Below are 72,089 nucleotides of genomic sequence, written 5' to 3' on the forward strand. Positions count from 1 at the left end.
CATTTGTTGGGGTGAGGTTGGGTAGAGAGTGATGGGCAGTACAGAGATCGTGATTCAGACGACCGAGCAGATACAGCAGGTCAGACAGAGGTTATTGACCACCCAGAGCCGACAAAAGAGTTATGCGGAAAGACGCCGGTCCGAGCTTGAATTTCAGGTCGGCGACTTCGTTCTCCTGAAGGTTTCTCCTTGGAAAGGAGTGATTCGGTTCAGGAAGAGGGGCAAGTTGGGGCCCCGATTTATAGGTCCATTTCGTGTGATTGCGAGGATAGGCCGGGTAGCCTATCGGTTGGAGTAGCCAGCAGAGTTGGGACAGATTCACGAAACTTTTCATGTGTCGCAGTTGAGGAAGTGTATAGCCGATGAATCGGCAGTGGTTCCGTTAGAGGATATTCAGGTGGATGCAAGCCTGAATTATGCCGAGAGACCAGTGGCCATCCGGGATCGGAAGATCAAGGTTCTGAGAAATAAGGAGGTACCTCTGGTGTTGGTTCAGTGGCAACACCGGAGGGGATCAGAGATGACCTGGGAGCCAGAGCGTATGATGCAGGAGCAGCATCCGAAGCTGTTTTTAGAGCGAGACTTCGAGGGCGAAGTCTAGTCCTAGTGGGGGAGAGTTGTAACAGCCGTATTTTCAGGTATCTTGTATAATTGTATTTTTGGTGATTTGAGAGGGGACTCGGCGAGTTGGAGCTCAGACTCGCCGAGTAGGGACGCGGATCTGGACACGGGATCGCGCCTGGACTCGGCGAGTCCAGGATATGGACTTGGCGAGTCAGCGCTGTGTAATGAAACCCTAATTTCTCGGGTTTGAGACCTATTTAAAGGGCCTAATGGCCGTCATTTGTGCTCACCAGTCCCTTAAGTGAAACCCTAATTGAGTGTGAGCATTTGGAGCTAAGTAGGAGGCCATTATTGATCTTGGAGGTGTCATTGTTGCAAGGAAGGAGAAGAGCTAGCCAAGGGAGAGCAAGAGAAACCACTTCTATGGATTTGGAGTCCAGAGCATCACTATTGTGGTAATAAATTCGAGTTATCTTCTTCTTTGTTGTGGTTTATCTAGATTTAGGGTTTGTTGAACCCTTTTATGGCAAGATCTAGTGTCCTCTTGGTCCCTTATGAGGTTTGAACCATAGATCTGGACCCTTAGAGGTCCAGAGTGTCCCTTTACCCAAGCTTTTTGGGAATCAATGGAGGCTTTGGATTGGAATCCTCATGCCTTAGGTCAAAACTCCATTTATGAGCTATAGGGTGTGTTATGGGCACCAAGATAGGAGCTTTACGTGATGAATCAGTCTAGGGAGGCCAGATATATAGATTATGGAAGCAGATCTGACCTTAGAAGCAAGTTGGAGTGGTTGCATGGCATGGACTCGCTGAGTCTGTTCATCCGACTCGGCGAGTAGTTTGAAGATTGCCTTGGGATTGCTCAGCGAGTGGTCCAATCGAGTCATGGGTAGACTCAGTGAGTCAGGGTGAGTTGGAGAGGGATGACGAGTGGACTGAGTCAAACTGGGACTCGCCGAGTTGTTCTTGAGACTCGGTGAGTTGAGTTAGGGTGGCCCCGCGATTCTTTCAGGTGAAACTCGTCGTGTAAAGGGGGGAATACTCGATGTGTAGTAAGGGGATTTCAGAGGGTTGGTGAAAACGTCTAGACTCGCCGTATAACTCGCCGAGTCCGGTCAAAGTTGACCATTGACCGTTGACCATTGACCAGAGTTGACCTGTGTTGACTTCTTAGGGATAGTCAACCTTAGAGATATAAAGTGTTAATTAGAGACATATAATGTTATAGGAAGATTAGAGCTCGTAGGATCGAGCACGAGGGATTTCCAAGATTCGTGAGATACCGAGATACGCGAGGTGAGTCTTCTCACTATACTATTACCTTGAGTAGGTAACCATAGTTATGTGATAGAGTATTTGTATGCTATGTATGTTATGTGTCGTACTGCATTATTTCTATGTGATTTATGTGGTGCACCGTTCATCGTGTGAATGTTCACGAAGTGAATGTAATAGGAAAAATATTATAGTACTGTAGTCTTGTATTAGGTAACTATTGTTGTACTAACTACCTTAAACCAAATGTTATTTAAAGTACCATGTGATCGGCCTGTACCCTGCTACCGACTCAATAGTAAAACGATGATGTAAGAAGTCGTAAGAAATGACATTTGGCACTCGTAGACTTGCAAGTCCCACTGTAGCGAACAACAAGGTGTAGGATAGTCAATCCAGTATAAATCTATACGCAAACTCATACGCTCCCCAAATAAGGAGATTCTGGATACAAAAACGGTCATGTCAGGTAGTGTCATGACCCGTTTAATGGCTCACATAACTGAATGTAATGTATATGTAATGTATGTGCTAGCTGTATTGTGTATTTTTCTCTGTCTAGCCTGTATGTTTGTTTCTCATCACTATGTATTATGTTTGTTTCTCATTACTATGTATTATGATTGTTTCTCATAACTATGTATTATGTTTGTTTCTCATCACTATGTATTATGTTGGTTTCTCATCACTATGTATTATGTTGGTTTCTCATCACTATGTATTATGTTGGTTTCTCATCACTATGTATTATGTTGGTTTCTCATTACTATAAGTTATGACTCATGTATGAACTGAATCTTTGAATGATTCATTGTTCTAGTATTAGTATTAGTAAAACCCTAAACTACGCCTATTGTAGTTTACTAGTAATATAACTTGTACGTATGAACATTGGAGTATACCCCTGCTACTCAGGGTATTGAATTGACTAGAAGAACCTTTATGACTATATATGTACACATGATATATAACTAATAGTTAAATGACCTTCGGACGGATACCCGATATCCTACCAGACCACATCCCAACGGGGAAAAGGAAATAAGGCAGGTTAGCCTTCCTAAGTCCTTCAAACATTACTTATATAACTATACGTATCTAGGCATGCAATTTACAATATAAAAGTATAAAATAAGTTTCGTAAAAGCATTTGATATGTAAAAGAGTTTTTAAGACAGTTTGAAGTAAAACAGTTTGAAAGTAAGAGATTCACTTGTTGATAGTTATTAATCACATGTGATTGAGATAATAACTATCGTAACTTTACTTGTATTCCCCCCTAAAAGTATTTATAAACATTTGAAAACATTTAAAAGTTTAATTAAGGGGTATGAACTCACCTGTAGTGAGTGGATTGGATTGAAGTGTCGGATACGATGCTAGGTGACAAGTGGAGACTTGTACACACACAACGAGCCTAATTATCATATAATATACATACATACATACATACATACATATACATATATATATATATATATATATATATATATATATATATATATATATAACTAATTAGTCAATTTATAACTAATAAATTAAGTTGGGACACTCTAGAACATGAACGCACTTTGTTTCAAGTGTTAAAGATCACAAGGGTTGCACCCAAGTGTTGTAGCATATGGCTAGTGGGTGTAGGGTTCAAGGAAAACTCCCTAAGGGAGTTCACGACCCTAAGGTCCTCAAAAAATGAGTTTACGGTCATAAACTCATGGGTTTACGTCCGTAAGCTCATAATTCCATGACCATTTGATGTTTTGAGGCTTTACAAGACCCTAAGAAGCATTTCTACTTGATGGCTAAGCCTTTGGAAGAGATTAGGGCACAATCCCCCCCCCCCCCCCTTTGGAGAGTTCACGGACCTAAGACCATATTCTTTTGGGTTTACTGCCGTAAACCCTTTAGGGTTATGGTATTTTGATGTTTTCTAGTCCCTAACTTAACTAGGAATGAATCTAGGCTAGTGTCCAAGGCTTAGGAAGAATTTAAAGCATACTTTGGCATCTTTAATTGGTGTTCACGGTCCAAGAACTTCTTGGGCTGTAAACACCTTACTCTTGGTGTTCTTGGGATATTTTCTTGGTGTATGATAAGGTAATAAGCTGTTCAATACACTAGGGTTGGAGTACTTACTAGTTAGAAGCTTGAAAAGGTGCTAAGGGCCCAAGAACACTAGTGTGTGTTATTGGTGTTTTGGAAATCTAATCATAACACAAAAATAGATGGATGAAAAGATGTGTAATCACTAGTTGTTATGTTATATCAACTAATCAAGTCGAGAAATACTTACGTTTTCGGGAAATCGGGCGAAAACCGGGATGATACTTGAGAGTGTTTGGAGTTTACTCTTGAGGTTGCAAATGAGAAGTGAAGTGTTTTGGGGAGTAAACTCATGCTTAAGCATGAGTTTATGGTTTTTGGGGTAATTTAAGGCCCAAACATAAAAGTTTGTCCGTGAACTTCTAAGCCACGTGGTATTCATGGTTTTTAAATTTCAAGACTCGAGACGACACATCCTTTCACCCGTTCGTTTAAAGAGTAATTATTATAATAGTCAAACGAACTTTAAATTTGTTAAAAACAAATGGAAATGAAATTGACTTATAATATGAAGTGATTGACTTTTAGGGTTTGACCGAATGAAAATTTCGGGTTGTCACAGAGCGCTTTCGGAAGGGACATATAGATGAGGTTCGGGTGAGCCATAATCGGTTGCGAAGAATTCAAGGATTTTGGATAAGATGCAAGGATAGGTCCTTGGATCACAAGTTAGGGGTTTAAAGCCGAGTTATGTATATAGTGGTATTCCAATCTAGGGTATTCCATCCTAAGGATGACCAGACCCTATGATTGATTGGACCTAACAAGTTTGGTAATCCAAACCAAGGGTTGATTGGTCCAAACATGTGCATGATACAAGGGTATTCCATCCTTAGGATGACTGGACCTATCATAGGCATGCTTGGTATCCCAGCTCGAGGCTGATTGGGCTAGGTATGAGTGTTCATGCTTGTGAGCTGGTTATTTATGTGTGTTGTTTCGAGGCTGAAAGACGATTTATCCTGTTATCACAAAAGGATTCGCTTCAGGAAGGGGAAAGATGGGTCCCTGATACATTAGGTCATCAGGATTTTGCTAGGGTTGGTAAGGTTACATATAGGATAGACCCTCCAGGGGAGTTCAGTTAGATTGAACTCACCTTTCATGTCTCACAGTTGCAAAAAGATGCACATTGGATGGGAAGGCAGTTGTATCGTTGAGTGATATTCAGGCCGAGGAAGGCCCCAACTATGCAAAGAGACCAATGACCATTGTTGAAAGGAAGAAGAAGATTCTACGTATAAAGGAAATACCTTTATATAGGGTGTAATGAGAGCATCAGAGGGAATCCTAGTAGACTTGGAAGCCGGAGGCTGTCATGCAAGAGCATTATCCGAATTTGTTTGCCACAACTGGCTTCGAGGATGAAGCCTAAATGGGGGAGAGATGTAACATCCCGATTTTCGAGAATAAGATTTTAGGGGGAAAGAAATTTAAGAAGCCTACTCAACAAGTTGGAGGCCCCAACTCTTCGTGTAGAGTTTAGTTAGCCCGTGTGATTTATGAGGTCTACTCGATAAGTTGGAGGACCCAAACTCGACGAGTAGGAGTTGGAATATAAAACCCGAAATTCAAAGGTTTTTCATCCTCTTTAAAGGGTCATTAGCCTCCATCTGCCTCCCTTACCATCCCTCTTGAGCTCAGAAAACCCTAATCACGCATACTCTCCATTTTTGTGTGTCAAGAAGCTTGGAAGGTGGATTTTGCGAAGAAAGCTTGAAGTCGAAGGAGATTGGAGCAAGGAGAAGCTTGCGGATCTGATTTCTACTTCATCTTGGTGTCATCTTGATGGTAACAAGTTGTTACCTTGACTTCTCTCTAGCTAGATCTCTTCATGAAAAGGTTTAGGGCCATTTCTACTCGCTTGTGGGTTATTTCGGGTATTGGGCATGATCTAAAGTTGTAACTTCAAATCTGGACTGCTCTAAGCCCTTATAGTCATAAAGTTCCAGTCTTTGGCAAGTTATGGCCTTCTCCTTACCTAAAACTTCTCCCTTCGCTTGGTTTTGGCATTTAGGACCTTGCATGTACGTAAAGTTTGCAAGTTTACATGGAAACCATGCCCTAGGAGGTTAGATCTGCAATTTGGAGCTTTAGGGTAGCTTAAAAACATCTGAATGAGAAATGGACAGAAGCGACTCAACGAGTTGCATGGTCAACTCGACGAGTCAGATGAAGATTAGCCATTGTTGGTTTCTGCATGGACTCGGTGAGTCAGTGAGACGACTCGATGAGTCAGGTAGGGCTTTCCCGACATCTGGACACCACATGTACTCGATGAATTGTATGGAAACTCGGTGAGTCAACCAGGGTTTTCAAGATTTCTCGAGTTCTGGAAGGACTCGATGAGTCAGTGGGCTACACTCGACGAGTTGGGTCAACATGGGTTGTTGACCTTGACCATTGACTTTCACTTTGACCAAGGGTTGACCGGTTTGACTTCTGGGGGTATTTTAGTAATTTGGGGATTAATGAAAGTGAATCATTGGTGGATATAAGTGGTGGAGTTTGTGGTTGTGATTCGGGAGTTTAATCTTATCACTACAGTTCGACATTGTGAGGTGAGTTTTCCTCACTATACTCAAGGGTCGATGGCACCAAGGCCGACCCTTTGGATTGTTATCCTAATTTTTTATTAGTGAGATCGGTTAGATCAGTATCCTGGTAGATAGGATGTTTCTATGATTACAGATCCGTAGATTGGTTTAACTATCTGTAGACTGTTATGTGATTACCTGTTATATGTGCAGATGTTTGATGGGTAGTTAAGGGTATTCCATCCTGTGGATGATTGGACCTTAGTATGTTGTCTCTATCGACTGTTTTATGATTATATGATATAGGTTCACGTGTTTGATTGGTAGCATGAGTATTCCATCCCGAGGATGATTGGAATCATAGTATGCTGGCATTCCAACCCGATGGTTGAGGGCCTGAGGCATTTCAACCCAATGGTTGATTGAACCCATATTATGTTGGCATTCCAACCCGATGGTTAGGGCCTAAAGTAGTCCAACCCGATGGTTGATTGGATCCACAGTATGTTGGCATTCCAACTCGATGGTTGAGGGTCTGGGGTATTCCAACCTAATGGTTGATTGGACCCATAATATGTTGTTTGTGATTATATGTATATTGATGTGTGTGTGGGTATTTCGGGGGAGGTACCGGAAAGACGCTCTGACGATCAAGTTAGTGGGATGAATCTGAAGTATGAAGGTGTATGATCGGGGAAGAGGATAGCTGACCTATCAAGGTAGAGTAATCGACCTTTTATACTAAGGATCCTCCTCGATCCGTATGAGGGACAATGGTTGCGACTCTGACAGGATCCACTGTCCTTATTGGAGGACCTTGATCCACATTCGTGTCCAGTCAATTGATTGGTCCAGGCAATAATGCTCTGTCCGTGCTCTTTGTCGCCTGGAGCCTTTATCCTTGGACTATACCTAAAGGACAACGCTTGGCAAGGGCAGACTTCCTATGCGGTCGCCTCGTGGGAGTCTGGGGTAGCCAGAGCGGCCGAGTCACCAGCTCGGGCTTCGCTAGGAACTCCTCGACGAGGGTTTGTTTGTTTCTGGCCCACTCTGAGGGGCGCATCATCAAGTCCCACATCTAGTATTCATACTCATAACGTATGCTAGCTAGCTATGATGTTCTGGACTTAACTGTTGGGGTACGTGTCATGCTTTTACTTGATCGTCGCTTCGTTTATGGTGATGTGACATTTCGATGTGTGCGTGGTGGTTATGTAAGCCGTGTCAGGGAATTCCGTAAATCCCGTTTATTCCCTCTTATTACTCTCAGACGGTTTTCCTTTCCTAATTTCTATCTTGTTTCTTCATCTCTTTTCCCCCCTCTTCATCTTATGTGTTTTCACCATGGCTTCCTCTCTGAGTTTTATCCCCAGCTTTGCTAAGTTCTTCACCCTTCAAGAGGATTACGGCCTCACTCCGGCTGACGGAGTAGAGTTTCCAACCTCCGGGTCTCTGATTACCCAGCCTCCTCCTGGTAAAGTGGGTGTTTAACTGAAAACCTTTGACGCCGGCCTTCTCATTCCACTAACTGACTTCTAAGAGGAAGTACTCCAGCATAATGGGTGTAGTATTCAAATTTTGACCCCCTTGTGCTGTTCATAAGATGGTGGCTTTCAAGATGATATTCCAGGCCAACGACATCATTCCCGACTAATTTGTATTCAAGTTCCTTTTCCGGTTTGCTGCCACCAATGATAAGTACACCTTCTCTGCTTGTCGGGGAGACCATAATTTTGTCCTTGACAGTTAGCCTCCCAAGAACTGGCAAGACAAATGGCTATGGGTCAATCGAGAGCTGCTTGGCCGTGAGTATTCACGGGCGACCACATTATCCGATACTATTCACAATAGACAAGGCCGTTAGAGCCTCCCTAAGGAATGTGCCCCGGTAGCAGACTCCGACGGTGAAGTTAGATCATCTAGTATAGCTGAGATGGTTCTCTTTAGCTAGAGAGAACTATCTTGGTGCTGGTAGTGGTGTATGGCGGCTGACAGCGGAAGGTGGCGGTTGAGCCACCTGGCCAGAGTATAGTGTGCCGGCTGAGCCTAGGGGAAGATCCCCATCCATGGATGAGATACTGTTCACTTTATATAGTCCAAGCCTTGGGCCAACCCAATTCAGGCACAACTAGCAAGGAGCTAGACGAGGCCGCCCGGAGGCGTCGAGCGCCACCGGGAAAGGCTGGCGGGCTTGTACCAGGAAAGGTTGGCAAGGGAGCGCCAGATCGGGCCGGTAGGAGAGTCCCAGCAAGGCTGGAAAGGGAGAGCCAGGCCAAGGAGCGCCAGGCCGGGCCGGCGGGAGAGCCCTAACAAAGCTGGCAAGGGAGATCCAGGCGGGGCTGGCGGGAGCGCACCTGGCAAAGCTGTCACGCTAGAGTGGTACAGGCCATGCTAATGGACCATATATCATCAGTGCACCTCCTCAGATTTTTATGATCTAGATTTATGGGATACACTGATGTCTAAACTATTTTGAAAACACTTTGTAATAACTTAATGGTTTTGAATGGTTGAAAAACTTTTAAATTGGCTTGATTTTTATGGGTGTTACAGGCACCAAGGTGCCCACCACCATGGACAAGGTATTATACGTGAGCTATGGTGGTGTAAAACGACATATATGGCTCCACATATATCTTACATGGTATCAATAAGGGTAGTGCTAATGTATCCTGTATTGATGCAACACGGTCTTACAAGTGGTTCTATATATGTTGGAGTCTCCCTTCTATCTACAATGAATTTTTTGGGAGATTTAATATGGGGCTCCACATATATGTTACATGGTATCAAAGTTGGTGTCATGAACCTCGTGGCTCAGCACATCCCTATCTATCCTCATTGAGACTCCGACTTTAAGAGAGAGTGTTAGTATATCCTACATTAGTGTGACACATTCTTATAATTAAGTAGATATATATATATATATATATATATATATATATATATATATATATATATATATATATTGAAGTTTCTCTTCTCTCCACAATGGCTCTTTTGGAGAGACAATATTGGGTTCCACATATATTTTACAAGCAATATAGGTGATGGGTTTTGAGCAAAACATACAATCATATGTGTGTATGCAACCCTAATTGAATTAGATCTAGGTATTCTCTAATTGAACATGCAACTTGAACACAAAAGAAGAAACCCTAGGTTCTATGTATTATAATCAAATTCACACAATAGGGATTAAAATATATACCTTGATTGCTATATTGTAATAACAATATAAAAACCTTGCTTGAAAGACCTTTGGTAGCAAGCGCCACAAGTGTCGTGCCTCTAATGGCTCACAAACAAACCTAGCAACCTAGGATTACGATGGAAAGAGATAAGGGAAGTGGAAAATTCGGATCTAAGCCTTTCTTGGAGTGCATGGGACGAAATCCAACCTAACAGGGGTTTATATAAGTGATAAGGAAGGTTTATATAGGTGATAAGGAAGGTTTAGGATAAGGCAGATGTATCTTAAATAACCCTAATCCATTAACTTCCTCCCTAAGGCTTCCAAGGTACCCTTATAGCCCAAGGAAATCATAGGAGCATCTAGATTTCATTCCCCCTTCTAACAGAGGTTCTAGAATGCTCAATGTTAAACTATTAAACATTGTCACCTTTAGTCCCTCCAATTTCAATTCCTTTAATCCCAAAATTAACTCAAAGTTAATTTTTGATTAAATATTAATTAAACTATATGATTACTAATTAATATATTATTCACATAATACATTAATTAAATCATTTATTTTTATTTCACATTAATTTTTCAACCATGTAATAAATTACTAAATCATTCTTTTATCTAACAGTCATCCTACTCTATTGCCAGATTTGAAAGCAAACCAAAAGGACATTGCTATTATCAATTGAAGTTTATACCACGTATAGTTATGTGATTAAACACCTAATCCAACAGCCTTCCACTTGGATAAGTCTAATAACCATAGATTTAAGTATAATTACTAAATTGACTAGCAAAATGTAACTACCAAAAGCCGTTATCGAACTCTGACCCAGTCAGTGACATGTCCTTAGATAAGGGATCAAATATTCATCCATTCTACAAGATATCATATGGACATCAGACATGGATTATAATTATTCTCTCTGTACATGTGTTGTTTCCCAATTTCTGATTTATGACGACTGACTATAGACTTCAATTGAACACATCAACTTAGTCTAAGCTTCGCCAAGCGCTTAGGGTGTCATCACTAAATCATTGAGGGGCCCACATATATCGCTTTTATCCCTTAAGGGGTAAATGGAACGGATAAACTTTGACTCATATGCTTGTACTATTTACTCATCAAATCACATAGAACAATACATTTTATTACATCAAGTTACTGATGTGTTTACATATTATTAATGCAGAACCGACTTGTAAACAACAACTCATATGTCTTTGTTGCAAGAATATAAGATATTATCATCTCACAATCACTCGTGATAAAATTATGAGGTGATTCAAATGAGCGTGGGTCTAATCCAATACTCAAATACTATTTCAAGAGTACTCATGAACACTGTATCAAACTTGGGCTATGTTTAAGAACTTAGACAATCTACAGGCGAATTCATGATAGTCTTAATTCACTACTTACTTCCAAAGTGTGACCAACCGTGAATGTTTGAATAAGCTAGTTATTCTGGAATTAAAACATGCGAAGTGAAACACAAGAATAACCTAATCCAATATGGTCTCAATCTTTTGAATATAGATAAAACACTTATTATTTAATCACCATATTAATTAGACCTTACTCATTGTAAAATGTTTCGATCAATCAACTAAATACTTGAATTAAAACAATAGTCATCCAATGCTCCAAGCATGCACGCTATGTTTATTTATGGTCCTTCCTTTGTGAAATAGATCAAATGAACAATGATGCTCATTACGCAATTCCCTAATCCTTATTATAAGTGTAAGAATACAAATTTCTTGCCACTACTAGAATCTGTTAGAGTCTGAACTTACATGTAATATTCTCTTTTGTAATGTCAAAGTACCAAAGTGACAAAGACTTTGCCAGTGATATTATAAAACACTCCACTGGAGATTTTTTGCAGAAAAATTTCATGGAGATGAAGTCTCACATTCAAGGTACGTTCCTTGAACATCCTTCTTGCATAAAAGTTTCTAACTTACACATAGATTCTTAATATCCAACTCCCATTATGGAAATATTTCCATAATTGTCATATGACTATCCATTCTAAATAGAATTCTATCTATTCATAATTAGATCTATATGGTCCGTCCATTACTATACTTCCAACTGTCCTAAGCAACCAATCTTTGGTAAACCTTAGGTTGTCCTTGACAGTTGTTTAACAGTTTTAGTCATATCTGGTTATGGTCCTTTTTTCCTTCTCAATGCCATAGGCATTTGGAAAATCAGAGCGAGTGAATATTATAACGTATGTGATCAATCCTATATCCGAAGCATATGGGATTCGATACATAATGTCTTACATAAAGACATGATACTTGATCAGTTTTTTGCTATAATATTTCTATATATAGAATTTCCTATGTTGAAGCATTTCAACATGACATTCATATATGTTCATGACTAAGTTTCTATTAAAATTTCAATCTAAACTTTTAGATTCGAGATGAAGTATTGATGCCCTCTCCCTTAACTCTTACTATAGCGGAACAATTTCCAAATTCTGCGAATTTGCAAATTTAGAACTTTGTTTACTATAAATAGAATTGCTAACTTTCAACACTTAACATAATAATCACGCTCCCACCAACATAACAATTATGTTCTTACCAGCATAACGATTATGCTCCCATTAGCTTTGACATGTACTCAGAAATCAACTGCGAATTTGCAAATTTAGAACTTTGTTTTCTATAAATAGCATTGCTAACTTGCAACACTTAACATAATAATCACACTCCCACCAACATAAAAATTATGTTCTTACCAGCATAACGATTATGCTCCCATTATCTTTGACATGTACTCAGAAATCAACTGGACTTCTAGAAATCAATACCTATTGACTTTCTTACCAATGCTCAGATTTCTGATACGTGTTGCTTTGATAAGTCTTTTCCTAGATTTCTAAAGCTTATACACCCTTCAATAGATAGCTTATGTGTGCGTCTAAACCTTGTTAGAATTTATAGTGATAAGTCCCAAATGTTCAGACTATTTGTCATTTCTCATAATTCAAACTATGAAAAAGGATGTCGTAATCATACTCAAATTTGAGAACGTAATTACCACAGCTACTTACTCCAATCCTTTAATATCTACTTGTGAAAGTGTTTCCTCACATCATTTTCATGAAGTAGAGAGAAACCTCTTACCTATTATATTTTATGGTGTATGTGTTCCTATCTATGTGAATTCATCACTTCCAACCACTATCATAAAGACAAGGTTTATGACAAATTTAAAATTTTATGGACTGAACTCGCTTAATCTGAATTTCTTGCCATCCGACAAAACAGGGGCCTACCATTGCTTCTAAGTTATTGAGCAAGTCACCCACACTGATCAATGTACTTTCATTGATCAAGGTGCTTTGTCTTATGCAATCAAATGAGAACTCATAGAACTCACATGCATAGTTAACTTAAATGGAATGACATAGAAACAAGAATATGTTAACACAATATGTTACAAACCTCAAGTTGTGTGCTGGTGATAAACAATAAGTTTATTCTTGATTAGTTCTTGAAACTATTCAAGATCATTAAAACTTACACTGAACTCCTGACATATACTATTCTCTGTCAAGGAACATTTCTCGACAAACAAACATTCAAGAGTTAGTGTGGATTCTTATTAAGAAAAACACTTCATAGAATTGGTCTTAGTTGGTCTTTGTATTATCCAAAACATCACAACTTACTAATTTCAAATGTGCAAGAGTAAGGAACATTTCTACTCCACATTTCATGAGGTGTTGTAAACCTACTTAAAATATGTTACTCAAGTTACAACCTAGAGTATAACTCTGAAACTCGATTTTGGAACGAAGTATGACTCATCATTTTGATTTAACCATTTCAACAATTCTCAATACCTCTTCTTAGTCATGTGAATGCACTAAGATGTCCTTAGAGGAACAATTATGATATGATTCCATAATCATAGGATGATCATAAAACACGATACTAAAGTACTTCTCCTTTCCTTTCAGTCTAGAGAAACTTTTATCTTTCTGCCTAATTGATTATTCTTATTCTTTTTGCTATACATTAAAACTTTTCCAAAGTGTCAGAATTATACTTAATCATATAAGCATAACCATATTTACTAAACTTTTAGTAAATTATGACGAATAGTCTTTATCATTCTTTGTGGTGGCCTAACCAGTGCACATCAATGTGTACTAGATCCTTCGGTCCTTCACTTGACTCACATCTACTTATGAACAAGGAATTAGTCTTAATTTCCCAAAGATGAATGTTCTCATTCATCACACAATACAAGTCACATGATTCCAAGTTTCTTGTCCAACTGAAACTTTGGTGATGAGAATATTTCCTTATTCAATATTTTTTGACAATACCACAAATGATATAACTAAGAATCAAATCCATTACAACATTGCTAACAATATATAAACACCAATTTTCACAAATGTCATTTCAAGGAAACATAAAATAAGACAAAATCAAAAAAAATATTTATTTATAAAATGTAGAAAACTTATCCTTACAATGCAAATTCATATGAAAACTATGTTTCTAAATATTCCTAAGCAATCTATCATAACTCCTAAGCAGCAACTCAAAATTCTGATCATCGAACCATGCGATCGAAATCCATCTCTTCGCGATCAGACTCAGTTTATTCTTTCTTTAAGCTTCCTTTTTTTTCTTCGATCCTGCAAAACATCAAAATGAAATCTTATCACATCATGTATTAAGAATCTATAAATAGGAAATTAATAGAGTTAGATAGTAGACTTATTTGAAGTAGAGTCATTCATTTTGACATTACCATCCTTGCAATCCTTCAGGTAGAACGGTTTGACCTTGGCCGATCCCTTTCCATTAGGACGGGAAAACTTTTTTGGACTTCCAATGTCGTTATTGTCAATATCCATGGAATTTTGGGAGGTAGATCTTCCATTCAAATTTGCTTTACTAGTGTGCTAAATCATTGTTGATTCAACGGTGATTAGCAAATATGTCAGATCACTAAGGGTCACGTCATGGTCTGTCATATAATAGTCTTTTTATGAACTCACTATATGACTTATGACGTGACTGAAGAACCAAGTCAACAGCCAGTTTCCTAGAGAAAACGACAGCCAACATTCCTAATTTGTCAATGTGTGACTTCATCTCCAAGACGTGAGCACATACATGTTTTCCATCTTGGTGTTTGCTTGCTAATAGGGCTTGTGTGACCTTTAACTTTTCAAGTCGACGAACACGTGGGTCAGGGAGAATTATTAGAGGAGGTGGAGGACAAGAAGTTTTACCAAAGCACGAAGAAGGGATTGATCTTTCACCTCGATCGTCATTTGGAATATCATCTTCATGAGAAAAGATTTTTCCAAAAGGATAAGGAATACCATAGTTGTCATTTCCAGACATCTACAAGGGAGAAATTCAAGTTTGTTGATTTAATCCTTAATATAACACCCAAATGAAATATCAAGGTTAGGACCCAACACAATAGTTAACAATTCGGAAGAGTGGTGCCGTAATCCAATTGTAAATTATTTTTCGGTTGGTAAATGACGATTTACCAATTCCACCACAAAAATGAAATTTTAAACGAATTAGGTTTTTAAATGAAACTCCTAGATCTTTTGAGATTCATTGAACTTTTCAATGTCATGTTTAATCTCGATTATGCCCTTTACGTTTGTGACTGGGATACCTAAGACCACAAACAAGGTGTGAGTAACCATGCAAACTAGCTTGGTACTCTTGAAGTCATTTATCACCTAATCAATGTGTCGGTTAACCACACATGCTCCAGTAACAACCAATAAGGTGTAATATTCAATTTCATGGGTTAGCATCAAATTCATATTTTCCTAAAGTAACTAAGATTGGGAATTATAAAAGGTTTAGTTACTTTATAATTTATTATACTATTAATGAGGATTTAGTGTCCTATCATACCCGTTCAGCTAACGACCCTCCACTAATCAAGAGTGCGGTGGGTAAGAGTGGATACCCAATTATGATGGTCATTTTACATGTCGCTTCCTTAAACACCCCTTATAGACCAGCTTCGTGAATGAGGCCTACTAACGGTAAGATTGACTTTTTCTTTTATATATATATATATATATATATATATATATATATATATATATATATATATATATATATATATATATATATATATAATCTTATATAGTATAGGGTGTATTTTAAACTTTTAAAATACTAATGTTTAATCCTTTAACAAATTAAGCTTTTAATTTAATTAGATTTAAACCTATCTATGGATTTATCAATTGTCTTTTAATTAAACACTTAATTAATTTATTAATAAAATCCATGAGGGTGTGTTTTCAAACTATTCAAAAATACTAGGGTTTTAATTTTAATTTTAAATTTCGAAAATTAAACTATTTAATTTAAATTTAAAAATTAAATTAAAATAATTGTTTTAATAATTATCTATTAATTAAATCAATTAAGGATTATCTATTAAATTAATCAAGATAATTTAATCTAATCCCAACCCCCTAATTTTCGAAAAAGGAAGGTATAAAATTATCTTAGTTAAACAATTAAAAAGATAATTCCTAAAAATATGAACCCTATCATTATCCTTAAATATTCGAAATCACTAGATTGGCGGAGGAAGGCAAGGGCTTCATCCCTTGCCTTATTTTCAAAAATTCTAAGGGTTAGGAAACCCTTACTTTTCGAAATTTGAGGCCAAAGGAAAGGGTTAAACCCTAACCATAAAATTGAAAAACTAGGGTTATAAAACCTAATTTACGAAAATTGCAAGGCCAAGGGTTTAGTTGCCAAAAACCTTAATTTTTTCAAGTTCAACCAATTGCATCAAATACAATAGAAAACAATTCCTAGACTCTGATACCACTGATGAGTTTTGAGCAAAACATACAATTTTATGTGTGCATGTAACCCTAATTAAATTGGATCTAGGTTTTCTATATTTAAACATGCAACTTGAACACAAAAGAAGAAACCCTAGGTTCTATGTATTATAATGAAATTCACACAATAAGGATTAAAATACATATCTTGATTGTTATATTGTGATAACAATCTAAAAACATTGCTTGAAAGACCTTTGGTAGCAAGCGCCATAAGTGTCACGCCTCTAATGACTCACAAATAAACCTAGCAACCAAGGATTACTACAGAGAGAGATAGAGAGAGAGAGAGAGAAAGGATTTAGAAAATTCGGCTCTAAGACTTTCTTGGAGTGCATGGGACGAAATCCAACCCTATATGGGTTTATTTAGGTGATAAAAAACGTTTAGGATAAGACAGATGTATCTTAGATAAACCTAATCCTTTAACTTTCTCACTAAGGCTTCCAAGGTACCCTTAGAGCCCAAGGAAATCCTAGAAGAATCTAGATTTAGTTCCCCCCTCTAAGGGAGGTTCTAGAATGCTCAATGATCAACTATTAAACATTGTCACCTTTGGTCCCTGTAGTTTCAACTAATTCCTTTAATCCCTAAATTAACTCCAAGTGAATTTCTGATTAAATATTAATTAAACTATATGATTACTAATTAAAATATTATTCACATAATATATTAATTAAATCATTTATTTTTTTCATATTAATTTGTCAACCAAGTAATAAATTAATAAATCATTATTCTCTCTAACAGTCATCCTACTCTATTGTCAGGTTTGAAGGCAACCCAAAAGTACATTGCTACTATCAATTCAAGTTTATACAAATTATAGTTATGAGCTTAGATACTTAATCCAACAAGAGATGCATGGCGGCAGCCAACGCCGCTGGGTAGCACATGCAGTCGACTCCGACATGTGGTGCATGCATTTGTCTGTCATTCCTTTAATGACTGACATTTTCAGAATTGTTGATACATTTGTTAGGCGTGTGTCATTCGGACATTATTTGTTAATATATTTGTGGTCGTGTGTGTGCTCCTTTGCCTATATCCCCTTTCCACGTTTGTTTAGCCCACGTATATGATAACAGCTTGCATAAGTTTAGCCTCACCTTGCTATATATGTTGGAGATCATCTAGTGATTCAATTGTCTACCCTCATGTTGATGCAAAATAGCCCACATCTACCTCCCCATATCCTATTCATATGGGATGGTGAGTGTGATGGTGGTGATGATGATGATCAATGAGAAGGCAAAGAATTTAATTAATCTCCAAAACTTATCTTATCATAAAAAATGTTTTGAACCACAAAAAAAAAAAAAAAAAAAAAAAAAAAAAAAAAAAAAAAAGAAAAAAAAAAGCGCATAGCATCACATTTATGGTTTTGTCAACATCAGGTACAGCAAAGGATAAATCACCCAGGTTTAATTTCAATAAAACTGATATATATTCATGAGAATATTGTCCCTCTACTAAGCATGTACAGTAAACGGCAATAAAAAGCATTTGATTCCACATTGAATATTTTCCGTAAAGAATTCTCATTCGCCCATTTAGCTCAACACCAAAGTCTCGCTTGCTTAAAAGATATTTCAAGACATGTAATCCTAGCTATTTGATTCCAAATCATTACCTATTTTTGGTATCCTGATCACCACAGCCCCATTATGTGATATTCGACGAAAGCAATTTCAACAACTTGTTTGGGGTCCCAATATAGCTTTCGAGTCCTTTCCCATGTTCCACAACCTTTTGGTTTCGTAATGTATAGTAAGCTAATAATCCATAGCTGGTCGACATTTGCACATAAGATTAATCACTAAAGAAACTAGCTAGGTCCTTTTAAAGTTGATTATTTTCAACTATAGGATATAACTTCTTGAAATGGGTTTAACATATAATCAACTGAAATGAACCCCGTTGATTTTAAATGGAACTAAAGATCCTATAAATGTTTCGAAATGGCAGGTTGTCAAGATTTTTATAGCAAGCTTCATCAACTATGGGCCTGTGCCACTTGTTTTATGTACCTATGCAACTTGGTTTATGAGTCTACGTGGCTTATGTAACTGATCTACTGTAGGCCATGCAAATTGTTCAAACATCTGTGTTGCACAATGAACCTCAAAAGAAAGAAAGCTAATCGACTTTATGATGATTCAAAGCAGATACTACATGTTCTGCCACTGAATATGGTTCCCATGAAAGCACTCCAAAATTCTCTGATTTCATCTTAACACTAGTTAGTTAAGTAGATTATCAAGTGGTTAATGGCATTACTGTCTATGAGTATTGCTTGAGTCAAACATAATCCAGAATATTTTGAACAGTAGACATCAAAGTGATGTAGGAAGATATAATATTCTTATCTCCCTTCCAAGTTGATAGAGTTACCTTCATCTTTTAATCCCACAACTTTAATCAAATTAATCCCCAATGGAAGAACGATGTATCTATGTGTGTGTGGGTGGGTTGTTCAAGGAAAAAAGATTTCTCATTTCTGTTTTCCTCTCCCTAGAGGTCTACACCACATATCGTACACAAAGACAATGAATAACATATAAAGAACCAAAAAGACAATACTTTTATTTAATGACAGAAAATTTTATAAGTTAGGGAAGAAATCGAGAGAGTAGTAGGTAACACGTGTTGGCATTGTAACGTAGAATGGGGATAACAAGATCACGTACGAACAACAATAGGTAGCCAGCTACAAGATTGGATTTTTGTTCAGGACAAAGTACATCTCGAAGATAACCCTCCGGTTTCTGAAGAACCCAAAGGTTTTTTCTTTTCTCGTGAACTCTTGAACTGGTAAAAGATTGGTTATTTACACCCTCGTGAATGCTTTTGTTTCATCACTTGATTTGGCAATCCAGCCAATGTTCAAATTTGAATGCATGGTGTACAAGTAAACTGTATGATTACTTATCTGCATTTGGAAATTTCATGTCTGAGAAAAGGATCACCTATTACATCATAAGAAGACACTTTTCTGAAACCTAGTTGGTTATTTTAACTGGGTATGTTATATATAGTCTAAAGTACTGAATTATTGGACAATACCTAACGTAAAGATTAGATAATTATTATACGAAACCCAATAATAAATAAATCATATATGATAAAACGTCATTGAGATATTAAACATACTTGTAAATAGTAAATAGTATGCATAATGCGTTCTTGGAGATGCTGATTCTTCCACCATGCATTAGATATAGTTTTTGTCCCGCTAATTTTGTGGTGCTTAAGGAGACGAATCATCCAAAAAAATTCTTCTCGTTTGGCCAGCTTTATGGGCCAACTAGCAGGACTCCACCTCACCCCATTGTTCCTGGAGCCTATAAAAGAACAAACTTGCCACCTAATAACACATATCAGCATTCAGTTCTTAAGCCTAGACATAGAAGAGTGTGTTCTAAAGCTCAGTCTTTGAGTGTTTTCATGGCATCTAGCTCAATGTCTTCACGTGGGTCAGGTTCATGGACTACCAAGCAGAACAAGGCCTTTGAAAAAGCTCTTGCTGTGTTCGACAAGGATACTCCAGACCGATGGCACAATGTCGCCAAGGCTGTTCCTGGGAAAACGGCGGAGGAAGTGGAGAGGCATTATCAACTCCTTGTGGAAGATGTTAACAACATCGAGAGTGGTCGAGTTCCTTACCCTAATTACAGAACTAGTCATAAAGGGGCGTAACTAATGAAGGTAACATTATGATCTTATATACATTTAGATGTCACAGTTTTCAATTTGTCATAACAAAATGCTGCATCTACGCCAAATTCGTAAGAGTATATGCAGAAAAGTAATATCATGTTGTAACTTGTAAGAAAAAACACTCATATGTAGTGAAGAATCTAAGTTGATCAGAATCTTAGCTACTTATGCGGAGGCATCTGTTTGGGAAAAACCTCAAAACGACATTGTTGAAAATCTTAAAATATGTGTTTTTACACCTTCAGCTTTAACAAATTTGATGTCGAAGCCATAGGAGGTTTCTCTACATACATTGCAACAAGCTCATGCATGAAAGAATGTGATATCTACTAAATGGTGATCAATAATCTTCCTCCACATTAACGAACCTCTTTGACTATGATGCAGGATAGGAATCAACGCTCCATGGAAGCAAAGCATGGATATGGAAATATATAAGTGGTTCCTTAATGTAATCTTATTTCTGCTATCGGCTGGCAAATCTCTTTTGTTCTTCATTGTATGGTATAAAACGCACGTCGTTATTCAAATGAGATAACAGGCAAAATGTGCTTTCTGATTTCTTCAATCTGTCCATTAGCAAAATTCGGTAGCAATTTCTGTATTGCAAATGAACTAATCTAATGTGTCTTTATTATATGAGTTGGATAGCGATTCAATCTGCCGAATATTACGTAAAGTATATGAAAATATATAAGAAATTGATAAAGTGATAATATGTAGTAGGAGCTAGCATTTTAACCGAAAACCAAAATTAAATTTATCGAAATAACCGAATTATTTTAACCGAAGCATTACTAAAAAAGGTGGTGTGGTTTCTATTTTTGATTAACCAAAACCGAACCGAACCAATAATATTAATAAATGTTTTATAAAATTAATATTAAATATATGGTATATAATTATATTTGAAATTGAAAATTTAATGGGTAATTATTTGGTTTTATATGGGATACCTAATCTTCTATCATATTAATAAGGTTATAAATATTGAATCGGTCACATTATTATAACAATGTACTTTATGTTTGTTAGTGTTTATAACAAAGTATTCTTATTTTAATCTTATTTTCGACCATTATGATGAATTAATACTAATCATTAACCATAAGAATCAACCAACAAAAACCGTTAACAAAAACCAATACTAACAAATACTCACTTGCTACCAAAATACATTAACCACTTATAACGGTTATGGTTCGTTTTAAGCTAAAAACCAAATCAAATCATCTCATACACACCCTTAATTTTTAGAACTAAAACCATTGCTTTTCTCGTTAACTTGCCACAATATTCATACATGAGTTCTAAATGTGTATAAGGAAACTTGCCTAACTAATGAGAGATTTCAAATCTAATAATATCATGTGTAACATATATATATATATATATATATATATATATATATATATATATATATATATATATATATATATATATATACACACACACACACACACACACACACACATACACGTAACATCCTGTTCGGGATCATTCTGTGATTCAGGACCATGGGCCAAAACTCAATTGTGTAAAGGCTTTGGGTCTTAAGGAGACAATATTTAAACCTTTTGGAAGGAGGTAATGATGGTTATGTGATCTAAACCTTTGAATTGTGTTTTGAAGTCAATGGGTAAAACATGAAAAATCATAGGTCGTGTTCTTGTATGAAATATGGATTTGTGTTCGAGAATTTTGTTAGCCAAGATATTTAGATAATATTGTAGAGATCTTAAATACTTTTTTTTTGTGAAAATAAAGATTGTCGAAAATGGAGTTGGAATGAAGAAGTTATGCTTGTTTGAAGGGCAGTTTTGGGGTTGAGTCGTATACGTTTGGCGTATTTTGAGTACACAGGGCATATGCGATCAATGCTCAAACCCTATTTTCGTGGTTTGATCCCTATTTAAGCTCCTTAACTTCCCCAAACTCATTCAATTCTCAGCCGCTACCTCTCCAACACCCTCTCTTGTAACCCTAACCCTAGATTGATCCTTTTGAGCAAAAAGAATGTGTTCTTAAGTGCTTTGGAGTGTTCTTAGTGCACCTTGGAGAAGAAGGAACTCATTGAAGAAGTGTTGGTTGCATTAGAGCTTGTAGATCCAAACTTTGTTCAACTTGATCTTTCTTCTAGAGGTATAATGTTTGAATCTTGATGATGACATTGTTAAATCTAGCTAGTTTTGGGTGTTATGAGCTTTTGGTCACTTTAAGTGCATAAAGTTTAGATCTTGAAAGTTTGTGACCTTGTTATGGATAAAGTTTGTGACCTTGTTATGGATAAAGTTGGAAACTTTATCGTTTGGTTTTAGATATGAAGGTTAGAGACTTGTACTTAGTGGATTAAGTGGAAAAGATGCACTTTTGGGTCTCTTTGAGACTTAAATAATAGATCTTGTTTGTTAGGACCATTCTGATGGATAAAGTTGGAAACTTTATCCATTATGAACCATAAAAATGTGATCTTGGCCCTTCTATCCCTTCCATACAAGATTTATAATGTCTTATTAGGTTAAGAATTTAAGGTTTTGGACATTAAATACTTTATAGCCATGCAAAGTCATAAAGTTGGAAAATTATTACTTAGGACATCATTTTGGGCTTGGATATGAGTTTTGGACATAAGAGCTTAATGAAATAAGCTCTTAATGGAGTTATGGGGCTGGGCTATGTATGTTAGGCGTACCTGGTGGTACGTTGCACGTACGCGGTCAGTGCTTTGCTTTTGTTCAACATCAGAGTATGTTGGGCATACTCTCTTTGTATGCAGGGTGTACTCTGCTGGGAAGGAATATTGACTTTTTGGACCTTGACTGTTGACTTTGACCAAGTTTGACTTACGGGCATTTTGGGTAATTTGATTTATAGTTTGAGATTTGGGTTCCTGTTAATTGTATAGGTGACCGATAGAGATAACTTTTAGAGAAATGATCGATGCAACTATTCTTTCAGACTATGAGGTGAGTTTTCTAACTATATCAATGGGTTGAGGGCACCAATGCCAGCTCATTACTTTGTTATGTGGAATACTAGTTGTCTCTATGACAATTACATGAAAACCAAGATCTGGCCCCTGGCAATTGTATGAAAGACCATGGGGGTAGCACATGGAACTTGTATATAAGACTGGGATTTAGCCCTTGGCATTGCAAGGAAATACCATGGGGGTAGCCCATGACACTTATATGTAAGACCGAGATTTGGCGCTAGTCATTGCAAGGATAGACCATGGGGGTAGCCTATGACACTTGTATGTTATGGTATGTGGTAGTTTGGGAAACTCACTAAGCTTTATGCTTACGTTTTTCAGTTTATGTTTCATGTACGTCCAGTACTAAGGACAAGGGCCTGGCATGATGGCACAGTTTCCAAGAGTTTTCCGCATTCACAATTAATGATATTACTCTGATGTTTAAATAATATATTCACTTTGATTGGTTTTGGAACAACTCGTTTGTATGACTTATTGTTTTAAAAATGAAAATTTTACCTTGGATTTTCGGGACGTTACAATACACACACACACACACAAACACACACACACATAAAGAAGAGTTAGGATCATATGTAGATGAACATCTATTGTGCGGACATCTATTGACAATGCTATTATTTAAGAATGACTAAGAAATAAGTTATTTATTAAAATGAATATGTTCAAACTCACAAAAATATTGACATTATAATGTATTCTCACTAATTAAATCGTCTATAAGCGTAGTTTTTTTTATAATTCCCATCATGTCATAATGTTGTCAGAATATGTTCTTCATAATCATATTTTGTAAGAATGATAATGAATGAATAACGATGTGTGTGAACACGAATAAATGATAATTAGTGAAAATTATGGTCGTGATGGGGGCCTTGGTTCCACTCTTCTTGTTTGCATTAGAAACACGATTTGGGGCTAATTTTGTAGAATAAATTATGAGTTGGTTGATTTTAATCTCGACCTCTCAAGCCTCTTATTTTATTGCTCTAATGTTGATATTCCAAGGTTTAATAGATGGTTTTGGGAGTTTGAAGATAGGTATGATTACTCAGTTTGATCTAGAAGAAATGTTATTATTTGTTTCTTGTTGGATGCAGCATCGCTGCCCACGATTTGGTCCAAGGTGGTTCTGCAAAAAGTTAACCTCTTTATCTAGAAGGAACGTCTCGGAAGGCTGCCAACCAGGGTTAACCTTGATCATAGAGGTGTTTATATTCCTTCTAAGTTGTGTTCGTGGTGCAATATTGCGAACATGCTAGAGGAGTATCTTTTTTTTTGGAATGCTCTACTACTATAGTGTTATTGGCGTACTTATCTGATTGGTGTGGTGGGATTCCGATACTTGCAACTATAGATTCAGTAGATAGTCTCATCAAGAGTGCTACAAGGCCTAGTAGAACTTTGAAGGAGGTTACTAGAATCGAGGTGATTATCTGCGCATTCATGTGTGTTTATTAGTCTTATAGGAATTATTACATTTTTAGTGGCAAGATAAAATGTATTGCTCAATTAGTTTTTGAGGTTAAATTTATTTCCTTTCTTTGGGGAACTGTAAGAGGGAAAAGGATAAGGCATGGGCAGGCAAATTAGGCCATGTGGTCTTCCGCCGGTTGTAACTGTTTCTTTCTACCTACTTGGTAGTTCTTTATATAGTCTTACTGTTAAAAAAATGAATTAGTGACAATGCATGATAATGTGAAAAAATTATATGAGGTTGAACGTATTCATATTACCAAATAATATATTCTCTTAAACATTCTCAAATAATAACAATATCTACATACGTTCGCAAACACACACACACACACACACATATATATATATATATATATATGTGTGTGTGTGTGTGTGTGTGTGTGTCTATGTGTGTGTGTGGAAAAGTTCAATAGATAACTATTATTAATTAAGGAACTAAGGAATCATTCTAAAACGTCGAAATTTAAAGCGATCAATAGTAAAAAGAAGGGTTATAGACTTTTACAGTAGACGCACGTACATCAGATTATAACAAAACACACTTCCTTTTTTCGTTTAATTTTTTTAGGTCATGTTTTTTATCGAAAAAAAAAAACGAATATACGATTGTTCATGATTTTTCGTCATCTTTCCATAGAAATTCATATTGATATACAGAAAATGATTTTTTTTTTAAACTCAATTCATTTCTTTGTTTTTTAATAGGTAATGCCTATTTTTTATCGAAAAATTTTAATAAATATATCAAAATTCATATTTTTATACTCTTTAAACATTGAATCATATTGATTTAAAAATTAAAAAAAATAAATAATTTTAAAACAAGAGATTTCAGTATAGATTCATAATGTGAATTATAGTCAGTGTTGCAGAAATCGGCCTTGGCGGCTGATTATTCGACGATTAATCGTTTGGCGGCCTTAAACCGATCACAATTAGGGTGTTTGGCGGAAATTGGTCAAAGTCAGCCTTGGCGGTCTTTGGCGGCCCTTGGCAGTCTCGGCGCTCATCAGAGGGAATTTTTTTTAATAATCATAAATTTTTAATTTTCAAGTATTACACCAAAATGTTAAAATTTCAAATTTTTAAGCTTTTAAATTTTAAAATATTTAACTAAAATTTTCAAAATTTTAAAATTTTAAAATTTTAAATTTTTAAATTTTTAAATTTTCAAATACTTAGTTTTTTAGGGAATATTAATTTTTTAAATAATTTTATTAATAATTAAGGGTCCCCAATTAATCTCCGCCTAGTCCGATTACTCGCTTATCGCCAGTCGACCATCGAGCTACCGCCGAACGATTTTTACAACATTGCTTATAGTAAATCAGATTCACATTGTGAATGTTACAACTGAAATATTTTACAATTTAGATTCACATTGTGAATCTGAACTGATCGATGTTTTTCTTCTTTTAATCGATGTTGATGCTAACTAATAGAGAACAAAAATTTTGGTATAATTAGTTTTTTTTATAAAAATAAATTTAAATATTAAAAACAAAAAAAAAAAAAAAAACTGTGACAACCACGAAATTTTGATCAAGTGAGATGCATCTACATTACAATCTTGTTGAAATAAACATTGGAAAATTTAATGAGAAAGATCAAAATTTCTATAAATTCAATTTTTGCATGAATGATGTTTAAGTTTGGATAAATAAGTTAAAAACCTCAAATTGTATAAGAAACACTCAAGTTTGGGCCAAGAAACTCACAACCGAAAACTCATGCCCTCTGAACGAAAACCCTATGCGAAGGGTGTTCTCGGTCACCCATGGACCGAAGACTCCCTAGTTCTCGGTGGCCTTAAGGACCAAAAACCTTAGCCTCGATTTTAGGGATCTTGGTTTAAGGTGAGGGGATCGAGAATTTGACTTCGTGATATGACACCTCCAAGCTTTACATCCCTTTATCCATCAAACAACCATGTAAGGCAAGCAACTAACCTCTAAACATCCATACACCATCTCTTCTCCTCTCCCATTTAACTCTCGGTCGAGAGTGGGTTTTTCCCACTATTGCCATTTCCTTCCTACTTCAACTCCTTCTTCTCTCTAGAACAAATTCAAATTCCTTCAAGTCCATCAACTTCAAGATGCTCCTAGGGTTTTTGGTAAGTATTTTCATGAACCTCAAGTGTTTCTATGTAGTTTTAAGTTAATTTCATCATCTTTACACACATTAATATGTGTTAAACTTTTAGGATAAACACATCTCCAATGAAGCTTATCAACTCCATACAAGAACTTAGGCTCGCAATCTTCTTCATATCACTCCAAGCTATACACAAAAACCAACTCAAGGTGACCTTCATACCCCTAGTTTCTTAAAATTTTCAAGCTTTTAGAGGGGGGGAGAGAGAGAGAGAGAGAGAGAGAGAGAGAGAGAGAGAGAAGTCAAAAGTAGTTTTTCTTATGGATATTTGCATGTTTCGCTATTATTATTTGAATATGAAATAATATTTGTATAAGATGTAGATATCACCAATTTTTACACAAAAATCGTGATATATGAAGTTTGATATGGAAAGTTAACAAAAACATAACTCATTATGTGATACAAATATCAATAGAAAAATATGAGTTGCAAAACTACAAGGTTTTTGGTAAATTTTACTAAAAGTAATTTTCTAGCAAAAATGGTTATATTTTCAGCTATTTACTGTTTTGGTGGGTTATAACCCAAATATATTATGTTTTGGTAACATATATTAACACTAGACAACATTACAGCTTAACATTTGGATAAAAGATTATACAAATGGTCTAAACAATACATACAATATAAACTATAATCGGTATAGTATGGGAGTCAAAACCACACATTCATTTCGGAAAAACTATATAATTATCCAAAGGTATAATTAGTTCATTTTACAAGAAAAAAGGAGTCATAGTTCACATAAATCCGTTAATGCTCTTGTGAGACATTCTCTTCACCGTACCTACATAGTGTACAATTTAAGTCATGCATTATAACAAGAGTCTCCTTGAGGGAGAGTGAGATAGTTGTGTATAGATCTATACGGGAGACAACCCCGCACCTAAGTTGTTCGCTACAATTAGACTGGCAAGTCTAGGGTGACAAATGTCTACCAATTATGACGCCTGAAGAACATCGTTCAAGCATATCGAATTTTATGGAAGTATACAAAACCATTTTAAGCGAAACAGTTACAAATACTTTTCATACAAAAATGCTTATGAACTCACCAACTTTACTGTTGACACTTTTCAAAATCACTTGTATTCTCAGGGAACAAGTAAACAGGTATCTAATCCATTTTGAGAGCAAGAGATGTTGCATCATGTTTTCTACTTATTAGTTATTTCTACTTGCGTTTGAACAAACAACGTTTGTAAACAATGTAAACTTATAATCTCAATGTATGATGTTTTGGGTTGCTATGATTCATTTATACTCAATTGTCATGATATTGTACAATAACGTCCTCCGCCCCCGGTCGTTTCCGCCACTCCATTTCGGGGATGTGATAGACTGGTATCAGAGCATTGTTTATGGTAAACTAGTATATCAAACCATACAAGATATACAACTATAAATGCAATGAGGCTAAAACACTCTGATGAAAAGTATACTTTAAAAGTATAAGTATTCTATAAAAATATACCTACATGCATGCATATTAGGAATAGTGTCATATCAAGAAACGAATAAAAAGTTTTGAGAAGTGTTGGACATCACGATTAAGCCTAGACAGTTATGTAATTATATCTGGGATAAATATAGGCTGATCAACTATATTTATTTGAGATATGACTAACATGTGTTTAGAATGGTCGAGGTGGAAAAAAAATCTAAAACTTACCAACCTTATACCAAAAATCTCTAAGAGCCAAACATAAAGAATTAAAATACTACATGAGTATTTTAGCACATTATAAACCTTTCATGTATTTATCGTACTTATATTCTTGTACAGACACAGTGGTAGGTTTCTACATCCCAGGAGATACCTACTTCCCCAATCCGGGTAATGGAGGATGGATAGAGGAGGATCCCGAGGAGATCATGGAAGAGGAGCCAAAGGAATAGGAACAAGAAGAACCAGAAGATGAGTCTAACATGGAATTGGAGGTTATCAACCATCCTAATGTAGCTAGGGTTCCCACAAACCCACATGGCTACCAAGGACCTACACCCCGTTGGACGGAAGACCTAAAGAGGTGGAGCTGCCACCAGTACCAACGCTTGCCTTTTGGTATGCAGCGAGGTTACTATAACCTCAGCCATAGAGGACCGGCGAACAGAGCCCTCCTAGTCATGATACATCGGATCATGGACCTTGGTGACCATACTAGGGTAACAGTGAACCGTGTTCTGGATTTGGGAGTCGTTGCAGAGGTCACAGACACGCGGACTTTATATTTGGAGAGAGACTACTATCCCATGGACAGAATCATTGAGGACCTTACGACGGCTCGAGCAGAGGTAAGGGAATATCAAGAGAGGCATGTGGCTCTCGAGGAGAGAGTGATCACAGTCGAGCGTCGATTGGCTGAGCTACAAGGCACCTACTTCATCTTAGGGACCGCAGAGGACTACCCATCGTGAGTAGGATTCATCCAACTCACAATTTGATATAGACTAGGTTTATGGGGATGCATTGGTGCTACCCCTTTTCTTGTATGTAGGACCGACCCTACGTCTTAGTGATTACACTATTCAGAGGGTCGTTATGCTGCCAAATTTTTAGCTTTGATGTACTATAGACCTTTTTAGAGGTCAGTTTTCCAAAATTATGTACTAGTGCCTTATCTTTAATGAATCAGATATGTATTTCATTTTATTGGATGTTGTTATCAGCTATGTCTTCTCTTTTCATTATTATTTGGTATAATAAAATTTTAATTATAAAGTACAAGTTACTCTCAAAAAGCAACTAGATTCGACACAAACAAGGAGTTCCATTACAGTAGTGTCTTAACCATAACTTTTATCGAATACTTATCATCATTCCACTTTACGGTAGAAAATGTCGCCTCTAAGATATAACAGGTGCAAGAACAATACAACGATGACACCACCACTGCCATCTCCCTCGAAAATGGACTCAACCATGGTTCAAGTGGTGGTAACAGCTGCGGTGACTGCTGCTATGGCACAAATCAAAAGCAACGGTAACATGAGTGTGAATGGAATGGACAGTTCCAACCAGGGGGACAACCAAGGACCTCAATGAGTGTGCATTTACAAAGACTTTACAGACAACAAGCCCAAGCTCTTCAATGGAAGCGGAGGTGTTATTTCTTTAACACGGTGGTTTGAAAAGATGAAATCAGTATTTGAAATTTGTGACTGCCCAGAGGAGAGTAAAGTCAAATTTGCAGCATATGCTTTTTCTAATAGGGCCTTTTTATGGTGGAATGGCCTTATTAAATCCCTAACACTACCAGTGGCGAACTCCATGACTTAGGAAGATCTTAAAATTTTAATGCTTGAAGTGTACTTCCCAAGGGGTGAGGTACATAAGCTTAAACATGAACTTTGGAATCTCACTATGGATTAACATCAAAGCTTACACCGCCAGATTTAACGACCTGACAATTCTATGCCCTGGAATAATCACTCTTGAGAGCAAGAAGGTATAACATTTCATCTGGGGTTTATCTTCTCAGATTCAGGGGAATGTAATTGCTACCAACCCAACAACTTTCGACAGTGCCAAGCGCCTCGCTCAAAGGCTCGTTGACCATGGAATACAAAAAGGCATAATGACTCCCGTCCCTGAATAGAAAAAGGGAAGAGATAACAAGAGAAAGTTTGGAAATAAGAAGAAAGGACAACCAACTCAGCAACCCGCAAAGAAACAACATATTGTAGCGGTTCATACTGCTACCGCCCTTACGACACTAGCACCTACTAAGCCATATGTTGGTACCCTCCCAAAGTGTGATAAGTGCAACTTTTAACACAACAGCGCCTACCGGGAGATGCACTATACAAACTGAAATAGAAAGAGGCACACTAGCCGATACTGCAGAGCACCCGCACAACAGGCCACCCAACCCACTAATGTTGGAATGAGCCAAGCGTGTTATAGTTGTAGGGAAACAGACCACTACAAGAGGAACTGTCCAAAGGACAACAACTGGAATACTAGCGTAATAGGAAGAAACCTAGCAATAGGACACGGGGAGGGAATGAAAGATCCTACAATGGTCACCGGTATGTTCCTCATCAATAACATTTATGCATGCATACTATTTGATAGTGAAGCGGAGAAAAGCTTTATGAGTTATAGGTGTAAACATCTACTCAAATAAAACTCTCCAACACTAAACTAAACATTCACCGTGGAAATGGCCAATGGAAAAACTGAAAAAACAAATGATGTATTCATAAGATGCACGCTAACTTTGAATAACCACTCCTTCCAAATCGACTTAATGCAGGTTAACATAAGGAGTTTTGATGTTATCATTAGCATAGACTGACTAAGTCCTCACCATACCGACATTATGTGTTACGAGAAGGTCATTCGCCTTCACCTACCAAGCAATGAAACCTTGGTCATATACAGTGGCAAACCTGATACAAACCTTGGCATCATCTCATGTATCAAGGCACAAAAGTGTTTACACAAGAAGAACCACGCCTTCTTAGCCCACATGGTCGATAAAAAGAAAGGAGAAAAGAACATTAAAGACATCCCAGAGGTATGTAATTTCCCCGATGTATTTCCTGAAGACCTCCCCGAAGTACCCCCGAACGATAAATCGAATTTAGAAACGACTTGATACCCGGAGCCACACCAATCACCAAGTCGCAATGCATATTAGCTCCAGTGGAGATGCAAGAAATTTCCAGTTAATTGAGCGAATTACTAGATAAGGGGTTCATAAGACCAATCTTCTCACCCTGGGGAGTTCCAGTCTTATTCGTAAAGAAGAAGGATCGATCGTTTGGCATGCGCATCGATTACCGAGAACTAAACAAGCTTACCATCAAAAACCAATACCCCCTTCCCCGGATCGACAACCTATTTGACCAGTTGCAAGGGTCAAGTTACTTTTTAAAGATAGACTTAAGATCCAGGTACCACCAGCTACGAGTCAGAGAGGAAGATATCCCCAAGACCACATTTCGAACTCGCTACAACCACAATGAATTCGTAGTAATGCCCTTCGGCCTAACAAATGTGTCGGCAGCATTTATGGACCTAATGAACAAGGTGTGCCGGCTTTACCTAGACAAAATTGTGATAGTATTCATCGATGATATACTAGTCTACTCACGAAGTAAGGAAGAACACAGTCAACACCTATGGCAAGTTTTGGAAACATTAAGGGTGGAGAAGATGTATGCGAAGTTCTCCAAATGCGAGTTCTGGATCCGAAGGGTGGATTTCTTAGGTCATGTGGTCAGCAAAGAAGGGATACATGTGGACCCTACCAAAATCAAGGCAATTGAAGGATGGGCAACACCAATAACTCCAACAGAGATCAAACAATTCTTAGGCCTCGCTAGTTACTACAAGTGGTTTATATAGAATTTCTCCAAGATCGCTAAGCTGCTCACTGCCCTAACTCGGAAGGGTGTAACCTTCATCTGGGAGAGGAAACAAGAGGCTGCTTTGCAAACCTTGAAACAAGCACTATGCAGCGCCCCAGTATTGTCTCTCCTAGAAGGGACAGAAGACTTCGTGGTCTATTATGACGCATCCAATTAATGATTAGGTTGTATACTCATGCAGAGAGGAAAGGTCATACCCTACGCATCAAGAAAGCTAAATACCTATGAGGTGAACTACACCACACATGACCTCGAGTTGGGATCAGTAATGTTTTCACTAAAGATCCAGAGGCACTACTGTCACACCCCCAAACCGGAAAGGCGGAAATTTTCGGGGGCGGAGGATGTCATGTTCAGTATCATAACAATGCATAATAGTAAAACAAGCAACAACACCAAATATATATATATATATATATATATATATATATATATATATATATATATCAAAGTAAAAGACGAGTCTTGAAAGTTCTTCGTCTTTACAAAACCTTGTCTAATGTACCTGTCTACTGGTGACCTGAGAATACAAGTTATTTTGAAAGAGAGGATTAGCATTTAAGCTGGCGAGTTCATAAGTATTTTAGTGTCAAATGTTTGTATAAGTTGATGAAAGTGTTTGTAAGTGTTTGATGTAAATGTTTGGAAGTGTTTGATGTAAATGTTTATATCTCCAAGCAAATCCTATATTTTCTACTTATAATGAAATGTAGTCTTCTACCAAGACCCGACTGTTTTGTATGTTTATTCTTTTGTAAAGTGAGTGTTTTTCCCAAGTATGACTATCATTACCAAAAAATAGTATACATTACTGTTTATGTGAGAAGATCACTATACGAATGGAATGGGAAAATGAAGATGTACAATAGTATTGTATAAAGTAACTACTGATGTACTAACTACCTTAAACCAATTGTTTAGTTAAGGTAAAATGTGATGAGATTATAACCATACTTGATTGACTAGTAAAACACGACGATCAAAGACATCGAAATGGTATGACATTCATCACTTGCAGACCTGCAGGCCCCATTGTAGCTAGCAACAAGGTGTAGGATGGTCAATCCCATATAGATCTATACACAAATTCACGCTCTCCCTCCAGGAGACTCTGGTTAAAAAATGTGAGATAGAAGTATATTGTCATGCCATGAATTAGTGGCTCACATTAATGTTATAGTGTTCTTGTATTAGTGTAGTATGTTCCTTCTGTTCTGGTGTATAGTATGTTCTCTCTGTTCTAGTGTATAGTATGTTCTCTTTGTTCTAGTATATAGTATGTTCTTTCTATTTTTGTCGTTATAGTATGTTTGAACTGATTTATGTATGAACCGACTCTTGTAAGTTTCATTGTTCTAGAAATAGTGAGTAGTAATCCTCTAAACTATACCTATTATAGTTTACTACTACTGTTGTTTAAATGACTGATCATGTTTGTACACCTTTGCTACCCAAACGTATTGAACTGATTGGAAGAACTTTTATATCTACATACATATACATAATATCTAACTAAGATTCAAATCACACTCGGTCAAAAAACCGATACCCCAAGTCCACAACTAAACAAGGAACAAGAAATAAAGCGAGTTATCAATCCTAAGCCCTTTCAACCTTTTTTATAAAACTATATCTATATAGACATGATTTTGACAATATATAAGTTTAAAAGAGTTTAGCATATAAAAGATTTTTAACCATTTGAATGGTTATTGATGACTTGATGTCAGATTATAAAATGTTTTGAAATAGTTTGTTTGATAACACAGTTTTAAAGTATAAGAAATCCTCTTGTTTGATAGTTGTAAATCACATGTGATTGATACTACAACTATAATGTTTTCTACTTGTATTCCCCCCCAGCTCCACCCCCCATAAAAGCATTTAAAATCATTTAAAAGATAAGTTTAGGGGTATGAACTCACCTGTAGTGAGTGATTCGAATGTAAGATCAATATAGGATTCTAAGTGTCAAGTGAAGTCTCAAGCACAAACGATTCTTATTAAGCATATAATGACACATGTATGAATATAATAGTGTATAGAACAACTAATCATGTAAGGGAACAACCTTAGGAACTAGGAAACACTTGGAATGAAGTGTTACAATCACATATGATTTTATAAAGGGTGTTAACGGCCACACAAGGGTGTGTTTACGGCCAAAGGGTGTTCACGGCCAAGGCGTTTACGGCCAACACAAGAACTTGAAGGGTTTTCAGCCATGGCTTGAAGGGTTCACGGCCACCTTATGAACTAAGAAGGGTTTACGACCATATGAAGGGTTTATGGCCATAAACTCTTGATGTTCATGCATAAAATGGTTGATTGTTGGTTGTAATTCAAGAGCTTCTAATGGATAACCAGTATATGGAAAGGATACTTACGTTTTGGAAGATTTAAGGGGTGATTACAGCCCAAAGAACTAGTATGTGTTCTTGGTGTTCTTGATGATTTGAATATCTAACCCAAAAGAGATGAATTCATGGATGAAATCATAGGGTTTTACTAGATCAAGAAGGATATCAACTAATAATGAAAGAATCACTTACAAATTTGAACTAAAATAGAAGTGTTCTTGATGATACTTGAGAGTGAAATGAGAATTCTTGATTGGAAGTTGTGAGAAAAGAAGAAGAGTGAGGGATCTTCATACATAAGAAGAATAGTTTACAGGTGCCAAGAGTTTACGGCCGTAAACTCTAGTTTGCGGTCGTACACTCCTTGTGATGGAGTTTCCGGCTTGAATGCAACACAATGAACTTTAGTTAACACATCCTAACACTCAATCCTTGAATGTACTAGGCTTAGAACAATCAAATAGACCCTTAAAAATGTTAAAAGATAGCAGAAACAAGTCTGACTTTTGATTGAATTGAATGGCTTTACAAGATAGAAATTTTAGTTTGTCACATCATCCCCCCGTTAGAGAGAATATCGTCCCGAAATTAGAGTTTAAGAAAATATAGATAGAATAAGCGAAAAGATGAGGATATTTCAGTTTTATTTGATCCTCACGCTCCCAAGTGAATTCAGGTCCCCGCTTGGCATTCCAGCGAACCTTCACTATTGGCATACCGCTTTGCTTTGTTTGCTTTAACTCTCGGTCCATGATCTCTATTGGTTCTTCCATGAAGTTGAGGCTCTCGTTGATCTCGATCTTGTCGAGTGGGATTACAAGAGTCTCATTGGATAGACACTTTTTCAAATTCGAAACGTGGAAAGTAGGGTGTACGTTACTAAGTTCCTGAGTTAGTTTGAGTTTGTAAGCTACAGGGCCGATTCTCGCGAGAATCTCGAAATGCCATAGGTATCTTGGATTTAGCTTTCCACAATTTCCAAAGCGTATCAAGCCCGTCCAGGATGAGACCTTCAAAAGAACACGGTCACCAACCTGGAATTCCAAAGGTTTCCTTCTCTTGTCTGCGTAGCTTTTGTATCAGTATCAAGAGGCTTTCAATCGTTTACGAATCTGAACGATCTTCTCTATCGTTTCCCGTATGATATTCAGACGTGTGAGAGTGTTGTTAGGAACTCGTCCTTTAGCCAACTGTGTGTCTCCCACCTCAACCCGGCACAGAGGGGATCTACACTTTCGGCCATAGAGGGCTTCAAATGGAGAAACCTTTATGCTCGTGTGATAACTATTATTGTAGGACAACTCGACAAGGGGTACATGAGTATCCCATGCCCTCCCAAAGTCTATCACACAGGCTCACAACATATCTTCCAAGGTTTGAATAGTCCTACCACTTTTCCCATCAATTTGCGGATGGTAGACTATACTCATGTCCAGCTTAGTTCCTAAGGAACCTTGTAGGGACTGCCAGAACCTTGAAGTGAATCTACTATCTCTATCAGAGATAATGGATATGGGAACACCATGCAGTCGTACGGTCTCCCTAATGTAAGTTGTCATTAGTTTCTCCATCTTGTCTGTTTCTTTGATAGGCAGGAAGTGTGAGGACTTTGTTAACCTGTCTACAATTATCCAAATGGTATCGAGACCACCCGTTGTCTTGGGCAACTTGGTTATGAAGTCCATTGTGATCTGCTCCCACTTCCATTCTTGTTACTTCGGTTGCTATAGTAGACCTGAAGGTTTCTGGTATTCGACCTTAACCTTGGTGCAAGTAAGACACTTACTCATGAAGGTAGCAATCTCTTCTTTCATGTTAGGCCACCATAATAGTTTTTTGAGGTCAAGATACATCTTATCTGTAACACCCAGAGTTCAGAAGAGCAAAGTTCAGGGTGCTTAGTGTAAATATGGAAGACTGACTCGGCGAGTCAATGGGTAGACTTGGCGAGTCAGAGGAGTGAATCGGCGAGTTGGTGTTAGCTGGAGAGAACCCTAATTTTTAGGGTTGTGCCTTATATAAAGGACATTATAACCCACCCTCAACCTCTTTGTTACCTTCCAATACCCAGAAAACCCTAAAATCGTGTATAACCTCCATTGATGAAGAATTAAAGCTTGGGAAGAGTAATTGAGAATAAGAAGGTTGAAGATCAAGAGGCTAGCATCTGGATATCATTGTAGATCAAGGATCTACTCCTCCTTTGGATCATTTCTGAGGTAACAATCTTTTACCTTGAGTTTCCTTCTTCTAGATTCGTTCTTGGTTTCTATTTTTGGGATTATGGCTTGAGTGGAATCAATTTCAAGTTTAGAAGCTAGATCTAAAGTTGAAACTTCAGATCCAAGCTTGTAATGATCCTATTTGTTGTAAAGGTGTTGTCCTAGAGTGGTTGGTGAAGTCTCTTTGCCTTAAGCCATAGCCCTAGAGTATTTTGGGATTATTTCCCCATGGTTTCACGTAAAGTTTGCACCTTTACGTGTGGGGAAGGTTGTTGGAGGTTGGATCTATGGATTAGAGCCCCTGCATGGCTTGGAAAGCCACTGTATGGATTAAGAACTAGATGTACTCGACGAGTCACATGGGTGTACTCGGCGAGTTGGATGAAGATAGGCAGGGACTCGACGAGTTGGAAGAACAACTTAGCGAGTTTGTTGAAGATTGCCTTGGACTCGGCAAGTCTATTCTTGGACTCAGTGAGTTTGGTCGCGAAGTCCTAACCTGTTTGGTTGTGCTGTGAATCGGTGAGTCGAGGGACGACTCGGTGAGTTGAGCAGGAAGTGACTCAAAGTTCGTGGGACTCGGCGAGTCTTGGGGCGACTCGGCGATTTAGGTCGCGTTATGGAAGTCTTCAGAGCATAGGGACTCGACGAGTCAGCGGGTTGACTCAGCGAGTAGAGTCACTCAGGAAAGTTGACTTTGATTGAGGACTTTGACTTTGACCAAGAGTTGACCAGTTGACTTACAGGGGTAATTTGGTAATTATTGGTATTTATTGAGTTCAGTCTTTTGGTATTATCAGCGGTGGATTTCATGTTGGAGGTTGGAGTAGCATGATCTTATCTTTTCAGTTACCAGTTGTGAGGTGAGTTATCCTCACTATATCGACAGGGTCTAAGGCACCAAGGCCGACCCTTTATCGGATTGTAATTCGGGTATTATTGTTATGTTATTGCTTTGCTATGTGTGCATCCTGGTAGTTAGGATGGTAGATGTTAGAGACCTGGTTAAGGTCGGTATCCTGGTACATAGGATGATGCTATATTAGTGACCGGTTAGGTCGGTATCCTATTTAGAGTATGTTATGTATGTGATCTGCTAGATCGGTTGATTGATGATTAATTGTTATGTGGTTATATGTTTATGTGCACATGGTTGGTTGACTGGGGTTGGGTTGACGCGGGTCCTTCTTTATGATGTAAGCCAACATACCCAGGGCAGACCAGATATTCCAAAGGCCCAGCGAGCGGTTCGGATAGGCTGTAGGCCCCGCGAGGGCGGACCAGACGTGCTGAGGCTCGGAGAGTGGACCAAGCCGACTGAAGGCCTGGTGCGGGCGGACCAGTCATACTGTAGACTCAGAGAGTGGACCAGGTGGGTTGAAGGCCCGGTGCGGGCGGACCAACCACACTGCAGACTCGATGGATATGGCTAGACTCGGAGGGTAGACCAGGTGGACTAAAGGCCGGTGCGGCGGACCAATCACCCAGTAGACCCGTAGTGCATGGATGTTCTGTTCTGTTATGATATGTTATGTGTATGGTATATATGGTTGGTATTTTGGGGGTATCTCACTAAGCTTTTGGGCTTACAGTTGTGGTTTAATGTTTTCAGGTACTTCAGGAGACCGTGGCAAGGCGAAGGTGTGATCGTACCGCTCTTCATGTTCTTGTTTTATGATATGGTTCTGGGAATACTCTGATAATAAATGTATTGAAAACCTTTTTGTAATAACTTAATGAAATTGGGTTGTTTTTAAAAAGTTTAAATTGGCTTGAATTTTTAGAGTGTTACATTATCTAAACCTAGGTGGACGGAATATCGAGTGTTGTGCGCTTTAGTCATGACCAAGTCTCTGAAACCACCGTCCCTCGGTGTCCAGATTCGATCCATGAGATATAAGGTTCCATCACCCTTGACTTCTAAGTTTTTATCGATCCCTCTCAGTGATTCACCCACCACATTTTCAGGTTTCACAACTTCTAGCTGAGCCTCCTTAATTTGTGTGGACAAGTGTGAATGGATAGTCAAAGTCAATGATTTGAACCTACGACCAAAGTATTCTTTCCGACTTAGGGCATCAGCTACTACATTGGCTTCAGTAGGATGATAACGAATTTCGCATTTTTAGTCATTAAGTAGCTCGACCCACCATCATTGTCTCATATTGAGCTCCTTCTGGTCGAATAAATGTTAAAGGCATTTGTGGTCTATAAAGATAGTGCTTTTTGTACCATATAGGTAGTGTCTCCAGATCTTTAGAGCAAATACCACTGCTCCTAACTCAAGATTATGTGTGGTGTAATTGACTTCGTGTGTCTTTAACTATCTTGAGGAATAAGCGATGACCTTACACCGTTGCATAAGAACACATCCAAGCCCTTGATTGGATGCATCGCAATAAACTACAAAGTCTTTTCTCCCTTCTGGGAGGGATAGTATCGGTGCACTGCATAAGGCTCGCTTTAGAATTTGGAACCCTTTTTCTTGTTTCTCTTCCCAGTCGAAGGCCACACCTTTCTGGGTCAATGTATTAAGCGGTTTCGCGATCCCAGAGAAGTTATGAATGAACCTGCGATAGTAGCCAACAAGGCCTAGAAATTGACGAATTTGTGTAGGCGTCTTCGGTGCTGACCCGTTCTCAATGGCCTTTATTTTGGAAGAGTCCACGTGAATTCCCTCTTCGCTAACCACATGACCCAAGAATTCGACTCTTTGAATCCAAAATTCGGATTTAGAGAACTTTGCGTACAACTTCTCCGATCGAAGCGTTTCTAAGACTTGACAAAGATGTTGACTATGCTCCTCCTTACTTCGAGAGTAGATAAGTATGTCATCGATGAATACAATGACAAAATGATCCAAGTAAGGATGGAATGCCCTATTCATTAAGTCCATGAATACTGCGGGTGCATTAGTCAATCCGAATGGCATCACTACAAACTCATAGTGTTCATAACGAGTTCGGAATGCTGTCTTGGGACGTCTTCCTTTATCACTCATAACTGGTGATAACCGGATCTCATATCAATCTTTGAAAAGTAATTCGCCCCTTGCAGTTGGTCGAACAATTCATCTATGCGAGGTAGAGGGTAACAATTCTTGACGGTAAGCTTGTTTAGTTCTCTGTAGTCGATGCACATACAGAACGATCCATCTTTCTTCTTCTTGAACAAGAGCGGTGCTCCCTAGGGTGAGAAGCTCATTCTAATCAATCCCTTGCTGAGTAGTTCGTTAAGTTGACCGGATAGCTCCTGTATCTCAGTTGGTGCTAGACGATAGGGCGATTTGGCTATGGGGGTAGCCCCTGGAACTAAGTCAATTCTGAACTCGACTTGACGTTGCGATGGTAATCCTTGTAGTTCTTCTGGAAAGATGTTGGGAAAATTGTGCACTTCTGGGATGTTCTTTATGTCTTTCGTCTCTTGGCTCATATCGACAACATGAGCAAGGAATGCATGACATTCCTATCGTAAGTACTGTTAGGCTTGTATACTCGAGACGATACGAAGGTTCATGCCAGGTTTGTCGCCATAGATAACTAGAGTTTCGTTAGACGGTAGATTAAGACGAATGGACTTCTCATAACACATGATGTCAACACGATAAAGACTCAACCAATCCATGCTGATAATGATGTCGAAACTTTTAATTGAGACATGCATGAGGTCAATTGGAAATGAATGGCTATCTAGAGATAGGGTACATGCTATGTATTTATAGCTAGTGCTCTCAATCTTTCTGTTAGCCATTTCTATAGTGAACGATTCTTTCAATGAACGTGATTTTGTTTAAGTAAGTGAGCAAATTTCTGGTTCAGGAAACTCCTCTCCACTCCACTATCAAAAAGTATGCATGCATATGAGTTATTGAAGAGAATCATACCAGTGACCACTGTAGGGTCTGCTACAGCTTCCTCGTGGCCTATAGCCAAAACTCTTCCCACTCTGCCCGCATTCCCTGCCTTCGGGCAGTTTCTTTTCTAGTGACCCACCTCGCCACATCTATAGCAAGCCTGGCCTACACCAACGTCGAGGACTTGGGTGATTAGCCTTGTCGGATACTTGCAGAAACGGGCAGTGTGCCCCTTCCTATTGCAGTTAGCGCACTGCATTTCCCGGCAGGGTCCATTGTGATGGAAGCTGCACTTATTGCACTTGGGCAAGCTTCCAGCATACTGCTTCATCGGCGTAGTAGCAGTAGGTGTTATCGCAGCATGCATAGCCATTACCTGCTGATTTTTGGAAAATTTATGATCCGCTTTGTTCTTCTTCTTGTTATCTCAAAACTTATGCTTGTTGTCAGCGGCCTTGGATGGTTCTGGGATGGCCAGTGTTGTTGTCGTGCGGACTCCATGATCAATGAGTCGTTGTGCCAATCGCTTGGCACTGTCGAAGGTAGTGGAGTTTGAAGCTAAGACTTTCCCATGGAATGGAAGCACCGGCCCCCAAATATACCTATCGGCCTTTTTTTCCTCAGTGGGGACCATTCCTGGACATAAGGCCACCAGATCACTAAATCAAGTAGTGTTAGAAACTATGTCGGAGCCCTTCATGGTTAGGCTCTAAAGTTCCTGTTCAAGCTTCTGAACCTCGCCCCTCGAGCAATACTCAATCATAAGCTCCTTCAGAGCTCCCCAACCCATAACATTAGTCACTATCAGAGTTAGTGACTTGATACGGCTATTCTACCATGTCAGGGCTCTGTCCGTGAAGGTGAAGGCAGCAAATTTAACTTTGCTCCCTTCTAGACAAGAGCATATCTCGAAGATCAAATCCGTTTTCTCAAACCATTGCGAGGGGGCAATGATTCCACCCGTCCGGTTAAAGGCTTTGGGTTTGCAGTTGGTGAACTCCTTATACGCACACTCTCTAGAGCACACGGGAGCATCACCTTGAGTGTAATGAACAGTTGTTCCACTTCCGCTAGTACCATTAGCATTGAATGGAGCTAAGGCTGTTGTAATAGCCACAACCACTGCAGCTTGGATAGCTGCCAGATTGAATTGTGGAGGAGGTGGTGGTTGATTTGGAGTTATCGGAGGATTACATGTCGGTGGTCAGCGTGGAAGCATCTTTCAACTAAAAGTTTACAAAGATAAAGATGATAGTAAGAATTCAATTGTGAGTATAATGAGAGTGATCCATGGACTAAGTCGCCATAGCCTAACACAACAGAAGAGAATATGATTGAAATAAAGATCTAATAATAGAAGGATGAAAGCATTTAGATAAAGATTTCCCAAAAGATTAGATGCTTGTAAATAATATTTGCATTAATGATGTAACAACTTTACGAAAATGACCTTGAAGTAGGTCATACATCAAACCATAAACAGAAAACTTTGACAGCATAGAAACCTAGTAGACTGAAAGTCCAAGGTCTTTAAAATAAGTGGGAAATTAACACAAGAGTCTATACATAGACCTAATTATATCCAAAATACAAAGTAGAGTAGACTCTACTTGCGACGAGAACCGCTCAGATGAGCCTTTGATTCTGCCTAATGACGTTCCATTTCCAGCATATGCCTTTCGAACGTTGTCTGGCCTGCTCGAAGTTCCCTGACTTCAGCTTGGGTTGCATTAAGATCTCTCTGAAGGACCTCATTGTGGTCCAGAGTTCTTCCATGAGCAGCTTGTAGATGGCAAATGTGGATTGTATTGACTCCCGCATCGGCATCAACTTCCATGACTCGGTTATTGAGTTTTCATACAACAACAGCTATCACACTAGCATCAAGGTCGCCCCATTTGAGGTGGCCAAGGATGGCACATATGATGTCGAAATATTACTACACCTAACTTTACCTTTTATCCTACTAGCTATTCAACCATAGGCAGTGTACCTTCTTGCAAATAGTATAGCACAAATAGTCGGGTATCTATCTTAGGGAATAAAATTAATTATTTAACCTACTTACTATTAAATTAACCTAAAATTCTAAGCAAAGGTAAAATGGTTTTTTATCTAATTTTTCAAGTTTAGATAAACTTAAATTCTCAACTATTCAAATTCAATCAATTACTAAAAAACACTTTTGTTTTAGTTCGAATCCACTTTTCCTCAATAGCTAGCTATTTAATTATGGATAATTTAAGTTGGTTACCAATTAATATGTTATTAGTAATTTAAGTCCAAATTTACTAATGACTAACTAATTCATGTACAACTATGCATGATCACACATAATTTAACATAGAATTAAGTATTAATTATGAATAGAGCTATGTAAGATTGATTTAACAAACACATTTGTAGTCACGGAATATGTTCTCCAATACAGCTAAATTTTAATACTTTAATTACTTTACTAAGATTCATTTGGTCTTAGCTCTAATAATCCGATAATCACTAAATTACTAGGTAATCAAATTCATGTAGATTAATGTTCACTAACTACACAGAATATGAATTAAAGCAATCTAAGTATCAAATTTTAGCATGCTAGGTATAAACAATCAAACACAAGCTCAATATCAACTAGAAAAATCCACAATAAGATAACTAGATCATGAATTCAAGCTTCATCTAGATAAATAGAAGTAGCTACATTTAGCTACTCATAACAACAACCAAAAACACAGTTTTCATTAATAAAAATATAGTAATTTTACCAAATTAAGAACCAATTTTTGATCTTTAACTTCTCCTCCTTCCTTGGATGTTATTACTAAGTTCCTTCCTTCTTTTCCTCTGAAAATCGACTTCTGGACTCTCTATCCTCTCTAGCCAACCTCCTAAAGTCATAAACACCAAGGATATATATATACTTTTTGGGATTTTGAACTCCACATTGTGGACTAGGTCTCCACGTCGTGAATTTGGATGAATCCTTATCGGGCAAGGACTTCGACTTTCCGTGTACTCATATTCTAGAATCGCCCACGCCATGTCGTGAAACGTAAGCCCATGACTTGGATATAGTTTTTCTGTGTGATTTTCTTTTCTTTAATTCTCCAAGCCTCCAAAGTTCCATTACTTGCTGCTTTTACTCATTGTTCTTCATGATGACCCCTTTTGGCTGCAAAATACAATTTAATCTTATAAGTACCACTTATCTTTGCAACTAACCACGTTATTAATCAAAATGTATTAAAACATTACCTAAAAATATTTATAAATATGGCAATATCAACATGCTTCGAATATAGAGTTGTTAGGCATTGGAAAAGGAAGTGTCCTACCTATCTTGCAGGGAGCAAAGCCAAGAAGGTCAAGGAAGTCACTTCAGGTATACCCATTTTCATGATTGAAATGAGATTATTTACTTTTTCATCTAATACTTGGTTATTTGATACTGGTTGCGGAACTCACATATGTAATTTGTTGCAGGGGTTCCGAAAGAATATGCATTTGAAAGAAGGTGATATGGCACTACATGTCGTCAATGGAGAACGGGTTGCAGTCCAAACGATAGGAAATTCTGAATTATGTTTATCATATGGCCTATAATTAAAGTTAAAAAATGTTTATTTGATAACGACTATAACTAGACATATCATTTCAGTTTCGTGTTTAAGAAAATATGGTTTTAATTATCAATTTGTTGACGACAATATTCATTCCTTCTTGAATGGAGTATTATATTTTGAGGCTAGACCAATAAATGGAATTTATGAATTAAACCTTGACTACTCTTCAAACAAGAAATCTATTTATCATGTTAACACCAAAAGGCTCAAACAAGATTTGAACCAAGCATGTCTATGGCATTGTCGCCTTACTTATATAAACAAGAAGTGCATATCCCAACTCCAAAATAGTGAACTTTTGAGGGGAAATGAAATTGATTCATTTGATATATGTGAATCTTGTTTGTGTGGTAAGATGACAAAGTCCCCTTTCTCTGGTTTGAGTGAAAAGGGCAAGCGTTTTGTTATACATGATGCATATTGTTGTGCTTGGTCGTTTCAAAACCATGTCTAGATATGTCGAAAGATATTACATCACCTTTACAAATGACTTCAGTCATTTTGGTTATTTTTATTTTATGAAACATACACATGAATCATGTGAAAAGTTCAAATTGTTTTAAAGTGAAGTTAAAAATCAACACAACAAGTCAATCAAAATCATTTGTTCTAATAGAAGTGGCGAGTAATTAAACCAAGAGTTCCAATGTCATCTTAGAAGTCAAGGGATTATCTCATGGCTTACTCCATCTGAAACACCACAGCTTAATGGTTTGTCTAGGACGAAAAATCAGACCTTACTTGATATGGTTAGATCTATGATGAGCAGAAGTACTCTCTCTTTATTAGTTTGGATTTATGCCTTCCTCACCATAGTTCATATCTTAAATAGGGAACCAACTAAGAAGGTAGAAAAAATTGTTGGGTTTTGAACACTATAACACTCCTATGGTACACATGCAACCCTAGATGCTTTGGATCTATGTTTTCTCTAATTAGACATGCATATTTTTAGTTTTCCAAAGCGTACATCCTAACTAGCATACAAATTGACATTTAATTAATACAACTAGTCAGATAACTTACCTCTTAGAAGGACTTGTATTTCTTGACCTTTGAAAGCTTGAGCACCTCAAGTGTGATGCCTCTAATGGTTCACAAACACCAATATGCAAGAGGAGGCTTGAGAGAATAAGTTACTTGGAATAAATTCAATATCAAACTTCTTAGAAGATGGTGTGTATGTGTGTCACCAATTTTGGTCATGAAGGTGTGCTTTTATAGTGTATCAAATGTTAGGGTTACACCTTGTAGACCCTAATGACCTTTCATATTACTTAGGCTCCATGGGTTAAACCTCCATGGACTCTCTCATTGCTTTAGCCCATCCTAAATAACCATGGATCATTAGCCCACAATATAAGAATCATTGATTTACATAATCAATCTTCATATATTTAATTAGCCTCTTTTGATCACAAAATTAATTCCAAATTAATTCTTGATCAATACTAATTAAATAATATGATTTCATATTAATATATTATACTTGAAATATATTAATAAACCATAAATAACCTTATTCTAAAAACTCCATCCTATCAAATTGCACTGGTGAAGGCAACCCAAAAGGAACATGCTACAGTCGGGTCAAGTACATCCCAGTTATAGTTATGGGCTTAGACATCAAATCCAATATTCTCCCACTTGGATAAGTCTAATAACTATAGCTGCCAATGCTACTTCAGGATCCGATTTAGCAGTCGTAGCTTTCAAAAATCGTTGTTGAACTCTGACTAGTCAGTGACACGTCCTTTAGATAAGGGATCATATATTCCTCTTTTCTCAAGATATCTATGTGGACAAACACATGGAACATAGTCATACTTATTATCCTACAATTTTTTTCCCAATTTCTGATTCGTCAGACTTAGAACAAAACTGAACACATCAATTTAGTTCTGACTGGGCCCGACACATAGTCAAAACAGAATCATCGAGGGGCCCAAGGCATCGTTTTTAATCCTCTTAGGATAAAAGGAACATATAAACTTCAGCATTATATGCTTGTACTAACTACTCATCAAATCATGTACAATGACATGTTTTATAATATCAAGTAACTAAAACGTTTTCATGCCATCAATGCACAACCAACTCGTAGTCAATAACTCATATATCTTGGTTTGAAGACTATATGATATTATCGTCTCACAATTACTTGTGATAAATTCCATGAAGTAATTCATATGAGCGTGGGTTGAATCCAATACTCAAATCTTATTTCAGGAGCACTCATGAATGGTGTAGCATACTCTTATTATGTCTAACATCTTAGGCAATCTACAAGCCAACTCATGATAGTCTAGTCCCATTACCTACTTCCAAAGTATGATCGACTATGGATGGTTTGAATAATCTTATTATTCTGGAAGTCAAAACATGCAAAGTGAAACAATAGTAAATGATCGACTCAAAACAGTAACTTTACTTATAAATAAAACTCCTTTTATTCAATCATCAAATGTTAATTACAATTTAACTATTACAAGTTTCTATTTATCTAACCACTAAAAGTAATATCGTCTGTTAGCCCAATGCCCCTTGCATGTTGCAAGTGCTTAACCCTAGTCGGTCCCTTCGTAAGGGGATCTGTTGGGTTGTCCTCTGACGATATCTCTTTTACCACGAGGTGTCCTTCTACTTTATGTCCTATGAAGTGGTTCTTTCTATTGATATTCCTGGATCTACCATGATCTCTCGGTTCCTTGGTTAAGGAAACCGTCCTTCATTATCGCAGAAAATCTCCATAGGCTCCTTTATGGATGGTATGACTCCAAGGTCTCTGATGAAGTTTTTCAACTATATAGCCTCCTTCGATGCTTCGCTTGTTGCTATGTACTCTGATCCGCACGTTAAATTAGCTACGGTTTCCTGCTTGGAACTTTTCCATGTTACTGCTCCTCTATTCCGGGTAAACACCCAGCCCGACTGAAAGCGGAAATTATCTATTTCGGTTTGAAATCTAGCATCGCTATACCTTGTCACTATCAAGTCATCACTCGCACCGAGGGTAAGGATCCAATCCTTAGTTCTCCACAGGTACATAAGAATGTTCTTAAGGATCCAATCCTTATTTCAGTTTGGAATCCTTATTTCGGTTTGAAATCGCTATACCTTGTCACTATCAAGTCATCACTATCAAGTCACTATCAAGTCATCACTCGCACCGAGGGTAAGGATCCAATGCTTATTTCGGTTTGAAATCTAGCATAGCATACATGATCGAGCCAACTGCAGAAGCATATGGTATTCGACTCATCTCTGCTATCTCAGCCTCTGTACTTGGACTCTCAGTATTACTCAGTTTTGCATTGCCTTGGATAGGTAAGTCGCCTTTCTTGGAGTTCTCCATGCTGAAACACTTCAACACCTTGTCCAAGTAGGTACTTTGACTATGTTATATTAGTCTTTTACTCATGTATCTCAATATCCTTATCCCTATGATGTAAGCAGCTTCCCCATGGTCCTTCATAGCGAAACACTTCCTAATCCTGGACTTAACCTCCTGCAAGGTTGGGATGTCGTTTCCTATGAGCAGTATATCATCTACATACAATACTAGAAAGCTCACTATACTCCCACTAGCTTTGACATATACACAGGACTCATCCTCGCTTCTTGAAAATCCAAACTCTTTGACTTTCTCATCAAAACAAAGATTCCATCTGTGAGATGCTTGTTTCAACCCATAAATGGATTTCTCAAGCTTACACACTCCATTAGAGCACTTTGCATTGACAAAACCTTCTGTATGACTCATGCAAACATCTTCAAGTAACTTTCCATTAAGGAAAGCAGTTTTGACATCTATTTTCCATATTGCATAGTCATGAAATGCAGCTATGGCTATAATAACCCTTATAGATTTAATCTTCGCTATTGGTGAGAAGGTCTCATCATAGTCAACTCCATGAGTTTGAGTAAATCCATTCACAACCAGTCGCGCCTTATATGTATCTACTTTCCCATCCATATCGATCTTCTTCTTGAAGATCCATTTGCACCCGACTGTCTTACGACCCGGTACATTGTCAACCAAGTTCCAAACTTGATTGAAATACATGGACTGAATCTCGTTGTCCATAGCCTCTTTCCATTTTGTAGACTTGGTGTCTGCCATGGCTTCCTTTTAGTTATTAGGTTCATCCAGATTTACCAGTGTGCTATCACTGATAAATGTATCACCTTCAACTGTTATATGAAAACCATATAACACAGGTGGAACACTATCTCTACTGGATGCCTCATAGGTACGGATTCGTCAATTGACTCAACCAGAGGTTCCTCCTTGGGTTGATTGCTAGTGTTTTAGGTTCCTTCACTGCTTGACTCTTGAAGCTCTTCAAGATCAATTTACCTCTCACTGTCCCCTTGACATATGAGTTCTCTCTTACGAAAGGCTCCTCTCCTCGCGACGAAGACAACATTGTCACTCGGTCTATTGAAGAGATATCCAAAGGACTTTTTTGGGTAGCCAATGAAAATGCATCTCTCACTCTGAGGTTCAAGCTTGTCATGAGTCTCGCATCTCACAAAAGCCTCGAAACCCCAAACTTTGTTGTGGTCTAACGAGGGAACCTTCCATATCCACATTTCGTGAGCTGTTTTGGAAACCTTTTTGGTAGGGATTAGATTGAGGATATGGGCAGCAGTCTCTAAGGTATACCCCCAGAATGAGATTGGTAACGAAACTCGACTAATCATGGAACGAACCTTTTCTATCAAGGTTCGATTGCAACTTTCAACAACACCATTAAGTTGTGGTGTCCTAGGTGGCGTCCGACTTCAAGTTGAATGACTCCAAGACTCCATCCTTTTCGAGTTGGGCTATGTGCTTCTTGTTGACATATCCAAGATGACAATGCAACAAGCATGCCTTATCCAAATCATTAGACGGATCAATATTCAACACATCATTTCCTAGGTTATCTACAACCATCACAGTTTCATATATAACATTGCAAGGTAATGCTTCAAAATACAATACACCATTATAATAAGCATTAATACCACCAATTTCATTATTAAAAGACAAGGTAAAACCTTGTTTATACAAACTGTGAAAGGAAATAATATTTCTCGCCATATCGGATGAGTAACAACAATTATTCATATTTAAATTTAAGCCATTACTAAGCAATAAAGAATAACTCCAATCTTGGTCACATTCGACACTTTCCTATTTCCCATGATTAAGTTTATCTTCCCGTGTTCCACGTCCCTACTTCTTTTTAGTCCCTACAAATCAGAACAAATGTCAAATCCACAACCTGTATCAAGGACCCAAGAATTAGTATGTGATGAGTTATTAGATTGAATAGTGTAAATACCTGCAAAGGAGGGCTTGATCTTGCCATCCTTTATGTCCTGGAAGTACTTTGGGAAGCTTCATTTCTAATGCCCTTTTTCATGAAAGTGGAAGCACTCTGCATCCTTCAGATTGGAAGAAGGATTAGCATAACCAAATTTGGTCTCAATTGAAGAGGATCCATCAAGAGAATTTCCCTTGCGACTCTTGTAGGGAGCCTTCCTCTTCTTTCCCTTCCCATGTCCAATTCCCAGAACATGGGCAGTAGTAGTAGTAGTAAGAGCAGACACAACTGGCTTGCCTTTCTAGTTGCTTTCTATAATCCTTAAAATGTCTTGAAGCTTGCTAAGAGTGACCTCCTCCTTGTTCATATGATAGGTCATACAAAACTAATCATAACAAGAAGGCAAAGAGTGTAGAATAATATGCATGACCAACTCTTCATCAAAATTGACATTCAATTTAAGCAAGTGGTCCACATATCTCTGAATCTTTTGCAAGTAGGTCATGATGGGTTCTCCATCCTTCATCTTGGTTGTGATCATGAAGGCAATAATCTCATACCTCTCCTTCCAAGCACTTTGATGGTATCTTTCCATCAAATCTTGATACATTTCAAAAGGATAGTAGTCCTCATAGGACTTCTGTAGCTCAGCAGTCATGGTAGCAATCATTAGACACGACACCTTTGTCACATCCCTCTCATGAGTAGTATGTTCAGTGATTTGTTTGGGAGTAGCAGTGGTGATATCAATCTCCTTAATCTCTTTATCTAGGACATATTATTTGTCCTCATAGCGAATAGCCATTCGGATGTTTCAAATCCAGTCATTGAAGTTCGAGCCATCGAAAATGACCCTCCCACATCGGTTCATGAGGGAGAAAGTGCCTGAAGGGATTGGGTTAGAAACATTGTTTGGAATAGACATCTGAAAAAGAAGAAGAAGAAAGTTTAGGTTAGATGATAATCCATAATATTACACCTAAATGAAATATTAAGGCTAGGACCCAACACAATATTCTACAATTGCGAAAAGGGATGTTGTAATCCAATTGTAAAATATTTGAAGGTAGGTAAATTATGATTTACCAATTTCCACCATGAGAGTTGAAATTCCTAGATCCTTTGAGATTCATTAAACTTTTCAATGGAATGTTTAAATCTCGATTGTGCCCTTCAAGTTTGTGACTGAGATGTTGAGGATCACAAACAAGGTGTGAATAACCATGCAAACTAGCTTGGCACACTCAATGTTACAAATCACCTAATCATTGAAGTTCGAGCCATCGAAAATGACCCTCCCACATCGGTTCATGAGGGAGAAAGTGCCTGAAGGGATTGGGTTGGAAACATTGTTTGGAATAGACATTTGAAAAAGAAGAAGAAGAAAGTTTAGGTTAGATGATAATCCATAATATTACACCTAAATGAAATATTAAGGCTAGGACCCAACACAATATTCTACAATTGCGAAAAGGGATGTTGTAATCCAATTGTAAAATATTTGAAGGTAGGTAAATTATGATTTACCAATTTCCACCATGAGAGTTGAAATTCCTAGATCCTTTGAGATTCATTAAACTTTTCAATGGAATGTTTAAATCTCGATTGTGCCCTTCAAGTTTGTGACTGAGATGTTGAGGATCACAAACAAGGTGTGAATAACCATGCAAACTAGCTTGGCACACTCAATGTTACAAATCACCTAATCAATGTGTCGGTTAACCACACATGCTCTATTGATCTATGATTAACATCAAGCTACCCTTTTCCATATATTTTTCAGTCCCACATTAGTGTGTCGGATAACCACACACACTCCACTAACGACTTAACAAGGTGTAAAGTGTAATTTCATGGATTAGCACCATTTTCACATTTTTCCTAAAATAACTAAGACTGAGAATTTAATAAAGGTTTAGTTACTTTATATTTATCATTATACTTTTAATGAAAATTAATGTCCTATCTTACCCGTTCGGCTAACGACCCTCCACCATTCAAGGAAGCGGTGGGTAGAAGTGGACAACCATTAAACCACCATTTTATAGGCAGTAACTTTATACCCCCATTATAGATCGGCTTCATGAATGAGGCCTACTAATGGTAAGACTGACTTGTCTTATACATACATACATATATATATATATATATATATATATATATATATATATATATATATTAAACTTATAATATTATAAAGTATAAGGGTTGAATTTTAACTTTTAAAACTCTATGGTTTGGAATTAAAGTTTCATTAGTGAGACTTTACAAATTTCAAAACTTGAGGGCAAGTTTTGAAACTTGTCAAAACTCATCACTTCTATAACTTATGAGTTTAATTGCATTTTAATGGATGAGACCTTTCATATTCCATAACTTGAGGACAAGTTATGGGGGTCATAAAAAACATTAAGATCAACATTTTAACTAACAAAAATTATCAAGTAATTTATCTATGATATAGTTAAACTCATAATACAAGATAATTCACATCAACAATTTTACAAGAAAAATAGCCTAATCATATAAACCAATACAAATCTTGAAATTTTGACAATTATCTTTTAATTGGATGAGGATGATCACTACCATATTAGAAAAATCATATTTTATGATTCAAAACAATTTGTGGTAATGATCCGAATCCAATTTTGGCCAAAAACCTCGAATTTCTGCAACTAGTGCCTGCAACTCGCCGATTGCATGAACTGACTCGTTGAGTTACTCTGTTACTGAGTGGACTCATCGAATCAGTCGATGGACTCGACGAGTTCACCAGTCAGATGGAAGAAAAATGATTTTTTTCAACTTTGAAAATTAATAAGCATCAATTATAACAGAAAACAACCATAGGCTCTTATAACACTGTTGGATTTTGAGCACTATAACACTCTTATGGTGCACATGCAACCCTAGATGTTTTGGATCTATGTTTTCTCTAATTATACATGCATATTTTCAATTTTCCAAAGCATACATCCTAAATAGCATACAAATTGACATTTGAGCAATACAACTAGTTAAATGACTTACCTCTTAAAAGGACTTATAGTTCTTAACGCTTGAAAGCTTGAGCACCTCAAGTGTGATTCCTTTAATGGTTCACAAACACCAATATGCAAGAGGAGGCTTGAGAGAATAAGTTACTTGGCACAAACTCAATATCAAACTTCTTAGAATGATGGTGTGTATGTGTGTCACCGATTTTGGTCATGAGGGTGTGCTTTTATAGTGTAGAAAATGCTAGGGTTACACCTTGTAAACCATAATTACCTTTCATATTACTTAGGCTCCATGGGTCAAACCTCCATGGATTAACCAGAGACTATCTCATTGGTTTAGCCCATCCTAAATAACCATGGATCGTTAGGCCATACTATAAGAATCATTGATTTACATAATCAATCCCGATATATTTAATTAGTCTCTTTTGATCACAAAATTAATTCCAAATTGATTCTTGACCAATACTAATTAAATAATATGATTTCGTATTAATATATTATACTTGTAATATATTAATAAACCATAAATAACATTATTCTCAAAAGTCTATCCTATCAGATTGCACTGGTAAAGACAACCTAAAAGGATCATGCTGCAATCGGGTTAAGTACATCCCAGTTATAGTTATGGGCTTAGACACCAAATCCAACAAAAATATCTTTTGATATTTGCTATGGAAAAGCTCCATCTTTATCTTATTTGAAGGTTTAGGTGTTGTGACAGTAAACTTGAAGAAAACTCAAACTTAGGTCTACCGAATGCATCTTTTTAGGATACCTTAAAAATTGATTAGGTTATTACTTTTACATCACAAGTGAGAATAAGATCTTTATTTCACGAAAAGTTGAATTCTTAGAAAACAATTTTCTAATGGATTAAGCAAGTACGAGGCATATGGAACTTGAAGAAGATCAATAACCACAACTTGATGCAACTCAAGTGTGCACTTGTTCTCAACAAGAGGTTGTTGAAGATGAAGAAATTATTGTTTTTCAACCTACTCAAATGCAAGGCATTCGTGGATCTGGTCGAACTCATCGGGAACCTAGGAGATATGGATTTTTTATTTATGGGTTCTTCATAATGGTGAATTTTAATGAGCCTATCAACTATCTATATGTAATGGCAGATCCTGAATTTGATAAATGGCTTGAGACCATGAGCGCGAAGATGCAAATTGTGAGAGAAAATCAAGTATGGGATATGGTTGAGCTTTATCCCCATTGTAATACCATTGGGAGTAAATGGGTCTTGAAGAAGAAGACTAGCATGGATGGCAATTTACACACATGTAAAACAAGACTTTTTGCAAAAGGATTCACTCAGACCAAAGGAGATAATTATGATGAAAACTTTTCACTATTCGGTATGATTAAATATATTAGGATACTATTTTCCATAGTTGCATATTATGATTATGAGATATGGAAAATTTATATCAAAATTGATTTTCTAAATAGACACTTGGAAAAAGATGTCTATATGTTTCATCCTGATGGTTTTGTTGATAAAAAAACATCTTAATAAAGTGTGTAACCTCAAGAGATGCATTTACTTATTAAAGCAAGCATCTCAAAATTGGAATCACCGTTTTGATGATGAAATCATAAAGTATGGTTTTATCATAAATGAAGATGAATCTTGTGTTTACATGAAAAATAGTGGGAGCTCGGTGACCTTTCTGGTCCTATATGTGAACCATGCAATAAGCATATGTAGTCGACATTGGATTTGTACCTCATATTCTTTGAGAGTTAGAAATATAAGGTCTTACAATAATTTGAATGTTAAATGAGATTAACTGTGATCTGTATCTCATGTTCAACATGATGTTTATGACAAAGAGATAACTGATTACTAACCTGATACATCAATTGTAGCTTTGAGCTTATCGGAATTGGATGTTGATGAATGGTACTTTGTCGTGTATTATTGGTGGCGGTGAAATGTGTTGGATTGGGTGTATAAGCCCATAACTATAATTGGTATTTACTTGAATTGATATTAGCAATGTCCTTTTGGGTTGACTTCAAACCTAGCAATTGAATATGATAACTATTAGAGAGAGAAGAATGATTTATTAATTTATTACTTGGTTAATAAATTAATTAGAAATAAAAATAAATGATTTTTTAATATATTATGGAAATAATATATTAATTAGAAATCATAATGTTTAAGTAATATTTAATCAGAAATTAATTTGGAATTAATTTTTAGAATAAATGAATTAATTGAAACTGCAGGGACTAAAGGTGACAATGTTCAATAGTTGAGCATTGAGCATTCTATAACCTCCCTATGGTAAGGGGAACGAATTATAGATTCTCCTAGGGTTTCGTTGGGCTCTAAGGGTGCCTTGGATGCCTTAGGGAGGATGCTAAGGGATTCAGGTTATCTTGGATACACATGCCTAATCCAATACCTTCCTAACACCTATATCAACCCTACACTATAAGGAATTTCGGCTATGCACTCTTAAAAAAGGCTTATGGATGAAATTCTTCTTCCTTTCTCTCTCTATAGTAATCATTGGTTGCTTGAGTTTGTTTGTAAACTATTAGAGGTGCGACATTTGTGGCTCTTGCTACAAAATATTTTTCAATCAAGGATTCAAGATTGTTTGCAATAAAAATCTTAAAGGTATGTATTATAACCCTTTATTATGTGAATTTTGATTATAATACATAGAAACTAGGGTTTCTTCTTTGTTGTTCAAGTTTGCATGCTCAATTAGAGAAAACTTAGATCCAATCAATTTAGGGTTGCATGCATATATATATATATATATATATATATATATATATATATATATATATATATATATATATATATATATATATGAATGTGTGTTTTGCTCAAAACCCATCAAAATTTTGATAGATGTTCACCATTGTCAAATATCAGTTCATAATGAAACTTGCACAAGTGGAAAATTAAAAGATCTTTATGCTCAAACAACATTATGAGATGATATTTTCTAATAACATATCATCCTATAAAGTCCCACCATATAATAAGTAAACACTAATTTATTCTATATTAAGTAATATAATTATTAATAAATATATCGTTACTTGTATTTAAATGGGGAATTATTGTTTTTGAGAAAATAATAATTAACGTTATCATAACTAGATACATTTAATCACATGGTATGATTTAAATGTCACGTACAATATTTTGGACTTGTATTAGACTATTTAAACATATTGTGTATATGGTATAAGATAAATGACGTGGATTCCATTCACTCTCTTTCCCTTTCATCAAAATCGACCATAAGGACAAGTTATGACTAATTGTTGCTTCCTTGACTTTATTTCTTACACCTTAACTTGGTTCCAAGTCATAAACTTAATAAATGAAAATTTGGTATTTAATTTATGTGTAAGAGTACATAAAGAAGAGAGAGGATGAAAATAGTTAGTTTTTCTTCCTTCCTTTTTATATAAAGTCAATATCACTTTCTCCTTCCCTCTCCATTCTCTTGCAAAGTTTGTTGCTAGTTTTTGGTTCTTGAGTTTGTTCTCCTTTAAACACTTGTTGAATATAAGTCTTAGAGGCTTAAAAACGACTCAATACAAGTGTAGGACTAGCATCCATTGGTGGCTTTGGTGACTTGTTGGGTTGATACATATAGAGACATTCTTGTTTGGATTTTTGCCTTCTCCATCAACTATCAATCCTCCCCTTGAGGACTCAAAGGAATTCAAAGATTGTTAATCTTTTAACCCCTCTATGGTTGTTTTTTTTTCCGATCTTTGCAAATAGATCATTTGGTGGGAATAAAACTAGTTTTATGATGTTCAAATTTACAGTCTTTCATTGCAAATCTTGTGTTTTAGAAACATTTTTTTGAATAAAATTGAAATAAATAGTTGTGACAAGATCCCCTCAAGATTTTTTTATAATGTTTCATGCAGGAAACCATTATGTCCTTCACAATGTTTCCCAAAGGAAACCCATAACAATTTTCCAATGGAGCCACATAACAATATTCCCTTGGGAATCACATAACAATATTCTCGAACTTATTACATAACAATATTCTCATAGGAATCACATAACCATATTCTCGTAGAAATCACATTACAATATTCCAATACGAATCACATAATAATATTGATATAAGAATCACATCATAATATTCCTGTAGGAATCAAATATCAATATTCTCATAGGAATCACCTATCAATATTCCCATAAGAATCACATAACATATTTCTGTAGGAATCGAATAACGATATTCTTGTAAGAATCACATAAAAATATTCTTGTAGGAATCAGATATCAATATTCTTGTAGGAATGACATAACAATATTTTCTTATGAATCATATTTCAATGTTCCTGTATGAATCACATACCAACATTCATGTAGGAACCTTATGTCATCATTTTGCATTTTCGGGAAAAAGCCCATTCTCATATACACAACTCGTATATACATAAGTCTCCCAAGGACGTGCCATAACTGATGTGCAATGGATAGCTTAATAAAATAAACTTACTACAAATCTAATTTTAAATTTATAAACCTAACAGACTAAACTGGCTACTAGCACCAAGTTGTATACCTAGTCATGAAGAATATTAGTTTAGATAAGTAAAGGTGTCAAAATCAAGGGGAATCGATGTGTACTAAAAAAAAGAATAACTAACATAAAGTAATTTTGATATAAAGTAAAATACTCTTAATTAATGACACATTTAACTAGATTTTAGAATTACTATAGAATTATGGTTAATTTATATGAAGTGCAATAGAAATTTGATGAAAGTTCAATGATTCCTAAATTGATCAACTCCAGACTAATTTCATTTATCCTATGATTCTAAGTTATCTACTAACACGGATAGCTTTCATAGACTCGGTCTATTCATTCATATTATGTAACAACTTAATAGGTATGACCATTTAAAAAATACCATTTAGGAACATATTACACATTGACATCTTATAAACATATTGCCATAAATAAAACGAACTTGTATCTTATCATCATAATTCTAATCAATAAGCTATCCATCCTCTCTAATAAATAAATATTTTTTTATCACTTGTCACACTCTCATTCAATCTATCAAATATTATTTTGTAGTTATTTTGAATTTTTTTTTTCCACATACCGTTTTGAGTTTTCTATTTTGTTAAATTTTACATAATACTTTAATATAATAATTGCAGTAAATGTATTAATAAATAGATATCAATTTCATTAATAAATTTATCTTTTAATTTCAAAATTCCCAAAACTAAGACGCATTTGTTTCTTTTATTTATTTAAATTTAAAAGCTAAAAAATATTTTCATTATAATAATTCACTATTTTTCTTATTTTTCTTATAAATTCAAAGTTCTTAAATATTTTGATATTTACATTTTTTTTTAAATTAACTCATATAATACATGGATCTTACAACTAGTTATTATAATATGCACATTTCTCAAAGTACAATGCTCTAATAAGCAATATAATTAAAATACAACACTATTAAATACAATGTTATAATAGGAAAAAAAATGTTTCTTACATTTACCCCTAAAAATAAAAGAGTAAATTACACGAATGGTCCATATGGTTTAGGATAATTTGCGCGCTTGGTCCCTAACTTATTTTTTTAGCTCGAAGGTCCCTACTATTTGTTTTTGTTACGTGCTTTATCCCTACTGTTTGTTTTTGTTACACGTTTGGTCCCTATTACCTAAAAAACTATTATTTAAATAGGGAAAAACAATAGGATAGGTAAGGTAATGTGAAGAAGTGGGGTTGGGTTGTGTTTATTTAAATAAAATAAAAAATCAACAGCAAAATAGTCTTTTTAGGTAAGACGAAGACCAAGTGCGTAACAAAACCAAACATTCGGAACTTTCCGAGTTAAAAAATAAAATAAGTTAGGGACCAAAAACACAAATTACCCTAAACCATAAGGACCATTCATGTAATTTACTCAAAATAAAATTACGAAAATACTCATACAATTTGTCAATTTCCACATGTTTCTAACAACTACATATCCAACAAATCTTACAATATTAAAGCAATTTAAATCTTCCATTATATGGTCTCCATATATAATTTTTATTTCAAATGAAACAAGAAAATAGAACTACAAAAACCAAATGTCTAACAATTCCCAATTGAGAACATTTCCAACAAAAAAAGAAAAAGAAAAGTATTTTGTAAACCTCAATAACCTAACGAATGCAAAAAGTGAAAAAAAAATTAAGCACTTAATTCTCTTCACTTCTTTCTGATTTTGATAGTAAGAGTCCAGTTAACCTTACCCTCTGGTAAAGGAAGAGATTTAGGCAATCGAAGTGGCACCTCAAATTCCCCTAAACTTGACAATGGAGACTCCAATTGCAAGTTTTCAGGCTCAATCCTCACTCCAATCTGTCTTGCCACCTGTCACATAACCAAAAAATTGAATCAAAAATTCAAAATCATCAATCATCTGGTTCTTTTTGACTTAAATCCTAACTTTTTATCAATTGTTACCTCAGATATGATCTCATCTTTTTCCACAGGTGAACGAAGTTCTGTATCTATCTTTATGTATCTTCTCAGAACCTATAAGTGTTGAACAAGGTCAAGAAGATGTAAATTTGGAAGATGGAGAATTGAATTGCGATTTACAGTTTACATTTTACAAACCAGTTTAGCATTTTCAAGGCGTCTAGCTGCTGTTCTGTATTCTTTCATGGTGTCTTCTTCGGTCTTTGGAACTACCTTCACCTCTTCAGCTTCTTTGGGTTGATATATCTGGTTGAGAAGAGACGAAAAGATTTTAGCATTGTTGTGATCTGTTTACGAAAGAGAAATTCAGAAAGATGGAAACAACCTTCCTCTGTTCACTGATGAGATAAGCAAACTTGCCAATATTTGGAACTGCAAGCAATTTGGGCATCAGATGGTTGCGGAAATGTCCAGGAGCAACTTTCACTGTTTCACCTGCTTTCCCGAGCTTGTCTATGGTCTGAATTTAACCAAAAGTTTCTTCATTTCATGTTGAAGAGTTGTAAAGTTTATACAGAATAGATGCAGGTAGGAGGTTAATCGATAGAACTGATCTACTTACTGTTGTAAGAATGACCTCCAGTTTTCTGTATCTAACGCCTTGAGTAGCATAGAATAATGGATGATGTAGAACAGAATCGGAATTCTGGAAGAGAGCTGTATCTTTCAAAATCTTACTCTGGCGAAGAATACTTCGGCCATACTTGAGGTAAACCATCGTTTAAATCTTCAGTCGCACACCAAAATGTTTGTATTCCTGAAAAATTAATTGATTGTTTTACAAAAAGGTGGAATCATTTGCAAGTTTTCTCACAAATTTGAAGCAGAGGAATAAGCATACAATGTAAGTGATTTTGATCGAATTAGAAAAATTCAGGAATTACTTCACTTGGAATCAATACGGTTAGGGTTTATATCAACCAAACTAGACGCGATTAATCTGATATTTAATAAAACCCTAGTTTATAGGTTAGAGATTTCGATATTTACTTGGGAGAAGGTGTTCCGCTGTTCTCCGACGGCGGTGGTAACCTGGTGGTCGCCGGTAACGGGCTTCAGAGCGGCGGCGAACGTTCTGCTTCTCCAGTTAAGCAATGGAGTCGGCGATGAATTTATTTTCCCTACTACATTTTATCGAAGTTTTGATCTTTTTAAAGTAGCCACAAACGTTTGAGTTTTTCTTCATCTTGCACAAACTTCTTTGAGATTTTCAAACCTACCACACAAGTTTTGTAGATTTTACATAAACTACCCTAATATCTTATATATTTTGTTGGTTGGAATGAAATGATCAAAAAATGAATTGACTTTTTAAAATAACCACAAACGTTTGAGTTTTTCTATATCTTCCACAAAGGCCTTTTAGATTTTCAAACCTACCACATAAGTTTTGTAGATTACATAAACTACCCTAATAACTTAGATTATGTTTGGTTGGTTGGAATAGATTGGTAAGGTAATGAAATGAATCATTGCCATTTCACTATCATATTTTATTATAGTATTGGAATGATAATGAAAAATTAATCCATGTTCTTTGGTAGACAGGAAAAAGAGAGGTGAATGAAATAAAAAAGATTGACAATGACAAAAATACTTTGCATAACAGAAAATGTATAAAATTTATACATTTTACATCATTATCTTTATTTTTAATCGTAATAAATGCATATTAAATATATATATATAAAAAAAATTGTTTTCACATTATAATATGTCAGAACTATAAACACAAGCTTGATTTCTAACTTGAACTTAATGGCTACAATAATAGACCAAAGAATTTGAGATTAAATTTTGTTTGCACCCAATACTTTGAAAGATTACAAATGGCCCTCAACTTAAATGTGTTTAAGCTCCAATAACACTTTAGCAGTCGAGGTACGTGTTCTGCTAGTCCACATGATTAATTTTCTCACATGCAATTACATGTTTTTATTCATTAAATGTCATATGTGTAAGCTTTCAACCATCACCCACCCAAGTTGAACATCATAGTAGCAATTGGAAACAATATAAAAGACAATTATAAAAGATAACCACCTATGATAAAGGTATGCTTTTGCAACAACACCATGATGAAAAAAAATCATATCTATTATCATATCTCATCCATGGTCCCAAAAAGAAAGAAATTTTCTATTAGAATTTAGTATCCTTAACATGTCTAACATACATACATATATTCCATAATTTCAATTTATATATTCAAGTTGTATTCTAGCATTCAAGGATACCTCAGAAGTGGCGATTGACTCAAAAGCCATTATAACGTTGATCAATAATTCAATATGGAACCACTTGGGTTGTGGTGACTTGGTAAGGCATGTGGAAGATATGGTGGATAACCTATTGACCCATGTTCAAATCCTGACACTACTAAGCCCTTGTGGCCATGGAGGTTCGCCTGCAGTGACTCCAGGGCATGAGACAAAGCCTCATGTTTGCAGCGGGGGATTAGTCGGTGCGCGAAAGCTGGCCCGGAAACCTTCGTTAGGGAAGTTCCCTTTCCAAAAAAAAAAAAAAAATTCAATATGGCAAGCCCCAACCCCATAATGGAAAAAGATTTATTATTTAACATTCAACTTGTTGCAAAGATTGGTGCTTTGTAAATGATGCTAGTAATTTAAACAAGTCGTATTCTTTATTTTCATTGGATATACACTTGTTACTAACAGAGACATGAAATTCCTTGAAGATATTTCATTTAACCATTTCAATGAACACTTAATATGCAAGTATTTGTTCATAAACCAAGTTGTCCAAATAAACTTAAATCGTTTGTTGAAAAAACAAATGACTAAGAAAATCTGAAAATCAACCAACACATACCTTTCAATTGATAAGCATTGCAGTTTAGCACTTTAGCGATGATGAAAAAAAAAACTTTAACGATGTATATGAGTTGTTTCTTCTTTGGAAATCCATACAATGATCCTTGTAATCATTAATCAATAATCAACACATTATAAATAGACAATTTTGTGAAGATTTGGATGACTTTTGATGATTTGGCTTGTGATTTGGATCATATTTGACTTACAATTGTCATGACAAATTTCTCAAATCCATCACCAATCTCATGATGTCACATTATTTTAAAACATCTACCTTTAAAACAAATAAATAAAACAAAAATCTACAAGGGTTTTATAATATCATATTTTCATTCATATGTTGACTATTTTTTCCAACAAGTTTCAATGATATCTATTTCTATATCAAAAGAAGTCAAGTCCAACCACTTTTAAATAAGCTACCATAAAATCTTCATGACCAAAACAAGAAATGCCAAGCTATATCGAGCTTTTTAAGGATCAAAAAGTATAGATTGAGATAAAATCACAACTCTTATTCTAATCTTTATTGATTTGGCTTCTATTATAACTAACCAGAAATATCATCTAATCACACCATCCACTTATCTAATGTACAACCCATAAAGCAACAATTACAAATGCTAGCAGAAATAAGCAAAATATATGAACATTTCATCTCACTTTATATCAAGTACATCAACAAAGATTTCCCTTTGAAAGAAAAAAAAACAAACTCCTCATACAATCTCACTACATCACCAACAAATTTATACCCTTAATCGGAAACAACAGTTCGAAGAGGCAACGAGCTTTCGATCCCCTTATTCTCAGCAGCATTTCTCTCTGCAACAACTTTTGACATCCCAAACATCTGCAATTTGTATGTGATCGTAAACAGAGTGAATTTAAAAATTGGAAGGGGGTTTGAGGTATCAGAAACAAACCTTTGATATGGTCTTTTTGAAGCAGGTTTTGTGTTCATCCATGGAAGCATGAACAAACTCATCGATGTGATCTTTAACATCCTGAAGAAATGTGGCGTCATCTGACTTCTTCTTTCTGCAGGAATCCATGGCTGGTGCTTTCTCTGTTGACATCTTGATACTTCTGTACGTAAATTAGGGTTTCAATCGAACAAGGAATCACCATAGAGTATCATACAAGAATCGGAGGTAGTTTTCGACATTGAAGAGATTAACAAACAAGTCTTTGAAGATTATAAGAATCGCAACAAGATATATTTCGTTGCGTTCAAAATGGAATAAATTAAAGACCTCATGTTTTGAAATTTGATGAATTTGGTAACACAAACGAAAAAAAAATCAAATTGATGTCTATAACCGTTCTTGATCTTCAAGCTCAAATAATAATTTAAGATCCTTTTGTTCTAAAAGAATTATAACGAATTGATTCGGCCTGAAGATTATTTTATTCGTTTCCCTTTTGTTTCCAATTGAAAACTTCATCATCTTCTGCAATCAATTTATCAAAACAAAATAGGCCACGAACAAACCCTAGATGATCGGACTCCATTAAGCAAAACTCGATTTCCTAAAAAGTTCAACGAAATTAATGTTTGAAGGAGTAAAATTGAAGACTTACCGGATTAATACAGCGCCTTAAGAACAATCTATCGACCTTCCTCGTCTAATCTCTTCTCCAGATTGCTACTCGGGGCCATTTATTTCAGAATTCGTGTTAATCCAAGGGTTGTTTGGCAAAACTTAAAAATAAAAAAATAAAAAATAAAATAAAAAAAGGAGTTTTTCAATTTTTTACAAGTTTTACATTGAAATAAGTTTAAAAAAAATGTTTGTCTAAAGAAATTTTAAAAAAGGGAAATGATTTGTAAGAATAATGAAATATGAGAATCGTATAAAATATACCATTAAACTTTTTTTATATGCACATCGTTAACCAACTATAATGTTTTTATTTGCGTATGACCATTAAACTTCATATTTATTCAAACAATATTAATACATTACTAGTAATAGTAGGTCATCAGCCACATGATATTTTACGTAGCTGTTGAAGTGTATTTTACTATTTATTATATGCATGTTATACCATTAAAATTTTTTTTATGTATTATGCCATTAAACTTTTTTGTATACATTTTACCATTAATCTTTTTTGTATACATATTACCATTAATCTTATATAATTTATTCAAAAAAATATCATTTCAAAAAATACATATTATTACATAAAAATAGGTTTTCCATATCTATTATTACTCTCTTATTTGATAGGGTTTATATGAGAGTTTGTTGTTGATAATGATACTAAACACTTCATTTTACAAGTGCCTCGTACATCTATGTTGGTTATATATTGATTGAAACCCACAAGATTTGAATTTGAAAATTCCTTCTAGAGTGCCCAAGAAATACTCAATTATTTATTATTTTAGCTACAGTTTAATAAACTTACATTTATAAGTCATTTTCCTATTGATAAACAATGACATGATTTCAATTGAATTTTCTAATCATCAAGTATAATCAAGAAAAGGGGATTCGAAATCTAATATAATGGATAATAGAGTATTTATATATTTATACATTTAAATGTATTAAACTTCAACTAAAATAATAGATAATCAAGTATTTATATATTTATATATTTAAATATAATAATATATACTACATGGCCAACATATGGTTTTCAAATGTCAAAATATATATTTATACATTGAAATATCTATTTATACATAAAAAACACATATTTATTGTACATATGCTTTATATGTATGTAAAAATACATATTTATACATTGAAATACTTTATGGTTACTTGTAAAAGTACTTTATACTTATACAATAATATTAAATTGTTATCTTGGTGGCTCAACAGATAAGGTTTGTACACTTCAGAGGGAAGTTTCAAGTTCAAACCTTGTGGGTTTCAACTAATGTATGACCAACATAAATGTACAATGTAGATGTAAAAGTGAGTGTTTAGTATAATTGTCAAAGCGAACCCTTTCCCCACACATTACAAAATTCGGGAGTCACAGTAGATGATAGAAAACCCATTTTTATGTAATAAAATGTATTTTGTGAAATGATTTTTTTTTTTTGAATAAATTATATAAGATTAATGGTAAAATGTGTACAGAAAAAGTTTAATGGTAAAATGTTGTAACATCTCGCTTTTCAAGTATTTTCCGTTTAGCCCTTTAGAATGAGTTTGGTTTGCAAATTGGTCCCATGTGGCACTTAAAGAAGAAAAGAGCTTTGCATGAGTACGCGGGCTGTACTCCTAGAGTACGCTAGGCATAAAGCCATAAAAGAAAACGTCGTCGTTTTAGAGTACGTTGGGCATACTCCTTGTGTACGTTGGGCGTACTCGGTTCAATCGAAAACCGTAATATTTGGAGTTGTGCACTATTTAATCCCATCCATAGCCTCAAAAACCTTTCCTTACACCAGTCTCCATCACTCATCAACCTTCGCAACCCCTAACCTCTTATGTGTGTGTCTTTGGTGACCTTGAAGGAATGGGAAGGTGGTAGAATCACCTTGGGACTCAAAGGGATCTTATATCCAGAAGTACCTCCCCCTTAGACATCATTTGGAGGTAAAAAGCTCTGACCTTGATTAATATTGCTCTTAGTTCATGTTGTGGTTAAGTTTCATGCATTTTGGTCCCTTTTGCTTGGTGTTCTTGAGTATGGTCTACTCTAGACTTCATGAGCTATCCTTTTAGAGGTTGTAGTAGCTTGAGTCATAAAAATGAGTTTTTGGTCATTATTATCATTTCATGCATGAACTAGGAAGTCTTAATGGATTAAGGAGTTACGGTTTTTGGCAGTGGTTCCGTATATGTCGATCTTTTGGTTATGGTTGTTCAGGCATGTCGATGGGTCTGGTAATTGTTTTGGGCCTTAGTGGTGATGTCAGTTTGGGTTAAATGGTGCAGACCTAGATGAGTTTGTTGGTTTTGAGGTCTTGAGGGCTTTGCTCGAGGCCGTGCATTTGATTCGCGAGACTCAACAAGGAAACGATTGTTATGATCAGCTTGAGGATTGTAGTTACAAGCTGAGTGGTAGACTGATGGATTGGAATGTCTTCTATGGCGAGGATTATGTCCTTTTAGTTTTCCAAGTTCGAAGGAGGAGTGAGCAGGCTTGTAATTTTCAGAGTTAGTATGTAAACCAAACATGGGACCAGTTGTGTGACATCCCCAAATTCACAGTCACTTTTTTAAAAAAAAATCATGCTTATTCTAAAATCAGAGTATCCTTTTTGAAGAATAATATTGCGGAATTTGTTCCAAAAAATATGATACATATATTATCATAGCATTTCCGAAGAAATGTATATTATTTATATTAAAATATTGGGATGTCATCGTCAATACAGAAACATAAGCATAAACAGGTCTTACATTTATTTACACTAATGAATTGCATCTCTTTTAATATCTCAGTGTAATGTATCTTCGCATCGATACATGTGATACAAATAAACTGAGTGGGTCATGTTGGGAACCCTGGTGAGTACATAGGATTTTCAACCCATAATAATATAATTATTATTTTTAATCATCAAACAATTAACCTAATTTCCCATCCTAATTATCATCTTTATTCTTAAGGATCTTTCCTAAGAATCATCTATTCTTCATTTATTCATTCCTATGGATTTCCTAAGGAATAGACACGAAGTTCATTACTGCCAAGGTTATCTAACAGGCACTAAGTCCATAGCTGCTAATGACACAACTGCTAATTTTATCTGTTATGCACATAGTCCATAGCTGTCAGGGTTTTTAGAGTATATCTGGTGAACATGTAGTTCAAAGGTTATCTATTAGGCACAACTGTCAATATTATCCATTAGGTGCAGCTGCCAGGATATTTAGAGTACATCTGGTGAACATGTAGTGATGATTCAAAAAGAAAGATTAGTGGGTGTCTTGGTTAAAGATAATCTTTTCTAAGCAAGATGGTGGGCTTGGTGTGTTCACTAAAAGCACATAACTTAGGTCTCCTAACAAAATGGTTGTGGTTCTTAAGAACTAAGCTTGGATGTTTTTGGAATAATTGTATTGCCAGTATCACAATCTAATCAGAAAACCAGTTACATGCATTGCGAAAAAGTTAATTAAAGGAGTTTGGAGCAATATTGTGATGGCTGTCAATGAAGTGAGAATTAATGAACAGAACATGTTCTCACTATTCCCAGGATTAAATGTTTAGATCCTGGTCTGGCTTGATTGTTGGTGTGGTATGGAAACTTTCAAAGTGAAATTCCCCTTACTATATAAATTAGAATCAATGAAAATCAGTTATGTCACTGAGCGAGTCTTTAACTCTAGTTTCACATGGAAATGGAAGACACCACTTCAGGGGAATGTAATGTTATGTGAATTCATGGAATTATGCTCTCTTATTAATCACATAAGGCTCCGACTAGTAATCTTTAGATTTCTTTTTAATCTTAATCCTGATGTAGTTTATAGTGCTAATACATTAAGGGGGCAACTAGACTCTAAAGCAAGCTCACACAGTGGACTGATCATTAACTGGTTAAAACTAATTCCACTTAAGGTTGTGAAATCACATGAACTTTCTTCCATGAATCTGCACCTATAATCACTTATCACCCATATATCCCATTTTTCGCAATTGAGATCAAGCTAATAAACACAAAATGTTAATGAAGATGACTCACCATATAAACCTAAACGTACTTGACTAGGCCTATTAATGTTCTTCAATAATTCTAGAGCATGAAAAATATCATGCATGGCTCAAATCAAACGCCATTATTTCATGAGATACACCCTTTTTTCTTCCATTAATTGGTACCGATAGAATAGACCAAGACGCCGTTATTGTTAGAACTGTACAAATAATAAACAATCACAAAGATTAAAAAAAAAAAAAAAAAAAAAAAAAAAAAAAAAAAAAGAACCCTCTCGATTAGGTCTTCTTGCAATCTGATGCATATATATATATATATATATATATATATATATATATATATATATATATATATATATATATATATATATATATATATACTGATATACATGATAAGATTTTCAAGAAGTAGAAGGTTATAATCGTTATTCATCACCCAATACAAAACTACAAATATTCACGACGAAATCTCAATGTACCTTATATGTCTGATCAATAGGAGGCATATTTCAGTTCTTCTAAACAGAAAGTCAGTCTCTTTTATCTGAACACCCACATGAGCTTCCCCAATGTTGACAAAATTGTACTTATAATGAAGATGCTGGCGTAAGTTCAAGTATGAAAACCCAAGAATTCAGGCAAATGGTGACACCTGATGCCTAAGCTGCCAGCGCCGATGTATGGAAGATCTACACCAATCACTATTTTTATGAATCTAAACAAGAATTTAAGCAAAATGCATGCAAATATGTACCAAGTATAGAAGTTTGTTGGTAAGTGTCATCATTTGAAAGACTCCATCGAAGTTGGCATTGATGAAGTGTATGTTGGGTGAAAGACGACAAGATCTTGCATGTTGGATGACATGAATGCGACTTACAACAAAACTAAAAGAATTTGGATGGGATGATATCCGTATTTTCAAAAGAAATAAACAGGTTTTTGTAAATTCGAATATCTATGATATTTAGAAGATTGTAAATGGTATATATATGATGCTTTAGCTTTATAAGAGGTGTATAATAGTCATTTGATAAAAATAAGAATTTAAAATGATTATAAAATGTTTAAAAAGGAGATTTGAGCAAATTTGATATTTTTAAAACTTAAAAAAGATAAATATGATATTTAGAAATTAACTTGGTCAAATATGATATTTTAATGTTTAACTAGGTTTAAACTCACGGTTGAGAAAGAAACTAATTAAAATTTTGCAAAAGAAACATTGGTTTACAAAGATAAAAGTTCTATCAAGGTATTGTAATTTGGGGTTTTAGATGTCTTATTAATGAGTTGTTATGTAGAGGGAAAAAAAACCCTTTTCCAGAGCATATAAAAATAATCAGGAAACATCTATTTAAAAAAAAAAACAATGCTAATATGTAAATAAGCACATATTTAAACAATTCCGAAAGGGAACATATTGATTTTAGTTTGAAGCCCCTAAGTTGCATTGAGTTCTTATATTGAATCCTCATGTTGAACCAAGTGAGGAAATAAAATTATACAAATCTGCTAAAACATATAACGGATGTTTATAAGAAAATGTTTGGTTCTATTTACTAATAAGGAAATGAAATTACATTAAATGCATAAAATTTGCTTCTTTTTACTATAGACAGATGGAGATGTAAAGCAAAAAAAAGTAACAACATCAAAGCACAATATAATTATAATACCACACAAGTTTATAAGTAAATGCTTCCACAAAGCTACATAATTTACATGAGTATACCGAATTCAAATCTTAAAATTCATAAGCATTCATGGAGACCCATCCTTTTAGTAGCAAATGTGCAACTTCATGCTTGTTAAATAGGTTTTCTCATACATATCTAAATCAATTAGCAAATATATATCTCTTCAAACATCAACCAAAACAGATAAACAAAACACCATCTGACTTAATAAAAATATATACATTTTAATAGATAAACATGAGTTGGACACTCCAATTTGGAAATTCAATGTATTTCATAAAAACCTCAAGCACCATCTATCCATGACAAGTTATAACAAAAGTTTAAAATGAAAATAAATAAATAAATGAAATACGAGGTATAATATTCAAATAGAAGAATTTAGTAGTAGAATGACCAAACCGACAAAACATAAAAATAGATTAGATAAGCAACTTTTAGAATTGATGGACAAACCTTGAAATCAAACAATAGGCTACCATTAAATAGTAAAGCATCCAAAAAATCGTCTGACCTTGAATATACGGATTGTAATGAAACTTCATAAATTTTGCTCAAACATTTCATCGAGCAGTTGGTGTGCAACACGGAACTTTCTTTCAAATCTAAACATCAAGTGAGTAGGTAAACCTAGTATCTGAAAGGGATACATAAGAAAGGAATTAGTATTTGCACCAAATTAGGCATACAAACAGATATCTTAAACCAAACAAACACACACATCATAAAACAAATAACAAACCCTAAATGGTTCAATATTTTACATCATTTGAAAATTCTTAAATTGAAACATAAACATCATGTTGCTTTTACCCAACCTAAATTAATTCCTTTTGCCCACTCTTATCCCTTAGTTGGATGAAGATGCTATTTTGTTGATCTTAGCATACGAATAAATTAAATCACAATTGTCAATAGCGATCATAGCGGTCGCTATAGCGAATAGCGTGGCGAGGCGGTCATCGGCCGCTATGGACTAAATAGCGAGAGAAAGCGGGGTTTTTAGCGATAGGGTTATTTTTTTATTATTATTATTTTTTTAAAAAAAAGTTGGAATAAACGTATTAGGGTTGATGGCTTTATGCTAACTAAAATCAAGTCTCGTTCGCCACTTCGCTTCCCACCTCTACGCTCTGGACTTGCTCTGCCTCCGAATCCATGTCTAAAAAACTAATATAGTTAACTTATTTAGCTAGTTTAATGGTTTGTTTGCTTATTTATTGGTTATAATAGCTATAATAGTTACATAATAAATATCTTTTAATATTTTTATACCTATCGCGCGCTAAATACGAAATATCAGTCGCTATTTAACGCTATTCGCTACGTAGCTTATAGGTGGCCCGTCGCTATTTGCTGCTATTCGCTATCGATAACTATGAATCAAATAGATAAAAAGTAATGGACTGAAAGTTTTTGAGTATCTAGCAAAAGAAAAGTAAAATTATCAAAGGATAAAAGAAGAATATACATTTAGGTCATTTGAATTTCTCCTTAAAGCAGTTGAATCAGGGGATGTAATATTGTACTAATGTTACCAACAGATTATAAGATATACCTCAAAGAAGGCTGCCCAGAGCTAAAATTCATCTAAATTTCTTCTATAAAAGATAATATCACAATTTTTGACACTCCCTTATTGGCATCTCATTTTTTCTGAAAATAACAGAAACAGATGGATGGATACAAATTCTTTTCTTTCCAAATGAAAAGAGAACTCATCGCCTGCAATTAAAAAACCTCACCGTATCTATTCATATGTAAATATTAGCGAGTGTTACCATGTAAACAGGAAAACAGAAGTAGGTTTTCTTGAATCAGAGCATAAACATGACGGTAACATGAGAACAGATCAAATCAAACTTAAATTGCCTGAGAAGCCGATGATGATTTTCAAAAATTAAAATTCTATTAACGCAAAATTCTTGACATTCTCAATATTATGAAAAAAGGAAGGGTACGAAGAAATTACCTTTGATTAGGAGAAGGTTGCAAGCAGCTTGGAAGAGGTAACCGTCAACTTGGTTACCCCAGACATCTGTCTACAACACACAACACACAACATGCATAAGAATGGAGAAACCATGATCCCTACTTCACATCAGGAAAAGAGATATTGGATACCGATTATCCCCAAATTGGAACTTGATTTGCTAGCCGAATAATTAAAACAAAAAAGTAATTGAAACGATTCAGATGTAACCTCCATGGATTTCTAAACCAAACGAATAGTGTGATATCAGAAACAACTACGGTCAACAAAGTGTGGATGGGAAACCATCATAATCGATCCCGCCAGTTTGAACTTCCTTTTCGCACATAAGCGGTGTAATTACACAACATAGATGATTGAGACTTACACCCCGTTCCCGAGTTGTAGCAAAGAAAAGAAGAGAAGAGAAAAGAAGAGAAGAGAAAGGAAAATAAATTTGTCTTTTGTGTTTCCGAGTTGGAGAGAAATGGAAGGAAAGTTAAACATTTTGTTCTTTCTCTCCAAATCCTTCCAAATTGAAAGGAAAGTTAGGAGGGAAAGTGATCCCTCCGTTTCCTTCCACTTCTCTCATTTAATGAAACTTGGGAACACCAAATTCTCTTACTTTCCTCCCACTTCCACCCATTTCCTTTCTTTTCTCTCCTTAAATTGAACTCAGGAACGGGGTGTTAGTGGCTAAAGCAATCGTCAAATGAGAGAGAGAGAGAGTGTGTGTGTGTGTGAGA

General features: G+C 35.9%; 2 protein-coding genes and 1 pseudogene across 4 annotated transcripts; 1 reads left to right on the plus strand and 2 right to left on the minus strand.

Moving 5' to 3' along the window:
* Positions 1–19,927: 19,927 nt before the first annotated feature.
* On the plus strand, positions 19,928–20,850 carry LOC145004793 (protein RADIALIS-like 1 pseudogene; annotated as a pseudogene). The gene is made up of 2 exons (XR_013662443.1): positions 19,928–20,270; positions 20,670–20,850. The product of XR_013662443.1 is annotated as a protein RADIALIS-like 1 pseudogene (transcript).
* Positions 20,851–58,713: 37,863 nt separating this feature from the next.
* On the minus strand, positions 58,714–60,316 carry LOC145004036 (Ribosomal protein L9/RNase H1). Its single transcript, XM_078962939.1, has 6 exons — positions 60,188–60,316; positions 59,760–59,954; positions 59,523–59,657; positions 59,336–59,443; positions 59,180–59,251; positions 58,714–59,086 (listed from the first exon to the last, which is right to left on the minus strand). Exons 2-6 carry the CDS (start codon positions 59,913–59,915, stop codon positions 58,922–58,924), a joined length of 636 nt encoding a protein of 211 aa, XP_078819065.1. The 5' UTR covers positions 59,916–59,954; positions 60,188–60,316; the 3' UTR covers positions 58,714–58,921.
* Positions 60,317–62,667: 2,351 nt separating this feature from the next.
* On the minus strand, positions 62,668–63,752 carry LOC145004027 (uncharacterized). Of its 2 annotated transcripts, none has more exons than XM_078962933.1 (3): positions 63,619–63,752; positions 62,961–63,123; positions 62,668–62,887 (listed from the first exon to the last, which is right to left on the minus strand). In XM_078962933.1, exons 2-3 carry the CDS (start codon positions 63,111–63,113, stop codon positions 62,792–62,794), a joined length of 249 nt encoding a protein of 82 aa, XP_078819059.1. In that variant the 5' UTR covers positions 63,114–63,123; positions 63,619–63,752; the 3' UTR covers positions 62,668–62,791. The 2 variants fall into 2 exon arrangements, with proteins under 2 accessions (XP_078819059.1, XP_078819060.1); XM_078962934.1 differs by having other exon boundaries at positions 62,961–63,120; positions 63,619–63,725.
* Between the last annotated feature and the right edge of the window lie 8,337 nt (positions 63,753–72,089).

This window comes from Lactuca saligna, chromosome 7 (assembly GCF_052625555.1).
Source record: "Lactuca saligna cultivar CGN05327 chromosome 7, ASM5262555v1, whole genome shotgun sequence".
NCBI classification, from domain to species: Eukaryota; Viridiplantae; Streptophyta; class Magnoliopsida; order Asterales; family Asteraceae; genus Lactuca; species Lactuca saligna.

Coding starts and splice junctions, on each gene's coding strand:
- LOC145004036 (XM_078962939.1), bottom strand. CDS start 59,915: ATGGTTTACCTCAAGTATGGCCGAAGTATTCTTCGCCAGAGTAAGATT. Junction 59,658..59,759: donor TGGAGGTCATTCTTACAACA/GTAAGTAGATCA, acceptor GGTTAAATTCAG/ACCATAGACAAGCTCGGGAA. Junction 59,087..59,179: donor AAGATGAGATCATATCTGAG/GTAACAATTGAT, acceptor GTTATGTGACAG/GTGGCAAGACAGATTGGAGT.
- LOC145004027 (XM_078962933.1), bottom strand. CDS start 63,113: ATGTCAACAGAGAAAGCACCAGCCATGGATTCCTGCAGAAAGAAGAAG. Junction 62,888..62,960: donor TCAAAAAGACCATATCAAAG/GTTTGTTTCTGA, acceptor TACAAATTGCAG/ATGTTTGGGATGTCAAAAGT.